This window comes from Brachyhypopomus gauderio, chromosome 21 (assembly GCF_052324685.1).
Source record: "Brachyhypopomus gauderio isolate BG-103 chromosome 21, BGAUD_0.2, whole genome shotgun sequence".
In the NCBI taxonomy this organism is placed as follows: Eukaryota; Metazoa; Chordata; class Actinopteri; order Gymnotiformes; family Hypopomidae; genus Brachyhypopomus; species Brachyhypopomus gauderio.
In genome coordinates this window covers 10,390,604-10,462,692 of record NC_135231.1, presented here as the reverse complement: position 1 = coordinate 10,462,692, position 72,089 = coordinate 10,390,604, and the positions used below count along the sequence as shown (strand labels likewise).

At 41.5% G+C, this 72,089-nt stretch overlaps 1 protein-coding gene and 2 long non-coding RNA genes across 8 annotated transcripts in view; 1 reads left to right on the top strand and 2 right to left on the bottom strand.

Moving 5' to 3' along the window:
• Positions 1-25,491: 25,491 nt before the first annotated feature.
• LOC143484961 (uncharacterized) lies at positions 25,492-26,516 on the bottom strand. Its single transcript, XR_013122758.1, has 3 exons — positions 26,192-26,516; positions 25,986-26,084; positions 25,492-25,856 (listed from the first exon to the last, which is right to left on the bottom strand). It is a non-coding gene; the product is annotated as an uncharacterized LOC143484961 (long non-coding RNA).
• Positions 26,517-39,615: 13,099 nt separating this feature from the next.
• Positions 39,616-60,038, top strand: LOC143484949 (E3 ubiquitin-protein ligase TRIM39-like). 4 transcript variants are annotated; one of them, XM_076984030.1, is made up of 9 exons: positions 39,616-40,243; positions 40,386-40,762; positions 50,605-50,686; positions 50,828-51,307; positions 51,627-51,722; positions 51,833-52,063; positions 52,361-52,383; positions 52,690-52,808; positions 56,839-60,038. In XM_076984030.1, exons 4-9 carry the CDS (start codon positions 50,903-50,905, stop codon positions 57,504-57,506), a joined length of 1,542 nt encoding a protein of 513 aa, XP_076840145.1. In that variant the 5' UTR covers positions 39,616-40,243; positions 40,386-40,762; positions 50,605-50,686; positions 50,828-50,902; the 3' UTR covers positions 57,507-60,038. The 4 variants fall into 4 exon arrangements, with proteins under 4 accessions (XP_076840145.1, XP_076840143.1, XP_076840144.1 ...); XM_076984028.1 differs by lacking the exon at positions 39,616-40,243 and having other exon boundaries at positions 40,262-40,762; XM_076984029.1 differs by lacking the exon at positions 39,616-40,243 and having other exon boundaries at positions 40,262-40,833.
• An 11,433-nt stretch (positions 60,039-71,471) lies between these two features.
• LOC143484960 (uncharacterized) overlaps positions 71,472-72,089 on the bottom strand; it is a 3,105-nt gene continuing 2,487 nt past the window's right edge. For all 3 annotated transcript variants that reach the window (XR_013122755.1, XR_013122756.1, XR_013122757.1), the window contains 2 exons: positions 71,889-71,936; positions 71,472-71,793 (listed from right to left, as the gene is read on the bottom strand). This is a non-coding gene — a long non-coding RNA (uncharacterized LOC143484960). The remainder of the gene's footprint in view (positions 71,794-71,888; positions 71,937-72,089) is intronic.

Below are 72,089 nucleotides of genomic sequence, written 5' to 3'. Positions count from 1 at the left end.
TCTTTTGTTTCCTCATTTCAAAAGTGCAATACAGAGACTAAGACTTTCTCTAGAGCAGCTTTTTAGTCAGGATATAAAGAGACAAAGTATTTAAAGAAAAAAACTTTTAAATGTTTTTAAAATGAAAGTCCTCTAATCTCTAATGCAATGCTGTGACTTTCTTGGGCGTTTTTGAGCAGACTGCTTTGCTTCAGTGGAAGGGCACTGTGCTATTTCAGCATAACTGAAATGATTTTTGAGCAAGAAAACTTAGACAATGAACTACCTCTATTCTGTTGAATGTCTGTAGTCATCAGCAAAGGTCTCCTTTTGGTTCTGGTAAGGTTCGATAGACGAGTCATGTTTTTAACATGGATCTTACTAGAACAAGAACTCGGAAGATGTGCCTGCAAAAGTGGAAACATGATAGCTTCGCATATTTGCATATTCGTGCTGTCTTGTCAAACATCTCCAGTGATGATCCACACCAGGGTCAAGAAGTGAACAGAGCTCATTACGTTTTCTGTTGTACATCATGGACATTATGGCAGTCTCTTAAAAGGTCTCTTCCTGGCTTCTGCACAGAGGAGCATCTTGATAAGGGTCATAACGAGCTTCCTGGATGTAGGGTTTCACTTCTGTCAGCCGAAGACGAGAAGAAGAGTGAATTTTGCAGCTCTCCTGCCTGAGGACTCCACCATTCTGGCACAAGGCTGCAGCATCTAAGGAACCAACCCTCCTTTGATGTTGAGAAGTTCAAAGAACACTGACCATGCCTGAGACCGGTTGCTTTGGTCATCTCTCACAGCACACATCTGCACACGCTTCTCCATGTGCTCCGCAGAGTGAACCTTGACCAAAGGGATTTTTTAGCAAAACCGCCCGCAACTGTTTTTCCACAGATCTCGGTGCAGTTTGAGGTCAAGAGAGATGATTTAGATGCACCTTCCTCCCTGCTCTGTTACCCACTGGCCAGTCAGATTGGAGTCTGAAATGCATAGGGTTTGGGTTGGCACGAGTGGCTACATTCTCCGCACTTGACCGCCACTTTACAATCACTTGCCATGTGTTTGTTGGATGAAGTGCATCTAAAACAAATGTTTTTCTCTTTCAGATAACCTTTACGCTCTTCCACGGAGTCGTCTCCAAACCGCCACTCTTCTGGGGTATTGGGCACAGCTTCACGACCTCTTCTAATCTTTTTTTTCTTCTTTTTCTTGAGGGCGTGAGGGGAGCTGTTGCATCAGATAGCACTTCAGCCTTTGAAAATTCAAGTTCAAATGAGAGATGTTCCAGCTTCTGATTCCCCTTTAGAAACCCCTTCAGTCCTCGTCATCGTTACATGTAGAATCTCTTCTTGGCATCCACAAGGCTCATGTACACTTGCCCGACATGCATCATGTATCATGAGAGTCGCTTCATCAAATGTATTTTGAACTAGATGTCCCCTTTCATTAAAATGTGTGTGTTGTGTGATCTGGTGTGATTGCTGTGCAATCTGTGCCCGTGTAAGCTCACACTGCTTCATACATTGTTTCTGTTTTCACAGGTATTGTAACATAATAATGTACACGGTAATGCACTGTAACATGGTAATGTTCTGTAACATGGTAATGCACTGTAACATGGTAATGCACTGTAACATGGTAATGTTCTGTAACATGGTAATGCACTGTAACATGGTAATGCACTGTAATGTGGTAATGCACTGTAACATGGTAATGTTCTGTAACATGGTAATGCACTGTAACATGGTAATGCAGTGTAACACGGTAATGCTAACACGGTAATGCAGTGTAACACGGTACTGCACTGTAACATGGTAATGCAGTGTAACACGGTAATGCACTGTAACATGGTAATGTTCTGTAACACGGTAATGCACTGTAACATGGTAATGTTCTGTAACATGGTAATGCACTGTAACATGGTAATGCACTGTAACATGGTAATGTTCTGTAACATGGTAATGCACTGTAACATGGTAATGCACTGTAATGTGGTAATGCACTGTAACATGGTAATGTTCTGTAACATGGTAATGCACTGTAACATGGTAATGCAGTGTAACACGGTAATGCACTGTAACACGGTAATGCAGTGTAACACGGTACTGCACTGTAACATGGTAATGCAGTGTAACACGGTAATGCACTGTAACATGGTAATGCAGTGTAACACGGTAATGCACTGTAACATGGTAATGTACTGTAACACGCTAGTGTACAGTAACATGGAAATGCACTGTAACATGGTAATATGCAGTATTCCAGTTTGTCAAATACCAAAGGGTTTCACAGTTGTAGGCTCTGTGTTGTAGCTGCTGTGATCACATGTGCTGATGAATGTGTCACTTCGACCTGGTGTCACACCTGTAATGGGTCACTCTGTTTCCATGCAGTAATGTCTTTGATCCGGTGGGTCATGTTTGTGCACTGAACATTGCTCACGTTGAGTTGGACGTTAATATTATTCATGTATATGGTGACACTGTAAACTATGTTCACATACAGTGACGCTGAGCCCTTCTCATGCTATTGAGTGAAGGGAGCCTTTATCTTCCCAATCACTGAGTGACTGTGAATTACTGTAAATTATGCAACAACCAACATACCAGTTTGGACGACTGTCTATGCATTTGCTCTCCTTTAGTGCCCCCTGTTGGTGAAATAAATGTAATAGCAGCTAATAAATATTGCAGATATACCATTTGTAAGTTCTGCTGGTATAAATCTCTTTAGTCCATCACTCTCACAAAATTCCTTGAATCTTAAACATCTGGGATTTAGTAACTTAAAAAAAACATATCATAATAATAATTTAAAAAGATAAACAATAAACCAATAAAAAATAACCATTTCATTCTTAATAATAAAAATAATATTTGTTTGAAATAAATAAAAATTATTATTATTATAGTTGTTGTTGTCGTTGTTGTTATTACACTAATTATTATTGTTGATTGTTAATGTTATCATTAGCAGTAGTATTTACTAATGAGTTTATAATAATGAAGGTTGAGTTTGGTTTGCTGCTTCAGTAAACACCCGAGTGACAAAAGAAAGTCAACAATAAAATAGCATTTATGAAGTAAACAAAACAAACAATTAACAGTGAATAAATAATAATAATGAGGTGAAACTGGCAGATGCTTAAAAGTATGTAACAAAGGTTATTAAAAAATGAAAATGATGCAGACAGGTGTGTGTGTGTGTGTGTGTGTGTGTGTGTGTGTGTGTGTGTGTGTGTGTTTAGCCATGCATATAGGGATTCAGGATAGAGATGAAAGGTTCGTGTGAGGCTCTGAACTATTGCAAATGGCTTTTGAACAGTGTTAACGCATGGCCAACCATTCGAGTACGAGTGAGCTACCATAAGGGAAAAGAATAACACCTCTAGATTTACACACCTTGTGTGCATCCACCAACAGAGATATCACACAAGTCTGGTCGTTTTTGCTCTAGTTTAGTGTTAAGACAGTCATACACAGTTGGTGTCTCATAATAGGCCTACATGAGACTGGTGGTTGGGGATTGAAAAGCTTTGATTTAGGCATTAGGATTTTAAACTGTAGCTAGAGGCGGGGACTCTTACTCATGAAAGTTAAAACAAGTGTCTGAGAGTGTGGTCATTACAACTTGTGCATGTAAATACGGTTTGTAAGTGGGACTCTTGAGTGGCTATGGTGAGACAGCATTCAAATGCAAATTCATTCACATGTGCATCACAAGCATTTCAATGGAAGAGAATTGAACCTGAAAGCTATAGGTGACCGTGTCCTGTTTCATAAAACTGTTATCGAGTAGAGCAGTGATTGGAGGACAACTGACAAGATCAGATTTGGTTTCATGGAAAGACTCATACATGCACTAATTCTAGATTTGCATATATGCATAGGGAATATTTCATAAAGCACATTTACGTGGGTGTTATACTGAGCTGATAGAACAAAAGAGCATTTGTGAATGGTCCAGACATCAATATGGTAGCTGAGAGCGGCATCACACAGGCATTGTAATGCCCTACATAAACAGATCAGAAATCACAACAATTATGTTAATCATATGATTGTAACACTAACAATGATTTGGAACAACATTTTCCAGCTAAATGAGAAAGATAGGAAGCCTCTTCACAAGCAGGAAGTCCATCACACAGGAAGTCCACCATGCCCTTACTTAGCTCAGCGGGTGTTGCCTAGACGAATTGGCTAAATGCGAAGTGTGCATACACCATGTGGAATTGAATTACATTGAGTTGAATTTTATGAATTCAACCAGTAAGTAAGTAATATCTTAACTGACGCTGCTGTAACCAAATTTGAAGTTCGCACTAACCTCAGCGAGACTTTGTAACAGAAGGCTTGAATGACAATCACAGAGCAATTAGAAAGAGCCTGGGCAGAGTTAACTGGGCAGAATTAACCACTGGGCAGAGTTAACTGGGCAGAGTTAACCACTGAGCACAGTTAACCACTGGGCAGAGTTAACTGGGCAGAATTAACCACTGGGCAGAGTTAACTGGGCAGAGTTAACCACTGGGCAGAGAGCAGAGTTAACTGGGTTGAGTTAACCACTGGGCAGAGTTAACCACTGAGCACAGTTAAACACTGGGCAGAGTTAACTGGGCAGAATTAACCACTGGTCAGAGTTAACTGGGCAGAGTTAACTGGGTAAAGTTAACCACTGGGCAGAATTAACCACTTGGCAGAGTTAACCACTGGGCAGAGTTAACTGGGCAGAGTTAACTAGAGTTAACCAACACAGATAACCAGAGTGCAAACTAAACCAAACTAACATGTAGATTATTAACTTTTCTTGTATATTTTAAGATCTTTTAGAAACAACGCATATATACAATTCTGCATTGATAGGACAATTAAAATGTCCAATTTACCCTTTTATCAAATATCACTTACCAAGCCAAACATCACTCACCTGCTTTTGCATTTCATTTGTAATTTCGGTCTGTGTTTAGCTTTGGATTTTCTAATTTGTGTACATTTTTTTTTTTCATTTAGTTTTTGTTAGTTTTCTTGTCGTGTATGCTGTGTCAGACCACTGTCAGCCACCAGAAACCAAAGATCATTCACAAAGTAAATTAAGAGGGAAGCATACATTCACCTGAAGCAAAATTAGAATAGCTTGTGCCTGAAGTCGCCACAAATACTGATTTGATGTTTGTTAGCATTAAAATGTGCCTGAAACCTCACAGTCCATAGAAAACTCCATTACCGAACCTATTGAGCTGTGCAGTTGGATTTACAAATGCAATCAATTAATTATGTGAGGCTTCTTTCAGCAGCATATCGATGTCAAAACACCAGATGTTTCTGCATTCTTTTAATCAAATCATTTAATTGCGCTAGTATTAATTCCTCTGGCCTTTATCGAACTCAGTCATGTGAATGTCTCGCTGTAAACGTAGATGGTAAATTCATATCTAATGTCTTTTCAATAGACGCTATATTCTCGCATCTGTTATCTTCAAATGCACCTGCAAACTCTGTTTGGTTCTAGTGTTTCATTAATGTTTTGAAGTTGCTGAGCTGATATTCAGCGTTGGCACCCAGCCCATGTTTGCCAAGCCCTGTTTTCCCATCTTCGATGTCTACTCTGACCTTACATGTAAGTCTCTTGCATCCTCTTTCACACCAGCCTCCCACATGTGGGCTAGAGGGACACGCATCATCCCGGACCACAGAGATCAGTCTGGCGCTGCTCGGTGGGTAGAAACACAACGAACCCTTGGAGGGTCGTCTGCTCTTAAGCTTAAACCAAACTGGTCGGCTCAGATCACCCTTTGTATCTACCCAACACTTTATGAAGTGAGGTGCACCGCAGACATAACATTTGTTTTAGTCCAGTACTCTAGCACGTTTGATATGAAATTAAGCAATAAATGTGAGGTTGGTCTGTGTTGTCAGTGCTGGTTCAAGGGTCTGCGTGGTACTGTCAGCTTTAATGTGAGGGCACGCGTGTCAGTGACCGTTCCGCTAATGATGTTTTTCCACTGGGCACTGCAGTGTGGCACAGTCGTCTGACCTATCCCCAATCAGAGCTGTCCGTACCCTGTTCCAGCGCCTGGGTCAGTTCTCCAGAACAGAACCATGAAAGTAGGAGGGGTTCTGGAGGCCTGCAGTGGTCATGAACGTTATGTTACTGTGATGGAAACCCAGAAATACAAAGCTGCAGGAACAATGGGGGAGTCTCATGTTGAAACTGAGCTTTTTCTGGGCATTGGGTTATATTCCAGGGGCCAGAAGGAACACGACTGCGTTGTGGTTCATTGTGAATGTTCTCAAGCCTGTGCTGTACTGTCCCATAAAAAGACATGCTTGTGTGACGAGTATGTGACAGTTGTGTTTAACCAATCAGTGATTTGTTGCTGGCTCCACCCACACAGCCCAGCTCAGCACACCTGGTACCTCAACACCAAAGACAAAGCCAATTAAGCTCAGGTGGATTACATGTCACTCAACAGGGTGGTTTACATGTCACTCAACAGGGTGGATCACAGGGCACTCAGCAGGGTGGATCACAGGTCACTCCGCAGGGTGGATTACATGTCACTCCACAGAGTGGATTACATGTCACTCAACAGGGTGGATTACATGTCACTCAACAGGGTGGATTACATGTCACTCAACAGGGTGGATTACATGTCACTCCGCAGGGTGGATCACAGGTCACTCAGCAGGGAGGATCACAGGTCACTCCGCAGGGTGGATTACATGCCACTCCGCAGGGTGGATTACATGTCACTCAGCAGGGTGGATTACAGGTCACTCAGCAGAGTGGATCACAGGTCACTCCGCAGGGTGGATCACAGGTCAGTCCGCAGGGTGGATTACATGTCACTCCGCAGGGTGGATTACATGTCACTCAGCAGGGTGGATTACATGTCACTCCGCAGGGTGGATCACAGGTCAAAATGTTGTCCCGACCTGGCCAGACTGCCTAGACATACAGGACTACATGATGGACAAAGGTCATGAAAGGACAGGTGGAATCAAACCATGTCATCAAAAAGTCCCCCAGCATGGGACTTCCTCGCTGTGTGGACCCAGCAGGCAGGTCTGCACTGGTCTTCATTTTTACCCCATCTCACCCGACAAAGACTGAACACTGACACACCGGACCACATCACCTCTGTCTCCAACTCTGGACGCCACCGCTTAAGTCAGTTGTCAGTTGTGTCACTGTTTCTACTGAAACACCACCTAGCCAAGATGGCTTTTCCCTTTGAAATTTTAATTTGTCAACCATATAAATGGATTCAAATAACATTACTGTTGTTCTTCTCCTTCTGTTTACACCACCGTGCCATTACTCGTGTTTAAATCACGGCATTTTAGTGTTGTGAATGGCACTGCTTAATATGTGGTTATCTACATGTGGCCAAAGTCATGACAACTAATTAAACTGACTGCAAGTCATCGTTTCATTTCAAATCCAGTATTATGAAGAATAATGCCAAAACAACCAAGATTACATCCAAATCCACTCGCTCGGGAATTTGGTTAGAAAATTAGGTCTTCGTTGATTAGTGAAGCTCATAGCTGATTTGTTCGGTCTAAGTCCTGACAGGACACAGCTAGTTTGCTCTTAGCACAAACACTGAACAGCAGGTTCATGTTGGACAGCTGGACTGAGAGAAGGAGGGGGAGAGTTTGTTATCCTACGTTGGAACAGGTTGCCATGGTGACGCGTCAGCTTGCTGTTTTCAATACATTAGAGATACAGTAAATGACTGTGACTGACACACCAAATTGCGTTGTCATGGCGACGGCTGCAGCGCTCTGCATCAGTGCAGTTATTTTGCCCGGTGTTGTAGCTGTTTTCCTCCCAGTTGTCTTTGTTCTTTAAAAAATAAAACAAATTTTTCTGGCTCAAAACATTGTGTTGGCAGTTATCAGGTACAGCAGATATCAGTCAAACAGCCACATCTTGTAAAATCTCCTGTGTTTTTAATCTCAACATGCTATGACTCAGGTCCCCATGAACCCTGAGAAAACATCTCGAATGACAGGACGTCTAGCGCAGTGACGTCAGGACGGTGGCCGTATGTAACGTGGGCCCTGGCCGTCTGACGTGGTAAAGCAGAGACCAAATAGTGTTTATGTTAAAAAGACAGTCGGGAGGCGAGAAATAAATACTTAAATCAGTAAAGACTGGGACTTGAACCCAGGTAGCTACCTCCACAACCCAACACTCTACCACTAGGCCACAGTGTGACTCAACAATAAAAAACAGAGAGAAACAAAACTTCAGCTTCCTAGAGTTGCAGGAAAAGAAACAAGCCAGGACGAATCTGGCTCTCTCAAACACTGAGGAAGGATTAACTAAGTGTAAACGAAAGTCCCAACTGAAAGATATATAAGGGGGGGGTAGATTCGTCCTTTGAATAATGCAACCAACTTGGCACCGGAGGAGCAGCTTGTGTGAGATCAAACACAGGAGAGACAACTCGAAGAAGAAAAGAACTTGAGTAGGGAGAGAAAAAAAAAATTCCTAGGTCTCCTACCGAAATTACCGGCCAGTCTGTTTGTCGGAACACTGAACAAAGACTCAGCAACGCGAGTTTATAACACCTGGCCAACAGGTGAGACTCATTAGGGTTGATTGCGTGGTCGGTGGTGGTATGGCACTGTGGCCAACCCTTACACTGTAGGATCTTGGCAGGTATGACGACGAAAGGTAGCACCACGTCCTGCTCATGTCCTTCAGGTGAGACCAGGAGGTGTCCTGTCCATCCAGGGAGCCTTACTGGCACAGTTGTGTCCAATCATGCTCGGGGCTTCCAAACGTCTCATCTATCCCTGGAGATAAGAAAGCAATTTCTTTAAATGTTTCATAAAGGGAATAGGGAGATGAGCAGGTGGATGACACAGAGTGATTAATTAAACATCAAGGGTGTTTAAGGCAGAGGAGAAAATGGGGTAGAGGATTTCAGAATATGTGAGTTGGAGTTTGGAGGAATGACATATCAAATAGTGATAAAGTAAGACACTCATTAAGGGACTAGACATAAAAATTAAGGGTTGGATTGTGGTAAAAGTTACTGCCCTAAAATAAGACAGAATGGCATTAAAGTCATATAGGGCTATAGGTCTGGGTTTTTTTTAACAGATTTGTCTATTGTAGTGCAGTAATATATCTTAAATATGGGTTAAAATTGATGAAAAAATGAAAAACATTGAATAAAAACATTTATTAATAATTCCCATTGGAGAAGACACAGTGCTGTGTTGTTCCTGTAAACTAGACGGCGATTGTTACGGAAGAAAAACATGGAAGGAGAAAAGGGAGGCGGGGCTAACGCGGGTCTCCATCTGAAGAGACACACCCCAACATGACTGACAAAAGGGAGGCGGGGCTAACGCGGGTCTCCATCTGAAGAGACACACCCCTACATGACTGACAAAAGGGAGGCGGGGCTAACACGGGTCTCCATCTGAAGAGACACACCCCAACATGACTGACAAAAGGGAGGCGGGGCTAACACGGGTCTCCATCTGAAGAGACACACCCCTACATGACTGACAAAAGGGAGGCGGGGCTAACACGGGTCTCCATCTGAAGAGACACACCCCAACATGACTGACAGACAGACACAAAACACAACAGGCTTATAATGGGCAAAAAATAACAACATAACATGGTGTGGCCACTGAGGCAATACACGCCTCCTGAGAGGGGCGGGGGAACAAGCCAAAACAGAGATCATGTTCAACAAAGGTCTCTCCCATCAATGAGATCAAAAGATCTCCCATCAACTACATTCCACCAGCAGGCCTGGTACTCCAACCAGTCCCACCAATCAGAGTCCAGCTCTGTGACCTCTTCATCTTCTTTTTGACCATGGTTTTGGAGTTCCCCTAATTAACCTGAACTGACTGATCTTATCTGACATCGTCTGAACTCCTGAATCAGTTGCAGCACAGAAACACAAAACAAACAAAATATACGTGCAATTCCACCGCTGTCTACCAGATCCCAAGAGATCCTGTCACAGTGATCCTGAATAAATGGTTAATGAGCAATAGTTTGAAACTCAGAGTAGTCAGACTGGTAAAAAAAAAAAGGTGTAATCCTTCATCTAGAAGATTCAGTGCTATCAACAGCAGCCCACTCCCATAAGAGCATCCTGTGCGGTCCAATAAACCAGGACCACACATCACTTTTATGACTGCACCAAAGAAATGAACCAAATAAACCAGGAATTGTTTTGGGGGACTGCCAATTTAGCTCTACGTTAAAAATCCAAGCATGTTTAAGGTTAGACTAGAAACCTCCCTAGTGTGGAGTTTATTTGATTTATTATGAGATAGTCCACTTTATGCCCCATCAAGTGAACATTATTAATATTATTAGACTTTTGACTGTGGGTTGTTGAATCACATTGACCTTGATACAGGACAAGACACACACAGTTTACCAATAGTAAAGAGAGAGATCTCAAAGTTCACCCACAGATGTGAACCATTCTTACATTGACATGCAATGATGGATGCAAAGCAATATCACGGGCACGTATTCGCTTGGAACAAAAAAATAATATGAATGAATTATCGATGCAAACACAATTTTAATTCTAAAAATTAAAGATGAAATGTTTGAGGTTGCACACATTTGAATTTTGCATTCCACGACACCAATGATGCATTTAGCCTTCTGTGCAGTGTGACAAACCTGCCCGTCTGCGTCGGGTTGGAAGCAAATTGCATGGTGTGATGCAATCATCCAGTTTCATTGAATGTGCAGCCGTTGTGATTTTCAATAGCCATCACAATAAAGAAAAATCCCCGTAGAATTTCCGTCCAAATGTCACGGCCATCTTCAAAGGCCTTGAAGGAAAGTTGTATTTTAACACTAGAAGTCCCTGAAATTTCAACCACCCCCCTGAAGTCCCAAAAGAGGGTCCAAAGAACCTTAGTCCAAACTGACACCTCTGGTGGCTCCAATTAACATCCATTCATTTGCAAAAGTGCCCATTGCCTGAGGAATCAGCAGGGGGGAGAAGAGCTGAACTTGCCTCCAGTGTTATGTAAATGAGGCGTGTGTCAGGTATGGGTGGTTCCTGCTGAAAGCTTGCACCTCCTTGGCTGCCATATGAGACTGTGCAAGATCTCTTGCAAGAAGTCTCCTCATCTACAGAACCATATGTTTGAGATTTGATTTGTGAAAGGTTGAAATAATGTGAAATTGACACAAACATAATATTTGAATTATAATGGCATATAGGTGGCATATTGATTAGTCAAAATGGCTCTGATATTTTTAACCTTATTTTAAGTAGTTTTGTCTTTTGAAAAACTGCTAATAGGTAAAAATGTTTTTACATAAATGTATACAAAAAACCCTCAGCTACTTAAAATAGAATAATATTATTGAGCAATTTTAACTTATCAAGATCAAGATTTTGCAGTGTGTCTCTTCCAAATACAGCCATAACCAGCAAACAAAAATAGGAAATTTAGGAAATCTTACCAAAAGAGATATCACTACTACAGATTTTCACTACTCTCTGAAAACTAACAATGTGTTGTGTGTGACATTTGTGACCCTAGTCTTGAAAATTGCTTCATATGGGCTTTTCAAACTTTTTTTTTTGGCCCACCTCCACCCTTTCACCTTTGGAGGACAACTTTGTTTTCATGTAAGGATCAAAAGAAAACAATTCTGTATAATACAGTACAATAGTGATAAAAACAATTGGAGTTAGGTGAACCATACAGGACAGGAGAGAAAAGAGGGGGAGAGAAAGTAAAAAGGGAAAAGACAGAAGAGCAGAAAAAACAGCTCAAATGATTCACCAACTGCTGCTACTAAATGAAGAGCAGAAAGTAAGACATACAGCACAAATGACTGATGTATGTGTGTGTGAGTGTGTGTGTTTATGTAAGTGCAACATAGGATAAATGTACAGAATGTACTTATTAGCAAGGCCCCAGAGGCCAGAGGCAGGCAGAGAAAGACCAGGGAACCCCACCCGCCCACGGCCCCTCCAGGATCATGTCCAAAGCCTGCTGTGTACTGGAAACCTTTGCTATCCTTGCTTCTCAGTCAACAGAGTAAGTGAAATGTGTGGTGACATGAATTTTCATCCACATGTAGGTGGCTACAGTCATCTTTCTCTTTATTATAAAACTGACACAGACATTATTTGAACTATAATTCCAAAACATCTCAAGTCTGCCTCCTTTGTACTAATTTTGGATTTTTTTCTCACTGCAAAAGGTGACATGATTATTGGTCAAAATAGCTAAAGTTCAGATTTCTCTGAAAGGGTATTTTCTTCTCCGTCTGAGTCAATGGATCAACATAGCTCACACTATCACCCATCCCCCCGTCTACCTAGAAGTGGCTGCATGACAAAGGATGGCCTCATGGCCTCATGATCCAAAATACCTTAGCACTGGCTTTTGGCAGGCTCAGGTAGAAATGTAGTAATGTTAGTAATGTTTTTCTTCTAAAAAAGATAAGTGGGTTCAAAATAACAATTTTTGAAAAAAATTACCAAATTAATTGTGTTGATCCACCTCAAAAAAGGTCATGCAAAAGTCGGTAAGCTGGTCCTGAGTGTGTCTGCCCATCCCCCAGCTGCATTGTTGTGCAGGGGACATGTAGCCTATAAGGTGAGAGAGGCAGTCAGAGGGCCTGGCTGTGAGCAGCAGCTACAGAGGACATGATGTAAGTTTAGAAATATATACAATAAAGTTGAAATGTTCTCAACAGAGCACTCACATACAATTATCCACTCAGTCTGCCACTCCCTCATTTGGGGAGAAAGCTACACTATTGTGGCTATGCCCCAGACAATTTTTTAATCATGGAGGGGTCTGAAATTTTTGTCTTAGGTGCATGTCCTCACTGTATTGGAATATTTTATTGTCTGAGTGAAAGAGAAACAAAATGGGGTCACTAAAGTGGGAATAGCCACAGTACTGTAGCTTTCTCCCCAAATGAGGGACTGGCAGACTGGGTAGATAGTTGTATGTGAATGCTCTGATGAGAACACTCATGAACAATTGTGCAAATGTGAGATGTGTCGACTGCTACAGATACACGTGTGGCAAATGTACCAGGGAGATACCCTGGCAGTGCCAGGCATGTTCTGACAGACTGCTGAAGTGCTAGTCACACAAGAAGGACATACCACTCACACACACACACACACACACACACACACACACACACACACACACACACACACACACACACACACACACACACACACACACACACAGCCCTGCACTGCAGCCTATTGTAAATATGTGTGGAATTGTTTTATTCCTTGTATTTTTTGTATAATTTTATGGCAATAATAAAAAGCATGGAACATAAAAAAGCATGGAAACATAACAGTTGTTCTTTTGTATGTTTCTCATGCTGAAATTTCAGTCCTCCTGACTTAGACACAAATGCTTCTGGTCATTACTCACATGTACCTGGCTATAAAATTTCTAATTTTCTATTTAAAATATTAAAAAATAATTTATTGTTTGTGCTTTGTTGCTCAGATAAAACTAAACTATATACAATATATATAACCTTTATATTATAAAATACAATAAACTGAATAGAACTAACTAAATGGCTAAACTCAATGAAAAACAACAATTAGTTGTGAGCTGAAGCATGCCCCCTCCTGTGGTGCGCCAGTAATTGCCTTATTTACAGAACAAAAGTGCCTGCTCGCAGCTGATAATAGGGTGTTATCTAAAATCCTTCAGTTCTCTCGATCCTTCTCTGGGTTCCGATGGTAGAAGTGTTGAAAGACCCTTCTCTGGGACTTCTAGTGTTAAAAGCAATATTGGCAGCAAACATGACTATGCTGCCAGCTCTATCTGTTTCTGGCATCTGTGTGTGTGTGTGTGTGTGTGTGTGTGTGTGTGTGTGTGTGTGTGTGTGTGTGATAATCGTAATACGGAAATGGCATCTAATATGTTTGAACTTTACTTACTCCTCCATGATGAACGATTTGACCTGCTATCTTCAGTCTGCCCACCATCGTCCCTTTTCCAAACTCCTCAGCATTATTATGCAGAGCTGTTTTCCTACATGTGTAATAAACAACCAGGCATTGCCACAAAGGCATGGGAAATTAAAGCTGGCTCTGGGAAAATCTTCTTTCGTCAAATTATCAGTCTATATTTGATCCTTTCTTCAAAGAGAGTAAACACAATTGATCTGACAGTATCAGCCTTGGTAGTTATTGCATTACACCTCTCTGCTGCAATACCTTTTCAGTTCTAGTGTTCTAGTGTACAACTTATGTTAATTTAACTCTTTTTAATTAACCTGTGTATGGTAGAAAATCTAAAATATACACATAGCTGTAAATGTAAGTACCGGCACCAGGGGGAAGTGTGTTGTTCTTTGCCCCGGGCCTTGATATTCACTGCAGGTCGACACTAGCTACAGTTATTTCCTTAGAAAGTCCTTTACCTTAGTGAGTAATGTAATCCAGTGTATTCTTGTATTTGTAATATTAAAGGTTTTCAACAAAACCTGGCATAATGTAGCATGTTTGTTTCTCAAATGGCTTTCATTTTCACACACTATTTCTCTTCTTTATTTTCTGAACTGTCTGACGTGCACTAGGGTACACTACATTACACTTGGCTCGAGACATTCATTGTGGCTTATGTGTAAAATCAAGAACACCAATGAAGCATCCCGATATCAAAACGTAAATCCCGAGACGCATCGGTGCGTTTGCAGAGTCCAGAGTTTCTACTGCCACGGCTGTTCTTTTCACATATCAACCTTTGCTTTTGCCTATTAATAACCACCATAACCACCAAACTCATTTAATATAACTGGCATACCCCCACATGCTGTCACAGCAGAAAATACATGTTTAGTAAATTTTAATATCTACTTCACTTCCATTACAGATCACCAGAAAATGTCATGGTGCCCTGAATTGGCAGAGTACTTGCAAAAAAAAGAGAGCTGTTGAGTTACCATTGAATAAAAGTTTCAGCTCGGAGGAACGTGCCCATATGTATTCCAAACTACGTGGCTGTCACGGTACAGTGGGCCCCCTGCCGGTTGCCCCCGTCCACAGCGGCAGCTGTCCTGTTGTTGTTGTGTTGTGTTCGCCCCTCAGGTGGGCGGGGCTCGCGATCGGTCTCACCTGAGGGTCGTTTGTTCGTCTATATATGTCCTGTCTTTGTACCAGTTGACCGCTGGTTATTATATCCTTAATTTGGATCAACTCACGGGTTTTTGGTTTGCGCACTTTCTTCATTAAACCATCAATTTTCCCTGAGACTTGGCGTGATCGCTTCCATTTTTTTTCGCTCACCCTGACCGTCACAGTGGCAAACGTAGCTGTCTGTAGCAGTCTCAGCAACAAACCCACAGGCTGTGTTGGCACCACGCATTAAATAAAGCATAAATGTTACTTTATATGTAGGTTATCCATGTCGTCTAACAATGAAGGTTACCTGGTTCCCATGAAGCATGCTTTATTAATGATGCTTCCTCTGACAGTAAGTGCTCACAGGTAGTGAGTCACACTCTTTGGTGTCTGACACCTGGGGTGGTCATTATCTGAAGCCTTTAGGACGTTTGTTACCTCTGTATCCATTTCCGAAGATTCTGAGTTTTCTACAGTGTTCTGGTTGTTCTGGTTGCCTGGCTCAGAAATCTAGGGTGAATGTTCTTTGAGAGTGGGTGTGAACTGAGGAAATGTGTAGACATTTTCACACCCATGTGCACTTCGCACTGTCAGCCCTTGCTCTGTTCTTACTGTCTTTTGTCTTGTTTCTGGATCTCCTCTGTATAGTGCTGTAACGTTTGTTTTTTTGTGCATAGTCCCTGCTTTGTAAACATTAGAGTCTGACACAAAGCTGTTGTATGGGAGTACCTTATATTATCTGAACACTGCCTCATCCATCTCATGACAAACTACAAGCATGTGTAACCTATTTTTTTGCATGTAAAAGCAGGTTGCATGTACAGTATTTTTGTATATATGTACATTTAAAAATTCAACAAGATTATCCTCAAGTTATATGGCTGAATCATGATGTCTTAGACACCTATCAAATACATCATCATATTTGTAGGGGATCAGAAGCCCTTGTTATAATTTCCAAGTTAAAAACTATTAAGTGTTGTCATTACTCTAAAAAGCCTTTACATGTTTTTCCTGGATGCCACAGGGAGCTGATGCTGACAGTTCTGAGTATATCTGGTATTCTGGGGATTTGATGACATCCAACCACTAAGTTTGTGTTCAACTCACTCCTGGCCATCACATTATAGCCTCAGGTTTCCATTACGTTCATTCTGATTAGACATATGGTGACCCTGACTGAGTCATTCAACCATGTTTAGGTAAATCCTGGTTTTCTCGGGCATCACCGTGCAAGTTTCTACAGTTTTGTCCTGAAGTATAATTTCAAAGTGGGGTTACTTCCATACTCATCATCATGGAGAAATGTGACTTCTGATGTCTTTTATTAGGGAAGTCATGTGAGCCTAAATTGGTCCTTAATTTCTGTTGCGGGATGAGCTCTTATAGATCCAGGAGGTCCTTGGTCTTCTCCCACGTGATTTCTGTTCATTCCAGTGATGTACTCCTTCTTCTCCATATCCACAGTCTGTCTGAATTAACCTGAATTAGCACCAACTCACAATCATCTCTTCATTTCAACTTATTATTCTTCTATGACAAGAACCCCAGTACATCATTTCTGGCACAATTGGGTCACCTAATACATGTCTTGGGGCTCACAGGTGCTCCAATGGATCAATATCTTCATCCAGCGTGAATTTTACATCTGTCCAACGTAGAAAGGTTGTCGCTGTCTACATTTTGCACCTGCGTTGCATATGCGTATGCAACGTATGCGTATGCGTTGCGTATGCAGCTACTCCACCTGGCTTCAAAAATCTCTCTGCCCCCAGACAGAGTGGTCGTGGTGGAGGTTTAGCTATTTTATTCAACAGCAAAATTAACATTAGTGTGTGCGCATTGCAGGAAACAGCTCATTTTGAGTGCATGGCTCTCAAAATATCTGGACACAGCTCTTTACACTATTACTTGTCTACCGTCCTCCCAACAGCTCACTCTCGGAGTTCATTCTAGAATTTGGCGAAGTATTAACTGTTGTTAGCTTTCTTTCAAGTTCATTGGTTGTCCTCGGAGACTTTAACATACACATTGACAGATTTTTTATCATTACTGGACAGTTTTGAGTTACAACAGCATGTCAACTTCCCAACACATAAGCATGAACATACTTTAGACTTAATCTGTTCCTCACCTGCAACTATCACAAATGTATCTGGTCATGACATTGCTATATCGGATCACCTGCTCATTACATCACGTATTGCACTACACACTGAACTCCACTCCACTAAATCATCTGTCACTTACCGTAGTCTTTCATCCATTGTTTCAACTACATTTTTCTCTGCCCTGGAATCCACAAAATTTCCCCTCATCACTTTTATTCACAATATTGACAATGCTGTCGCTGTATACAACCAGTCCCTTACTGATACTCTCAATACTCTAGCACCAGTTAAAACACGACTTGTGCCCTCCTCTCACTCATCACCCTGGTTTACTGCTGAACTTCGTGCCCAGAAAACCACTGGTAGGCGCCTTGAGCGTCTATATAGGAAAACTCATCTATCTGTTCACTACCAGGCATATATGGATCAATTGGCCAAATATAAGGATGCTTAAAATAAAGCCCGTACACTTCACTACACATCAGCAATAAACAGCGCTGGCTCTGACCCCAAGCGACTTTTCAAGATTGTTAATAACCTTCTGCGTCCCTCATCATTGTCCCCTTCCCCCACAACTGATCGGTGCAATGAATTTCTTAATTTCTTTAATCAGAAAGTGTCCCTTATTTATCAGGATTTGTTGAAGCACCAGTCACACAATTCCTCTCTCTCCTCTTCCTCCTTGACTACTATCCTGCTCCCTCTGCAGTCTCTCTCCTCCTTTTCATTAGTTAACTCTGATCTTATAGCCAGACATCTCACCAGCGCCAAGTCAACCACCTCAATCCTGGATCCTGTCCCTACATTTCTGCTCAAACAGGGCATTTCTTCACTTGCTCCCTCTATCTGTCATATAGTTAACCTCTGGACACATTCCTGTAGAGTTAAAAACATCTGCCATAACCCCAATTATCAAAAAACAGAATTTGGACACTACAATTTTAAGCAATTATAGACCAATATCAAACCTCCCATTCCTATCAAAAATTCTAGAACGTGTTGTTGCCTCCCAGTTACTCCAGTTCATGTCTTCTAATGATCTCTTCGAGATCTTTCAGTCTGGTTTCCGTGCTCAGCATAGCACAGAGACATCACTCATTTACGTACTTAATGATCTTCTTCTTTCTTCTGACAAAGGCTACGCATCCATTCTTCTACTCCTTGATCTTACTGCTGCCTTTGACACTGTTAATCATACAACTCTCCTCTCACGGCTTGGTGATTTAGGTCTCTCTGGTACAGTCATCTCCTGGTTCACTTCCTATTTATCAAACAGATGTCAATTCGTTCGACTGGGTAACTGCAAATCAGACCTATCCCCTCTTTCTCACGGTGTCCCCCAGGGCTCTGTACTTGGTCCACTGCTATTTACCATCTATATTCTGCCTCTTGGTAACTTGATACGCCAATATGGGTTAAACTTCCATTTCTACGCTGATGACACCCAGCTTTATATTAGTTTTAAACCATCTGGCCCCTTCCCACCTCCATCCATTACCAAGTGCATCAGAGAACTCAACCTATGGTTGCGCTCCAACTTCCTCCAATTAAATGCTCATAAGACCCAGTATCTTGTCATCGGTACTAAATCTGTAGTCCAGTCCCTTGCCAATACATCCCTCTCTGTTGATGATACTCAAATTGACTCATCACCTACAGCCCATAACCTCGGAGTCTTGTTTGACCCATTTCTGTCGTTTGAACCACATATACGCTCACTTAGTAAATCTGCCTTTTTACAACTTCGCAATATCTCCCGCCTCTGCCCACATCTTTCTCCAAATTCTGCTGAGATCCTGGTGCATGCACTCATTACCTCAAAGTTAGATTACTGTAACTCTCTCCTCTATGGGCTTCCCTCTAAATCCCTTCGATCCCTTCAGTCTGTTCAGAATGCTGCTGCTCGTGTTTTATCTCAAAACCCAGAAAATACGAGCATATAACACCAGTATTAGAACGTCTCCACTGGCTCCCTGTACACCTGCGTATCCAGTATAAACTCCTAGTGCTTACATTTACAACACTCGCTGGTGCGGCACCCTTATATCTGGCCAACCTCCTCCACCATTATGTCCCACCACGTAGACTGCGTTCCTCTGACACCGGTCTCCTTGTTGTTCCTAGGTATAAGTTAAGCACTATGGGGGGTCGATCATTCAGTGTGGCTGCCCCAACACTTTGGAACTCTCTCCCGCCATCACTCCATCTCTCTTCATCTCTCAATTCATTCAAAACACAGCTAAAAACTCACCTGTTTTCTCAATATTTTCACCTAAACTCTTCATCCTAGCCCGGCTTCAATTTATTTAATCTGTTTGTATTGGTGTTGCCTGTTTTGTATTTTTTGTATTGTTTGTTAGTTTGCGTATTTTGGTTTTTGCATCTGGAAAGCGTCCTTGAGCATCTTGAAAGGCGCTATACAAATGGAACTTATTATTATTATTATTATTATTATCTGTTGACTTTGAAATAGGCAGTCACTTCTCAAAAGAACTACATGACTTTAATGCTTTGTATAAATTATTTTTACGTAAATTACATAGTTTTTTTTGCTGTGTTGTTAAATGTTAGTATAAGAGTAGCAGTTAGCAGGAATGAATGAGACTGTGTGAGTTAAATGCAGTGATTTCTTTTCGTGTCATACCGAAGACATTTATATTTATTTAAAGCATTTATATTTACATCCCGCTCTGTAAATACGGGGCGGGGCGTCAGCGGCAGCTTTGGGCATGCGCAGTTCATTTGCAGTGTGGACGTGGAGCGGTGAGGGTCTGCTCTGAGTGTGAGACTGCACTGAGTGTTGTGGGCGGGGCTCACGGCAGCACCCGCCCCAGAGGACAGCAACTGAAGAGCGTGTGTGTTCAGAGTCTCCAAAAGTCTCCAATAACACCACAAAAAGTCGCTAGATTTGTCGCTAGTCGCAAAAAGTTTCTACAGGGTCTGAAAAGTCGCTAAATATAGCAAAAAAAGTCGCTAAGTTGGCAACACTGGAAGGCCCTTGCACTACACACACTACTTCACTGCGCCAGGGACTCCCTTGTATATATACTGCGTATTGCACACGGCACAATTTACACTAACCAAACCTACCTCTTACACTTCTCTCTCTAGTGAAGTGTCTGTTTTATATTTTACACTCTGTATATTGTACTGTCTGTATTGTGTTGTACTGTCTGTATTGTGTTGTACTGTCTGTATTGTGTTGTACTGTCTGTATTGTGTTGTACTGTCTGTCTGTTGCACTTATGTTCTGTCGGCACTGTGTTTTATGTTGCACCATGGTCCTGGAGGAATGTTGTTTGTTTCACTGTGTACTCTGTATGTAGTTGAAATGACAATAAAACCTCTTGACTTGACTTGAATTAGGTGGTCAACATGTAGACACACACATAGTTGTTGATGTGGTAACAAGGAATAGCAGGTTTTCTGGAGCTTTAGCATGTCTATGTCAGCATGTAGCATGTCTGTGTCAGTATTTAGCATGTTTGTGTCAGCATGTAGCATGTCTGTGTCAGTATTTAGCATGTCTGCGTCAGCATGTAGCAGTGGTGGACGAAGTACAGCAATTATGTACTTGAGTAAAAGTACAGTTACCTTGCACTGAATATTACTCAAGTAAAAGTAAAAGTATTCACCTCAATTTTTTACTTGAGTAGAAGTACAAAAGTATCTGCCTTCAAAAATACTTAAGTACTAAAAGTAAAAGTAAAAACCTTTTTTTTTTATCTTAGCGTCACATCAAAACCCCTAGGCCTAATCGATCAACAGGTGAACAGGAAACAGTGCCTTACATTTGCCTAGCAAACACAAAATACACAAAACTAGCCTATATTATCCTCACAACATTCATCTCCAAACTTTATCCATATTAATAATTCACACTAGAAAGGTAGACAAGTGGACAAACCGTTTAATATGAAAACAAAATTCACCACCAAACAGAACAATAATTTCGAACCGGCCACTTCAGACCAGCTTGGGGGACTTTTTCTGAGGTTCTATTGTCCACCACATGGCGGGACAGGGAAGCTAGAAGCTACTGAACTCATAATATTAAACTTGGCCGATTAATTAATATAATAATAATAATCAGGGTTTCCAACTCTCACACAATGAGCGTGAGACACACGCAATGACTGTCTTTACCAGAGACCGTCTTCACTCGCGCACACGACATACATCCGATTTCTCACACTGAAAAAAAATCTAGTTTATTTATCTCCGATCTACATATATGATTCAATGAGTTACTAGTTCGCTCTGGCGATCGATCGCGATATAATACTTAATTTGTGTTCAACAATTTACACTCGCCGCCACCCCACCAACATTTTACACACATGCCGCCGCCCCGCCCCCCAACCCTGATAATAATAATTTTTATAATAATTTTAATAATTTTGCTTCGCTCATATTTGCTTGCCTTCGCCTCCCTCATAGGAATGAATTGCGAAGTTCGCTTCGCTTGGCCAAATTCGCGTGTATGTGTCCCCGGCTTTAACGTTTGACGTGGGAGTCTCCTGTGTTAAACTGGCGTTTAGCATCTCCACAGATTGCAATTTGGGTACTAGCACACTGCTTTGGATAAAAACATCTATTAAATGTAGTGTATTTCAATGTGATATAATTAACCAGGGTATATAAACCTACTAATCTAATGGAGAACTTACTTCGATGTGTTTTTTCAAGTTTGACGGCGAGTTCATAAATGATGACAGCGATGTGTTCTTCGGAATGCAGAGGAGGAACACGAATCATTTTTCTTTTCGAGGAATTCAAACAATTGAATTGGCTAAATAAGGCCAGGGGTGCTGGGGGAAGCCATCTGTTGCAGCCATGTCAGATCCTCAGCCATTTAGCGTACAAATCTTAATCTCTTACTGAGCGCTGATTGGTTATAGTCTGTGACACGGTACACTTTGACCTGTCGGTATTTTATTAAGCGTTGATTTAAAAATGAAAAAGGAACGAGATGTTTCTGTAAATGTAACGAAGTGAAAAGTAAAATTTTTCGCTTTGAAATGTAGTGAAGTAAAAGTATAAAGTCTTACCAAATAAAAGTACTTGAGTAAAGTACAGATACATGGAAATGTTACTTAAGTACAGTAACGAATTACATTTACTTAGTTACTGTCCACCACTGGCATGTAGCATGTCTGTGTCAGTATTTAGCATGTCTGTGTCAGCATGTAGCATGTCTGTATCTGTGTCTTTTGTCTGCTGTGCCAAAATGTCCAGCAAGCACATTTGTGTGCTCAGAAACTATCCATTGATGAAGAGTTGGAAGATTATCCACTGGGAACATTAGCAAAAGAGCAATAGTTTGAGACTTCTCACCTTCAAGGTGTTTCCAACAACAAATGTTTCTAATGAAGAGGCCGGCGTATGTGTAATAGTAGGAAATGATTTGAAGTGGTAAAAATGGTCAAACAAACAAATATTCTACCAGACGCCGTTTTGATTAACCTTTTCATTATAACTTTAGTTGAGGTCATGGACAGAAACTAGGGTCTGCTTCATTGTGTGAAATATATTTGATGAGCAACCTATTGATGTGTAGCACATTCATTACCATGGTGTTTTAATGGCTTTCCATGAGAAAAAACAGGTAATCAACATGGTTATATTATGTGATTAGCCAAAGGCCTAACCCTCCATACTGACCGATGTGTACTGTACTGTACTGTATAGAATTGTTTTATTATTTTTTACATTGTTCTTTATATGTGGCACTAGTTATTTGTACATCATTGTTAAGACTTAGCACCTGTAAATGTTTGAAACTCTTTTGATATGTGTATTGACCAGGACAGTGTCACATCCAACTCCCCCCTCCTCCCTGGTCCCGCCTAGGTTTCCCCGTTTCCCTTCTGTCTGTCACGCCCCTGTCCTCAGTACTCATACCTGTGTCTCATTTTCACTCCCCTGTTTCAGTGTATATCATCTCCTCTGTTTCACTTCCCTGTGTCGGTCATTGTACGTGAGTCCCTCCTTGTTTTCCTGCTCATTTCGAAATCTCTGCTGATCATGTTTCAGTTCATGTTCTCTGCCTTATCTCTAGTTCTTTTGTTATATATGATTTCTCCTCATTGCCCTGCCTCCCTGCTCCGCGTAGTCTGTCCCGGTTTAAGGAGGATGTCCCGCGCTGGTACCCAGGCTCTATCTTCAGGCCCAAAGCCCTCCCAGTTGACGAGGTTTTGAGGGGGCACGCCTTAATTGCACGTGAGCAAGCTCCCAGGTACGGGCACTATTTTTCAGCCAGTCGTCCAGGGCAGGGACATCAGGGGGAGTTTTGTCCCACAGGAAGAACGGGGGCTGATATCCATAAACCCATTGAAAGGGAGTGAGCTTAGTCGAGGAGTGGATTATAGAGTTACGTGCATATTCTGCCCAGGGGAGATATTTATGCCAATTCCTCCAAGACATGCAGTACTGACATAAGAACCAACCCAGTTCTTGACTGTAATGCTCTACCTCACCGTTCGACTAAGGATGATATCCTGAAGTTAGGCTGACGGTCACTCAGAGCAGTTTGCAGAACTGGGTCCAGACGCGCGAAGTAAATTGCACTCCCCAATCTGAAACGATGTCTTCTGGTAGTCCATAGATACAAAAGACATAGTGAAAGATGTCGGAACAAAAACGACGGTATTACCTCCCGAAATAGGCAGGTCAGTGACGAAATCTACTGCCAGATGAGACCACGGTCGGCAGTGAACAGGTAATAGGAGGAGCTTACCAGTGGGAAGTGTACATGGGGTGCGTGATCAGGCACATACCTCGCATGCGAGTACGTAATCGCGGATGTCTTCTTCCCACGACGGCCACCAGTACTTTTGAGCAATGAGATGTTTGGTCCGTGTGATGCCAGGGTGACCTGTACTGGGCGTGTCGTGGGCGAGCTGAAGGATACACCCTCTTATTGACACAGGAACTTACTGTTTTCCTTCGGGACCGTCCTCAGGGCCCGGATCAGTGCATAGCGCTTCGTCTAAGTCGTCTTGTACATCCCACCGGATGAGATTTTTTTTTTTTTTAAGAATACGTTCAGGTACTCCGTCACCCTGTGTTTTCTTGTGGATCTGAGATAGAGCGTCCGCCTTGGTATTCTTGAAACCGGGTCTGTAAAATACTGTGAACTGGAAGCGAGAAAAGAATAAAGCCCACCTTGCTTGTTGTTGATTTAATACTTATAATATAATTTTATACATTTTGGGATTTTGTCATGTAAAAAATCATAAAATATTTTTTTTTCCGCCGATCGAATTCCGCAGTCAACCGGCGAAAAAGTGATGACCCGCAAATTATTTTTCCCATTAATATCTTATAAAGTCCCGTGAAAGAGTGAATTCACAAAAGCTGAAGTGCAAAGTGTAGCAAAATCACTGTGACATAATACAAAAAATAAGTATGAACTAACCTACAACTGAGTGCAAAATAAATATTCAATTAACAGCAACATTAAGATAAAAACTGTACATTCAGTTGAAAATATCAACTTAAATGTGCAATCAAAAAGAAAATGTGAGTGTTGGCAGTGCAAACGTGAATCACCTCCTTAGCAACAGTTCTCTGGGTGACAGTACATTCAGTGAACAAATCAGAAAGTGAACGAGAGCTTTCAGTTCATGAACGAATCAGAGTGAACGAGAGCTTTCAGTTCATGAACGAATCAGAGAATGAACGAGAGCCCTCAGTACAGTTAACGAATCAATGAACGAATCACTGAGCATGCGCAGTTCCCTCGCAATGACAGTCTCCGCCTCCAGATTCGCGGGTGATTCGGTGATTCACAGACCACACTGCAGTTCCTCTGCTGGCCTGCAGGGTCGCTGCCGAGCTCAATTACTGAACTGAAAAAAGAACGAATCATCTGAGGAAGTGATTCGATTTAGTTCGTTGGCGAACGACACAACACTACTGGACCAGTCCATCGGTTTCGTCCAAAGAGAAAGTGTTTGGCGTGCTGGTGAGTAGTGATGGGAAGATGATACCTCAAGGAGTGTATCGACACACTACACAAACTGTGTTGACACAGTATTGACACTGTGTTGGTCACTCAATAGTGACCCCTGCAGTAGTTATAATATCATTGCAAGTAAACAAAAAGAAAAGAATCCTGAAAACACATCGTGAAATATTTAATTAACATTTTACATACATTTTACATAACATTAACATAACGTTTACTTAAAATATGATCTCATCATTTTATAATTTCATTTGCTCAATTTGTTGTGTCCAAAATTTGCTTAAAATCTTGTGTAAATGCTAAACCAACTCTGCAAAATATAGCAAATTTGTCTAATAAAATTCAGCTAAAATGTGCAGCTTATGTAAGGATTCTCATTAATAAAAAAGAAAAATAATATAAAACACAAAAAATGACAAGAAATTCATTCATTTATGTATTTTTATTGAGGAACAAAAGTTTTTAAAGTGTGTTGGCTCCAAGGCGATTTCTCCTCTTAGATACTCCTGTCTTAGAAAAAACTCTTTCACAGGGTACAGACGAAGATGGTGTGCATAAATATCTAAGTGCGATGGAGAGGGGCTGACAGTCTTTGATGATCGTGGTGATCACAGCCTCATCCACAGCTTGTTTGTTAGGAACTGTAAGGAAATATTTTTTGCCTTATTAAAGTACTGACAAGTTTACAAACAGTTACACAAAATAAACTATTTTACATTAAAACATTTAAATTTTATTTGAGAATTTTAACACTCCTGGGGTACTCTCACCAGTATGTGCTGATTCTTGCCATGCCGAGCTCTATAATGCCTCGGCATTAATGAAGTGCTCTTGTAAGAAAGCTCCGTGGAGCAGAGTCGACACTTCACCTACAATAAAATAAAACGTTACTTTATCTGAATACAATTAAAACCCCTTACCAGAAAAGAGTACAAACATATTTAATAAAAAAAAATGTCCAAATGAGAAACAATACCTTATTTGGCGTCAAAAGATCAAATTGACTCCAGACAGTGGAAAATTTCCTGGTTCGATCCGTGAGGGGAAAAATACAAAATCCAGAAGCAACTGTGGCTGTTTCTCAATTCAGGGGATGCAGCCCACGAAGTGCGCGTTTGTAGGCCGGTTACGTCACTGCGCCGCGACGAGGCTGTCCCAATTCGTGGACTCCTTCTTATGCGGCCGACGAATGTAGCCTTCAAAACCCCGAAAACGAAGGATGCATCTGAGTATCCTTCGCGTCCCACCATATCCCAGGATTCATTGCTCTATGAACAATAAACAGGCGGAGTCTAGTGTACGGGCCGAAGAATTCGTTTTTAAATGTCTGTATTTTTTAAATATGGACATTTATACTGCAATGAGATGCTAAATAACATGCCAGTTATTAATGATATTGCAGGTAAACATGTGCTTTGAGTATTTACTAAACGTTTATACGTAAAAGTACGAGGCTGAAGTTGGTTACTTATTCGCAGTTTGAGATTCGTTTGGTTACTTATTCGCAGGTCCGTATTCGTCGGCTGAAGTTGGTTACTTATTCAAAAAGGTTGTCTTCACGATGCGTGTTTGCGGCGCACTTTGTTTAAAAGCGATAGATTAAACGTTACATTAAACGAGCGTAGGAGCAAACATTTAAGAGGTTATTGTTTCCCATACTGATTTTGTGAATGTAAAAAATAAAAATATAATGAAAACATTTCATTTGTAAAATGGTTTCTATTTCAAGTCGTTTCAATTGTATGCAGTTTGTACATGATGATTGAATTCGTCAACATTTCTAACGTAAGGAAACATATTCTTAGATTTGAAAACTAAAAACACAGAAATGCTGTTCTAGAACACAAATAATCGGAAGAAGAAATACCAGCACACAACATGGCATATTGAGCAGTGGGCAGATAGGTGAACGCATTTTAAAGGGGCAGTTTCAGAGGATTATTGAAAGCCTTATTTATGGTGGGCCAGAGAAATAACAAATGCATCATGAAGAACAGGTCACTCCCTAAGAGAGGAACCTGATTTTAGCCTGATCCAACATCATTTTATACCTTAAATCTAACTGGAAACACTGCATATTGAGTAGTTAAGTGCACAGATTTCAGAGGTGTGCTGTATGCCTATAAGGCGTCGGGCCAGACAAATAACACATGCATCATACATAACTAGTTCCTATATGTATGAGGAACCTGGTTCTGGCCTGGCCCAGAATCATTTTATGTGTCAAATCTAACTGCAAACATGACATATTGAGTAAGCACACAGCTGAAATGGTTCACAGGGCCAAGTTCAGAGGCCTGCTGTATGCCTGTAATGTCTTGGGCCAGGCAAAACTCAATTGTATCATACATAACTAGTTCCTATATGTATGAGGAACCTGTTTGTAGCCTGGCCCAGAATCATTTTATGCCTTAAATCTAACTGGAAACATGACATATTGAGTAGTTAAGCACACAGGTGAAATGGTTCACAGGTTCAAGTTCAGAGGCCTGCTGTATGCCTGTAATGTCTTGGGCCAGGCAAAACTCAATTGTATCATACATAACTAGTTCCTATATGTATGAGGAATTTGTTTGTAGCCTGGCCCAGAATCATTTTATGTGTCAAATCTAACTGCAAACATAACATATTGAGTAAGCACACAGCTGAAATGGTTCACAGGGCCAAGTTCAGAGGCCTGCTGTATGCCTGTAATGTCTTGGGCCAGGCAAAACTCAATTGTATCATACATAACTAGTTCCTATATGTATGAGGAACCTGTTTGTAGCCTGGCCCAGAATCATTTTATGTGTCAAATCTAACTGCAAACATGACATATTGAGTAAGCACACAGCTGAAATGGTTCACAGGGCCAAGTTCAGAGGCCTGCTGTATGCCTGTAATGTCTTGGGCCAGGCAAAACTCAATTGTATCATACATAACTAGTTCCTATATGTATGAGGAACCTGTTTGTAGCCTGGCCCAGAATCATTTTATGCCTTAAATCTAACTGGAAACATGACATATTGAGTAGTTAAGCACACAGGTGAAATGGTTCACAGGGCCAAGTTCAGAGGCCTGCTGTATGCCTGTAATGTCTTGGGCCAGGCAAAACTCAATTGTATCATACATAACTAGTTCCTATATGTATGAGGAATTTGTTTGTAGCCTGGCCCAGAATCATTTTATGTGTCAAATCTAACTGCAAACATAACATATTGAGTAAGCACACAGCTGAAATGGTTCACAGGGCCAAGTTCAGAGGCCTGCTGTATGCCTGTAATGTCTTGGGCCAGGCAAAACTCAATTGTATCATACATAACTAGTTCCTATATGTATGAGGAACCTGTTTGTAGCCTGGCCCAGAATCATTTTATGTGTCAAATCTAACTGCAAACATGACATATTGAGTAAGCACACAGCTGAAATGGTTCACAGAGCCAAGTTCAGAGGCCTGCTGTATGCCTGTAATGTCTTGGGCCAGGCAAAACTCAATTGTATCATACATAACTAGTTCCTATATGTATGAGGAACCTGTTTGTAGCCTGGCCCAGAATCATTTTATGCCTTAAATCTAACTGGAAACATGACATATTGAGTAGTTAAGCACACAGGTGAAATGGTTCACAGGTTCAAGTTCAGAGGCCTGCTGTATGCCTGTAATGTCTTGGGCCAGGCAAAACTCAATTGTATCATACATAACTAGTGCCTATATGTATGAGGAACCTGGTTCTGGCCTGGCCCAGAATCATTTTAGCCCTCAAATCTAACTGCGAACATGGCATATTGAGTAAAGCGCATAGGTGAAATGGGTCAGACGGCCAAGTTCAGAGGCCTGCTGTATGCCTGTAATGTCTTGTGCCAGGCCAAACCCAATTGTTTCATACATAACTAGTTACTATATGTATGAGGAACCTGGTTTTGGCCTGGCCCAGAATCATTTTATGTGTCAAATCTAACTGCAAACATGGCATATTGGGTAGTTAAGCGCACAGGTGAAATGGTTCACAGGTTCAAGTTCAGAGGCCTGCTGTATGCCTGTAAGGTCTTGGGCCAGGCAAAACTCAATTGTATCATACATAAGTAGTTCCTACAGGTATGAGGAACCTGGTTTTGGCCTGGCCCAGAATCATTTTAGCCCTCAAATCTAACTGCGAACATGGCATATTGAGTAAAGCGCATAGGTGAAATGGTTCATGAGGTGGATTTCAGAGGCTTGCTGTATGCATGTATGGCATTGGGCCAGGCAAATAACATATGCATCATACATAACGCTTTACTATATGTAAGAGAAACCTGATTTTGGCCTGGCCCAGAATCATTTTATGCCTCAAATCCAACTGGAAACATGACACATGGAGTGGTGCGCACAGGTCAAATGATGCAGAGCAGCAATGTAAGAGGCCTGCTGTATGCCTGTAAGGTCTTGGGTCAGGCAAAACTCAAATGATTCATAAATAACACGTTACTCTATGTATGAGAAACTTGATTTTGGCCTGGCCCGACATCATTTTAGCTTTCAGTTCTAACTGGCATTATGTAAGTGCACACTGATGGCAGGCCAGAGTCATGGCATGTCAGATAAACCTGTTTTGTGCACTTTGCATGAAATGCCTAGTGATTCCTGTATCAAGTTTATTATTTTAGGTAGGTATGTAGGTAGGTAAGTATGTAGGCAGGTAGGTAGGTAGGCAGGCAGGCAGACAGACGTAATTTGGGACCCCCCCCCCTTCCCACTTTTTCAAAAGACGGTTTTGGTGCCCTGCACTTTTTATGGTCAAAAACAAATATTTAAATAGCGACGAATCAAGCGCTAGGACCACACACAAAACGACCACTCCGAGTTCTCACGCTAAACCCCCCCCCCCCCCCCCCCCCAGTCAACGTTCGACACACCCACCAACCCCTCCACCCAACCCTCCCCCCAACTGCTCAACGATTGACACCCCACCCCCCGCACCCCAGTTCTCAAGCCATTGTGCCCCCCCACCTACAGATAGATAGATAGATAGATAGATAGATAGATAGATAGATAGATAGATAGATAGATAGATTGTAGTGAAGTACACAAAATCGCAAGTCGTAAGTACGTTAAGCTCTTTTAACAAGCTAAAACACAACTCGCCGAGCAAACTTGAAAACTTAGTGAAAGCTGAATGCCACAAAAACAGTCACCAGCAATAACCAGTAAGACATAAACAATAAACAGCAAAGGAGAGACGGGATAATTGAGTACACATAAATTTATAGGGAGTGATAACGGAGAAGCGAAGAGCGTTACTGGGCACCAATGGGCGACAAGGGGGCCATAAACAAAAAAGCACGCTAACGAAAACAAACGGCACCGTGAATGGGCGAGCGTAACGTGTGACCAGATAGCATATTGCAATTTTTAATGCCATTTTACATTTCATCTTATTGACTGGAAGCTGGGATATTTCTATTTATAAAGTTTTGCATTTGAGCTCAGACGGATCATAAAGACGTTGGCTATCGAGTATCCTAGGTGGACAATTGTTCACTTTGTCATGCCGTGGAAACTTTTCAAAAACCAAAATGAAGCTGAGGAGAAAGTGATAAGTCTGTTTCAAAGTCATCTAAGAGTTTTGGATGGTGAAGGATACAGAAATCCAGACTCTGTATGGGGTACAATAGCAGCTAGCATTTTAACCAACAGGTTGCAAACGAGAAAATGGCTTTATCATATCTGGCATGAGGACAGGCGTCATTTGAAATCCAGAGCAGTCTTTTCAGATAACAAAGACGATCATGTGGAAAGTTCTTTCAATGACGCGGAACAAACTATTTCTTCTAATAATTCGGAGCCAGTTTTCTGTGTCTGTAAAAAGATAAATGACCCGAATGAACCATATGCACAGTGTGATGTTTGCAAAGACTGGTTTCATCCAATGTGTGTAGGCTATAAAAGCATAGAGGACATCAGTATCATTTCCCCATGGCACTGTCCAAAATGCTCAGAGGAAGAAAAGAAGAAAAAAAAAACCCACATACAAGTAACGCACGGAAGCGATTATTTCAGACGGATGGAAATGCAGAACTAGCTGAAAATTATGGTGAGAACAGTAATGATGACGATTATGATGATGGTGATGAGAACGATGACAATGGTGATGCTGATGATGCTGATGATGATGGTGATGATGATGATGGTGATGTTGACAAAGATGATGGTGATGATGACAATGATGATGCTGATGATGATGGTGATGATGATGATGGTGATGTTGACAAAGATGATGGTGATGATGACAATGATGATGGTGATGATGACAGTAGTGATGTCAAAGAAGTTGGTGATGAAAATGATGATGGTGACAAAGAAAATATAAATGAGACGTCAAGTGTCACACCAACGTGTTCATCACACTTTTGGATTACCTTGTCTCCAACAGAATGGGAGGCAATAAAGCCAGAAGGAGATAACCAATATGATGCCCTAAAGGGTGCATGGACAGACATCATTGCCTATAAAATTTCAAAGGTGAACAAATTTTGTGTTTTGACCTTTAAGTACAATAGAGTTCGAAAATCCCTTTCACGGAAAAAAAACTGCCCATATTGGCAAGGAAGAGCTCTGTGTAAATTCCAAAACTGCACTTCTTACAAACTTGTGCTTAAAAAAAGGCCACAGAAGAACCAAAGCAAAATTGCCATAAGGGTTATGGTGAGAGGAAATATTCACCATTCTCTTGGGGAATCCCATCGCCAGCACTGCAAAAATCAGGACAGAGAACAATTAAAAATCACAACTTGGAGAATTTACACCAATGCATGTGCACACAAAGAAAATTGCACTTGCTGATGAAGACAGAATATCCCATGGAAACATAACAGATGTCCCATCACTTTGTGTTCTTCAAAAAATTTCCAGCGATAAAAAACTTCAAAATCGCTATGATCCTGACCAATACCAGGAATGTCTGTATTTACAGAGAATACAAAATGCTTCAAAACCTCCTGCAATCACCAAACACAGCAGTTTGCAATATGTAAGTGTTTCTCCTTTTATAATACACATTTACACTGATGCCCAACTCCATCTATTGAGAGACCTGCAAAAATCAGAGGCATGCCTTCTTTACTTGGATGCCACAGGAACAGTTGTGTCAAAGCCAAGTTACTGTCAGAATAACATTTTGTACTATGCCTTGTGTTTATCAACACAATCCACAACAAAAACCACTCTTCCAGTTGCAGAGATGCTTAGCTCTGATCAGAGCACTCCCACAATACAGAACTGGTTAGCTTGTTTGAGCAGAGATTTTTTCAATGGATTTAGGATTCAGCTGCAACCACAAAAGGTAGAAACTGATTTTAGCTGGGCTATGATACATGCAGTTACACAGGTTTTTAACAAGTGTAACATTCAGGATTACCTAAGAAAATGCTTTTCATTTTGCCAGGGAAAAGAACTGAGCAACTTCACTGTGGTCCATATCTGTTCAGCACATATGATGAAACTGATATCTGTGAAGACTGCAAAGATAAAAGCAAATAAATCAAGCAAGGACCTGTTTCTCTACTCCTTTGGACTTCTGCTAAATACAGGATCACTAACCAAAGTTAAGATCCTTCTCAGAAGAATTGTATGTGTTTTTATGGCAAAAAAGGAGACACATGAATACAAGACGTCTGTAAATGCCCTAAAGAATGCAATTGAAACACAATCAACAGATTTGTTGAGTCCAAATGAGGGGGACACTTGCACAGATGCAGAACAACATGAAGATGTGGATTTGGGCATCACAAAAAGCTCACCTTTCACCAAAGTACTGGCCCGCTTTTTCCAGTATGATTATGCAAAAATATGTGAGGGAGAGGAAGACAATAAAACGTCTTCTGAAAATTCAAACTTCTGCACTGAATTGGTGAATGTGTTGAAACGTTACACAGGCACCATACCACTTTGGTCAGGACTGATGCTACAAAGCTTCAACAAAACTCGCGATACAAATGCTTCAGTGGAGAACTGGTTTAGAACAACGAAACGAGTTGTTCTAAGAAGCCAGTTACATCGCCGACCTGGGGACTTCCTACAGATAATGAATGAGTTTGTAGCAGGTAGAGTACGGGGGGTGACACTGAAGATTCCCAAAAAACAAAATAAAAAAAAACCCGAAAACAAGGAAGAGCAAAAGGCAGTTGTGACTGAAGAAGACTTCTTTCAGGAGCCCCTCAGTCAAGAAGAAAAATGGCTAAAGAGGCCCAAAAAAACCTCTAAATACTTCACTGCCCCACTATCAAAAAGCATAGCAGAAACAAGCAAAAATTGCCTTCCTTGGTCTGGCAGGGGTAAGTGGGAGAAAACTACTGTCCAACTGACCAATACATGCACTGTGGACAACCTTTTATACACTATTCACTTGTCAATGACAAAATATCCAAACGTTGTACACCATCTTGACTTGCTGAAGAATGAAGACCAATGGATTGATTGCCTCCTTAAAGTCCATGGTTATTTCACAGAGAGGCAGTGGACAAAGGGAAAACTTTTGTGGCTTAGCAACTTTCCAAGATTTCAAGGAAAGAAATATTGGGACTGTTTTGGCTCAGAGGAGGACTTCATATCATGCCGCCTTGATTATCTCCAGGCAACAGAGTGGGAAATAAGCCTCTCTTCCCAGAGCTGTTCATTGCCGTCATTGAGAAGAACAACAAATCTTGTAGAAATTCCGTGAGTATTCAGTATTTCATTCTGTTACTGATTCTTAAAATACAAATGTGATTTAAAATGTGAAAAAAGTATATTAAATGCATGTTTTTTTGGTCTATAGATGTGATAACTTCACGGCTCTGCAAAGTTCATTTGATTCCTGGACAGAAGAATCCCAAAGAGAATGTGGAAGGAAAAAGTAAAATATCTTGTGTTTGTTTTTTTAATTATTGCTAAATTTAAACTAACCAAAATGGTAATAGTATCTCTCTAAAGTCTTAGTGTTACAGATATAATAAATATTGCTAATACCATATATCACACAAGTATAAAACTTTATTAAATATGTATTTCAGCAAAAAACAGGAGGCGTGTATGGGAGTGAGAACTACACATTCCAGGCATTTCATTAATGGCCTGCCATGCTTAATGGTTAGCTCCATGGTAACCACCACTTCAGGACCTTTGCCATCAGTTCTTCATCCAATGTCTTTGCCATCATCCATAACAGTTCTAGGAGAGAGGTTAGTTGTTTAAATTAAAGTTGTAAAGATTAAGCAGAGTAAGACAGATTGACTTGACTTTGTGGTGATTTTGTCTTCCAAAAAAAGGTACGAGCCTGCTGCAATAACATACTACGTCAGGAACAAAGTACATTTCATTTGTTTTCATCGACTTCATGAAGACAATCAATGGTATCTTTATGATGGTGCTGAAGAACTGAGTAGACCAGGCCATGGAGAAGTTAAAGCGACAGATTCGGTTGTGCAAAGAATCTTGTGCAGTGACTGCCAGTTAGGCCATCTTTTGTGTATTCGAGTAAGTTATGATTGTATGCATATCACAGACTAATTCTGTCACATGATTAACAAAAACCTATCACAATGGTTTGCACTGATTCCTCTGGAAATGCAAGTATACTACAAAACTCTACCATTTATAATAGCTTCCTTAACCCATATTTATTATATTACAAAATAATACAAGGCAACATGCAAATATATGTTATTACAGCCTTCTATGACAACCATAGCTTGGAGTATTTAAGTAACCTAAAATAACTTTTGAATAAGAAATAGTATATTTGCTATTGTTTGATGGCAAAGTATTGTGTTGGCTGGATGGACTTGAATGATCACAAGTTCAACATAAATGCACCTTTAACATTTATATGATCTACAAGGACCTATATTTGCTAAAAATGTTAAATATTCAAAAATATTTTCTTCAACATATATATAACAAAAATATATATTAACAAAATATATCTTATTCAACAGGCTGATGTAGATAATCCACAGATGAGAAACACAGATGAGCCACACATGGTAAAAATGTGTTTTTGTGTACTGATGTACTTTCCATTTTGAGCTGCTTTAAGTACATTACCCAAATTAAATATGTACTATTTTTCTCATTCTAGAATCACAACATATACCAACAAATTTTGAAGGCAAACAGTTGGTATAATGAAAACAAACACCATTTCAAGGGAGAGGTTGCACCACCACCATTGCTACACATGAGCAGAACTGAGACAGAAGACGCTATCCAAAAGTTTGACATGCTGGAAGAGATCGTCAGTGACGATGACAGAGCTGACATCCTTGTGAATTTTTCCTTTGTTTTCAAGGAAATGGAGGATATGCATTTGTTTTTGGCAAATGTTCGAGACAAAATGAAGCTTAGAATTTGTTGTGAAAAAATGAAAGACTCTTATGATGACTTTTAGAAGATGGTACAGACTCTTGTAATATTTATAATATTTTATATTTATTTCTATATCTTATCACTGTATTAAACATTATTTATTTATTTAGTCATTCAATTTATTTATATTATTTATCTTTTTGACTTTGGTTGTTCTTGTTATATTGTTGACTTTGGTCACTAAAGCAATGTAAAGCTCTATTCCTTAAAATGTTTAATAAATAATTTAATATTTTATTCTTTGAACAACTATATTTATTTGTAAGTTCACTTGTTTGATTCTTTAATTGGGTTTGGTTTAAATTGTGAAAGATAATCTTTTTTGGGGGGGAACATTCAATTGAAATCTTACAATGTAACATTGAGATAATCACTGATTAGTGATTCATGTCATAGCAATACATTTGGATTTTACTTATGGGTTTGATTCATTTAATGGGTTGCTACTCATTAAAGAAGCAAGTTGGAGGCTTACATATTTCCTTATTTAGGATGATGCAACTAGTTCATGCAGCATAATTTCTGTGCAACATGACAGATGATGGAGGTTTACAATCCTCAAAGCACGTATAGTCTAGTTTTAGGTATTAAGTAACCAAAATAATAATAATAATAATAATAATAATAATAATAATCTTTATTTGTATAGCACCTTTCATACATACATGCAATTCAAAATTCTTTACAGAATAAATAAAAACAAACATTAAAAGGAAGCAAAGATAAGACAAAAAGAAAATATTAAAAGAAATTAAAGATAAAAAGGAAACAAACATAATAAAATAATGACAAATTATAAAATAATAATAATAACGTAATAAAATAAATATTAGATAAATACTAATAACATAAAATGTAACTACATAAAATAAAGTTAAAAAAAAGTAAAGTAAATAAGATAATAATAATCTGGAAAACTATTAAAATAATTAGAACTGAGTTACAGTTTCTTAACTAAAAGCAGATCTAAACAGGAACGTTCTGAGACTCTTCTTGAAGCTATGCAGGGATGAAATGCCTCTGAGCTCTTCAGGAAGAGAGTTCCAGAGCTTTGGGTCTTAATGGCTAAAAGCACTCTGGCCAATCTTTAATTGGATTTTAGGAATCACCAGTAGAATACTGTTTAAAGACCTGGCTTGAAAGTTGCACCGTGTGAAGCCTTAGAAGAAATAATGGTAGTGGTTCATTTATTTTACAGGGCCAGAAAAAGACGCATAACCAACAGGCAGTTATTTCCCAATGCTACATAAGAACAGGTTGACATACACCTGTCTGTCTAAAACACCATTATTAAAGAGAATATCTAAACCAGGGGTACTCAACTGTCCGGACCCGAACGCAGTCCTGTCCGGACCCAATCTCATTCCTGATTAACTGGATACGGACCAAAAAAAACCCGGAGCATTGATTTCAGGGCTATTGAAAAAACACTCTGTCACGAGTGTTAGGTTTGCCACCCCCGCTCAACAACTTACGTTCGCAACCCCCCCGTTAACAACTTACGTTCGCCACCCCCGCCGCACCGCAGGTCACAGGTATCTGCCAAAATTGGACCGCGGACAAATTTAGTTGAGTACCCCTGATCTAAATAATCTTAAGTATTTAAAATGTGCTTTGATCTACAAAGATAATTAAAATTACAATAGGGTTCCCACACTATGTGTGTGAACCCTAAAAATATGATTCTTGAGAATAGAGGGCTATTCCTGGCCAGAGCTGAAACAAGCATTGAATTTACCAATGGAAATTGAATTTGGAGTTATGATGATTTTCTTTTAGGGAGAAACCTGGTCTCTATGTTGGAGTATTCATTTGTGTGATTACATGAATAAAGCCTACTAGTATGTAGTTGAAATTTCTCTAAAAATAAAATATTAATAGACTGCACTATTAACATTATATAATATTTTAACTGCATTAGATACTATTATACAAACTGAAGTCTAGTTTATCCAATAGATAGGCACATGTTTAATATGATGCATATGACTTTTGCCTGGCCTGAGACATTAGCGGCATCTAGCAGCAAGCATCTGCAATTGAACTGTATCATTTCACTTGTGCAAAACTACACAATATGCCATATTGCCAGTTAGATCTGAGGGAGACAGTGATGTCGGGCCAGGCTAAAGCTAGGTTTCTCTTACACATATGAACCTGTTATGTATGCTGCATATGTTATTTGCCTGGCCCAATGCCTTACATGCATACAGCAAGCCTCTGAAATCCACCTCATGAACCATTTCACCTGTGTTCTTAAATAGTCAATATGCCATTTTGCCAGTTGGATTTGAGGCATAAAATGATTCTGGGCCAGGCCAAAATCAGGTTTCTCTTACATATAGTAAAGCGTTATGTATGATGCATATGTTATTTGCCTGGCCCAATGCCATACATGCATACAGCAAGCCTCTGAAATCCACCTCATGAACCATTTCACCTATGCGCTTTACTCAATATGCCATGTTCGCAGTTAGATTTGAGGGCTAAAATGATTCTGGGCCAGGCCAAAACCAGGTTCCTCATACCTGTAGGAACTACTTATGTATGATACAATTGAGTTTTGCCTGGCCCAAGACCTTACAGGCATACAGCAGGCCTCTGAACTTGAACCTGTGAACCATTTCACCTGTGCGCTTAACTACCCAATATGCCATGTTTGCAGTTAGATTTGACACATAAAATGATTCTGGGCCAGGCCAAAACCAGGTTCCTCATACATATAGTAACTAGTTATGTATGAAACAATTGGGTTTTGCCTGGCACAAGACATTACAGGCATACAGCAGGCCTCTGAACTTGGCCGTCTGACCCATTTCACCTATGCGCTTTACTCAATATGCCATGTTTGCAGTTAGATTTGAGGGCTAAAATGATTCTGGGCCAGGCCAAAATGAGGTTCCTCATACATATAGGAACTAGTTATGTATGATACAATTGAGTTTTGCCTGGCCCAAGACATTACAGGCATACAGCAGGCCTCTGAACTTGCCCCTGTGAACCATTTCACCTGTGCGCTTTACTCAATATGCCATGTTCGCAGTTAGATTTGAGGCATAAAATGATTCTGGGCCAGGCTACAAACAGGTTCCTCATACATATAGGAAGTAGTTGTGTATGATTCAATTGAGATTTGCCTGGCCCAAGACCTTACAGGCATACAGCAGCCCTCTGAACTTGGCCCTGTGAACCATTTCAGCTGTGTGCTTAACTACTCAATATGTCATGTTTCCAGTTAGATTTGAGGCATAAAATGATTCTGGGCCAGGCTAAAAACAGGTTCCTCATACATATAGGAACTAGTTATGTATGATGCATGTGTTATTTGTCTGGCCCGACGCCTTATAGGCATACAGCACACCTCTGAAATTGCCCCTCTGAACCATTTCTGTGCGCTATCTGTGCACTTAACTACTCAATATGCAGTGTTTCCAGTTAGATTTAAGGTATAAAATGATGTTGGATCAGGCTAAAATCAGGTTCCTCTCTTAGGGAGTGACCTGTTCTTCATGATGCATTTGTTATTTCTCTGGCCCAACATAAATAAGGTTTTCAATAATCCTCTGAAACTGCCCCTTTAAAATGTTCACCTATCTGCCCACTGCTCAATATGCCATGTTGTGTGCTGGTATTTCTTCTTCCGATTATTTGTGTTCTAGAACAGCATTTCTGTGTTTTTAGTTTTCAAATCTAAGAATATGTTTCCTTACGTTAGAAATGTTGACGAATTCAATTATCATGTACAAACTGCATACAATTGAAACGACTTGAAATAGAAACCATTTTACAAATGAAATGCTTTCATTATATTTTTATTTTTTACATTCACAAAATCAGTATGGGAAACAATAACCTCTTAAATGTTTGCTCCTACGCTCGTTTAATGTAACTTTTAATCTATCGCTTTTAAACAAAGTGCGCAGCAAACACGCATCGTGAACACAACCTTTTTGAATAAGTAACCAACTTCAGCCGACGAATACGGAGCTGCGAATAAGTAACCAAACGAATCTCAAACTGCGAATAAGTAACCAACTTCAGCCTCGTCGTAAAAGTAACGTTTATAAAAATACATTGAATTTTGTTATGAAGTTATACTTCCCGTCAAACGTGAATACATGTTCAACGCATTTTCTTTTAGGCATTTGTGGGTGATGTGATATTTGTCGGACAGCTCGCTAACACGTATGTAACGTATGAAACGGGGCAGAGCGTGGTCACGCAAACATACGTCTTGCGAAGACTAGACTGTCTCATTTAACAACTGTGAGATGCAGCCTACCCAGCCTTCGAAGTGTGTGGCCAATGTGGGCTGCGGTCTACGCGGTCTACGTAGGCTGTTTCTCAATTCAGGGGCTGCAGCCCACGAAGTGCGCATTTGTAGGCCGGTTACGTCACTGCGCCGCGACGAGGCTGTCCCAATTCGTGGACTCCTTCTTATGCGGCCGACGAATGTAGCCTTCAAAACCCCGAAAACGAAGGATGCATCTGAGTATCCTTCGCGTCCCACCATATCCCAGGATTCATTGCTCTATGAACAATAAACAGGCGGAGTCTAGTGTACGGGCCGAAGAATTCGTTTTTAAATGTCGGTATTTTTTAAATATGGACATTTATACTGCAATGAGATGCTAAATAACATGCCAGTTATTAATGATATTGCAGGTAAACATGTGCTTTGAGTATTTACTAAATGTTTATACGTAAAAGTAACGTAAAAGTAACGTTTATAAAAATACATTGAATTTTGTTATGAAGTTATACTTCCCGTCAAACGTGAATACATGTTCAACGCATTTTCTTTTAGGCATTTGTGGGTGATGTGATATTTGTCGGACAGCTCGCTAACACGTATGTAACGTATGAAACGGGGCAGAGCGTGGTCACGCAAACATACGTCTTGCGAAGACTAGACTGTCTCATTTAACAGCCGTGAGATGCAGCCTACCCTGCCTTCGAAGTGTGTGGCCACCGTGGGCTGCGGTCTACGCGGTCTACGTAGGCTGCAGCCCCTGAAGTGAGAAACAGCCGTAGGCTGCAGCCCCTGAATTGAGAAACAGCCGATACACTTCTTGTACCGGTCACGTGATTTTTGTTTAAAGCAATACACGCACCTATACGGGGTTTCACTCTTGTGCGCTCGGCAGTGATGACGCACCAGTATCGTTCGTCCCATCACTACTGGTGAGTCTACAGAACCTGTAGTGTTTGTAAAGATCGCTAAAACCATTAATCTTCCAAAAACGGACCTGTGTGTAAGTGTGTTTATTACTGTTACAGATACTAAGTTTTAAACAGATGAATGAATGTTTAGGACTATGGCGCGTATTGAAAACGTGAGTTTTGTGGAATGCTTAAACCGGGTAAACAGTGACAGCAAACGGGAGTGTAAATGCAGTACTACTGTCACAGTATGGGAGGTATTTCCTGCCAATAATAAAACTAAAATGAAAACACTAAAATGAAAATGAAAATACCGTTTTGCCATTTCTTTTTCCATACATGTGTGAAAATATTATGACAAAATTAAAAATAAAATGAAATCACTTAATTTGCAATTTAATTTTTCACTCGAGCACGGGTCATATGTGACAAATATAAAATGAAAATTAAAAAGGAGGATTGGCGCTACCTGCTGGTGATTTTCTTTTTCATTTTCCACTTTTCATTTTCTTTTTCCACTTTTCATTTTCGTTTTCAACTTCACCAGCATGCAAATACATGTAAATGAACAGTAGGCGGAGCTACAACTACAGAACCTCCCGTGAAATCCAGAGAGGGCAGCACAAGCGACATGGCTGACGTTTTACTAGAAACGGCAAATGAGATTGTGAGGTTGGCGAATTGCCAGATTATATATTGCTTAGATGTGAAGTAATCTAGCAGGTTAATAGTGTTGTATGTCGGAATATATGTGAAGTGGTAGAACGCTTAGGGTCTGGATCGGGGACCATGGAAAACCGCTCAGTGCGAGGTCGGCCTAGGTTGGACGTTGCCGAAGAGACGACGGTGAAGTTGGTTACTTATTCGCAGTTTCAGATTCGTTTGGCTACTTATTCGCAGCTCCTTATTCGGTTCACGATGCGTGTTTACTGCGCACTTTGTTTAAAAGAGATAGATTAAACAAACGAGCATAGGAGGCTAGGAGCATACATTAAGAGGTTATTGTTTCCCATACTGATTTTGTGAATGTAGAAAAAAATATTAAAATATAAGGAAAGCATTCCTTTTTGTAAAATGGTTTATATTTCAAGTCGTTACAATTGTATGTAATTTGTACATGATTATGGAATTCGTCAGTATTTCTAACGTAAGGAAACATATTCTTAGATTTGAAAACTAAAAACACAGAAATGCTGTTCTAGAACACAAATCAATCGGAAGAATATACAAGCACACAACATGGTATATTGAGCAGTGAACGAATTTACAGGGGAAGGTTCAGAGGCTTATTGAAGGCCTTATTTATAGTGGACCAGATAAATAACAAATGAATCATAAAGAACAGGTCGCTCCCTAAGAGAAACCTGATTTTAGCCTGACCTACATAATTTTATACCTCAAATCTAACTGGAAACATGGCATATTGAGTAGTTAAGCACACAGGTGAAATGGTTCCAGACCCTAAGCGTTCTACCACTTCACATATATTCCGACATACAACACTATTAACCTGCAAGATTACTTCACATCTAAGCAATATATAATCTGGCAATTCGCCAACCTCACAATCTCATTTGCCGTTTCTAGTAAAACGTCAGCCATGTCGCTGTGTGCTGCCCTCTCTGGATTTCACGGGAGGTACTGTAGTTGTAGCTCCGCCTACTGTTCATTTACATGTATTTGCATGCTGGTGAAGTTGAAAACGAAAATGAAAAGTGGAAAAAGAAAATGAAAAGTGGAAAATGAAAAAGAAAATCACCAGCAGGTAGCGCCAATCCTCCTTTTTAATTTTCATTTTATATTTGTCACATATGACCCGTGCTCGAGTGAAAAATTAAATTGCAAATTAAGTGATTTCATTTTATTTTTAATTTTGTCATATTTTCACACATGTATGGAAAAAGAAATGGCAAAACGGTATTTTCATTTTCGTGTTTTCATTTTAGTTTTATTATTGGCAGGAAATACCTCCCATAGTCACAGTGGGTCAGGTGCCTGGTGCAGCCCGGAGCCCCGGTGGGCGTGGGTAAAGGGCAGAGCATGTGTCAATCATTTTCGAATGCAGCCAATTAGATACTAGACTTTTGTTGTCAATCAATTTTTATTAAGCCAATTATCAGCCAGAGTTAGCTGTCAATCATTTTTTACTGCAGCCAATCATCTTAACAGATCTGCCAAAAGAAGGCGGAAACTGCACGGAGAAGCTCTTTAAACAGAAGTATATGCCGCTCTTACACAAAAGTAGCTGAATAAAAACATTAGAAGAGCCATGACTTTTGACATTTTAAAATCAAAGTTTAAAATACTTCTTACTTATTTTTCTGGAACGGCACTTTAATGTTTTTTTTTTCCTTTATTGCACGTATTGCATCATTTGTACATCATATAGGCTATATGTGGCAAGTGTAAAGGTTAGCGGAGGGGAGGTGTAAATGGACACAAATTATGTATTACACAGTAATACAATGTAAAACAATACAATTTCGACAATGGTTTTAATATTCAAAGGCTCTACAGCAGGGGTCGGCAACCTATGGCATGCGGGCCACCGTTGGCACGCTGAGGCATAATCAGTGGCACGCGACACGCTGGACCAGCATCAGCAAAAAAATTAATAATACAAAATAGAGCACGATCCTCCAATCGAAATCGCTCCTCAACGCTCTGCTCGGCGGAGGCGTTTATACTTGGCGATCGATCACGATATAATACTTCATTTGTGTCCATTTACACCTTCCCTCCGCTAACCTTTACACTCGAATATATATATGATGTAAATGATGCAATACGTGCAATAAAGGAAAAAAAATCATTAAAGTGCCGTTCCAGAATAACAAGTGAGAAGTATTTTAAACTTTGATTTAAAAATGTCTAAAGTCATGGCTCTTCTAATGTTTTTATTCAGCTACTTTTGTGTAAGAGCGGCATATACTTCTGTTTAAAGAGCTTGTTACGACCCGGCCTAGGCTACCGGATCGTAACAGGTAAAGACGGAGAAATATTTATGATGAAGGAAAATGTTTATTTGTGGCGGGACAATAGGCTTCAGGAGTTGATATGGCTAAAAAAAAAATAACAACTTGGAAACACAACAGAATGGCTAACTTCCTATTTCACAGAAAGAATAAAGAAAATATACAAAAACCTACCCTAACTCCCTAACCTTAAACAGAGGACAAAACGGAACAAAAATAGCCTCAACTCCCTACGTCCCAACCACTGAGAAAACCCAAGAAGTGAATGTACAGGCTATGTACAGTGTGCTATATACAATAGGCGACCAGACTTATATTGAGGGGGGAAACCGTAATCGTAGTCAATGGAGAAGCGTAGATCATAGCCGACACAGAATCCAAAAATACATCAACAAACACTTCCACACATACACTCAGAACACCACGAACAAACTGTCTTAACCATACAAAAATCTCAAAATGCGAACCACTCTTAATCTTTCCTTCCTGCCACCCTCCTTGTCTTCATTTCCGGGCCGGTTTAAGTAGGGTTGATGACAGCAGGGGCAGCCAACGGGATTGTCGCAAGGTAGTGGTGTGACGCCAGACAGCCAACGAACGTCGACACCGTTGCAGCGGAGCGCGATTGGACGCGTTGCCTGGGGAAACAACTCACACACACACCGTGCGGCGCTCACACATAGCGTGCGCTGTGACAGCCCTAGTGAACTATATAGAAACACTTCTACATCGACCCCAGGGCCGTAACACCCCCACCCATAAGAGTGAACTAGGGGGTCCCAGCACGAGACAAACAATCCGCCACAACATTTTCACTGCCTCTTTTGTGTTTGATGTCCAAATTAAAATTTTGGCAGATTAAAGACCACCGCATCAGTCGTTGATTGGTGTTGGACATCCTGTACAGAAACACAAGAGGATTATGGTCGGTGTACACAGTGATTGGAAGGGCGCTAGAGCCGATGTATACTTCGAAATGTTGAATGGCGAGTAGTAGTGCGAGGGCTTCCTTCTCTATTGTACTGTAGTGACACTGATGGCGATTGAACTTGGCTGAAAAATATGCAATGGGGTGATCGACACACAAAGCATCCTCCTGTAACAACACAGCCCCACAACCAGTCTCACTGGCATCAACCTCTAATTTGAAGGTCTTTGTGAAGTCTGGGGCGGAAAGGACAGGAGACGAACACAACAACCGTTTTACGGCCTCAAACGCCGACTGACAGGTGGGGGACCACTCAAATGTGGTGGACTTACGTAATAGGTTTGTAAGGGGTAGCACAACATCCGAGAAGTTTCTGCAGAAACTTCTGTAGTACCCCGTCATACCGAGGAAACGCCTAATCTCCCTCTTGCTTTGTGGAACAGGGAATTCAACAATAGCTTGAACCTTTGCTTCTACTGGACGAACCACACCACGGCCTACTCGTTTCCCCAAATAGGTCACTGTGGCATGACCAAACTCACACTTAGCGAGGTTTATGGTCAAACTCGCCTCCTGGAATGTGAGAAATACCTTCTCAAGAGTATGCATGTGTTCCTCCCATGTGTCGGTATATACAATGACATCATCTAAGTAAGCGTCACATCCCTCAATATTCGTTAACACACTGTTCATAAGTCGTTGAAATGTCGCCGGGGCGTTTTTCAACCCAAAAGGCATAACAGTGTACTGCAGAAATGTACCAGGAATAGCAAATGCCGAAACCTCTGAGGCCCTTTTGGTTAACGGAACTTGCCAATAGCCCTTGAGCAAGTCGAGTTTTGTAACGAACTGTGCGTTACCTATTCGATCCACGCAGTCATCTATACGGGGGAGTGGGAATGAATCAGTGGTTGTTACAGAGTTGACCTTTCTATAGTCTGTACAGAACCGAAAAGTGCCATCGGGTTTAGGCACCAGCAAGCAGGGTGAACACCATGGACTGGAACTAGGTACAGCAAATCCATTTTTCAACAGGTACTCAACCTCCTGTTTCATAATAGCGTGTTTAGTTGGGTTCACTCGGTAAGCGTTCTGTCTCACCGGTGTGTTAGTCCCGACTTGTATGTCGTGCTCAATGACTGAAGTTCGTGAAGGTATGTCAGCGAACACAGAGAGGTATTTATGTATCAGACTTACGACAACGTTTTGTGCTGACTCAGGAAGATGCTGTAACATAGAGGGGAGTTCTTTTAAGGATTCTGAATTGGACAGACGAGCAGAAGGAAGACCGGTACCACGAATAACTAACTCATCCACCTCAGGAGTGTATTCAGAGGAAACAGGGGTAACCAACAAAGAAGGCTTAGGCACGTCACAAACATCCTCGGCAACGTCACGCGCTACGTACGGCTTAAGCATGTTGATATGACAAACGCGGGTCTTTTTCCTGCGGTTTGGCGTGTTTATCACATAGTCTGTGTCACTTAGACGGGACTCAATAACAAATGGTCCTACAAATCTCGCTTGTAGGGCAGAACCGGACAGTGGTAATAGAGCCAACACCTTGTCTCCCACGTTAAAACAGCGCGGTACGGCACGTACATCAAAACGAGCCTTCATTCGGCCCTGAGTTTTATTAAGCGCCTGATGTGCTAGAGCACATAGTGTTCTTAGACGATCACGAAACTCACTAACATAATCAAGAACATTAGTAGGAGCGGATGGAGAGGGATCAGGGGTTAACATTTCCTCCTGCAAAACCTTCAGCGGACCTCTCAAGGTGTGTCCAAACACCAATTCAGCTGTGCTAAAACCAAGCGACTCCTGCGGAGTGGTCCGAACAGCGAATAAAAGAAGTGGTAAGCCTGTATCCCAATCTTGTCTGTGGGATAGGCAATACGTCCTTAACATGGATTTAAGGGTCTGGTGAAACCTTTCTAGGGCACCCTGTGACTCTGGGTGATAAGCACTAGATACCTGATGACGAATTCCCATTTGTTTCATGGCCTTTTGGAAATATCTGGACATAAAATTTGTTCCTTGATCGGACTGTACATGTTTAGGGAGACCAAAAGTGGTGAAGAATTTAATCAACGCGTTCACTATCGCGGGAGCCTTAAGGGAACGAAGGGGAACAGCCTCAGTATAACGGGTGGCAACACACATAATGGTCAACATATAAACATATCCTGACTTCGTTTTGGGGAGTGGACCCACGCAGTCAATGAGAACGCGCTCGAAGGGTTCTCCACACACCGGAATAGGTTTTAAAGGGGCAGGCGGAACCACCTGATTCGGTTTACCAGCCACTTGACACACATGACATGAGCGACAAAACTGATTTACATCCCGTTTCATCATGGGCCAAAAGAAATGTCGCAACAAACGTAGATACGTTTTTCTAACACCTAGGTGTCCAGATAAAACATGGTCATGAGCAAGACTCAAAACGTGGGACCGATATGGTTGCGGTACGACCACCTGATGTACAGTTCTCCACTCCTGATCCGTGCTTGCATCAGGAGGAGTCCATTTACGCATCAGAACACCGTTCTCGAGGTAGTAGGCTACTGAACGCGTACTGAAATTCCCATCAGTTGATACGCTTGCTATACAAGTGGATAAAGTGTTGTCTTTCTGCTGTGCCTCAATGAGTTTGTCTCGGCCAAGAGTCGATGTAAATGAGTCGAACGGACACGGTTCGGTTTCATTCGATTCCGTGGTCTGTGTAGGTGTATGACTGCACATAAACGAATCGGATAGTCCATCGACTTCCGCGTATTTTTGTGCCTGGGCTCTGGTGAGCACGCACGTCTTAAAAACAGAAGGAAATTCCGTTAACAAACTGTCTGAAACACTCTCCTCTGGCTCTGACACGACTTCAGGGGCGGACCAACCCTTACTACCCGCCAAATCGTTACCGAGAATAAACGTTATTCCATTCACCGGTAATTTCTCCCTCACAGCAACCCTAACCATACCGGTAACTAACTCCGAGCGCAAATATATATTGTGCAAAGGAACTCTCAACACACGCAAGTCAATACCTTGCACCAAAACATCCGAGTCACATTTTGTCTTCTCAGACAAAGGCAAAACCGAACTTAGCATCAACGACTGTGCTGCCCCGGTGTCTCTCAGTATGCGAACGGGATACTGAATCGCACCTGATGACAACACCGCTACAGTCCCATCGAACACAAATGGCTTAAATGAGGCGTCTATTTGGACTGTATCCAAATAGGTATCGGACTCCTGGTGTAAAGAGGAGGTATGAACTAACCCGATGGGTTTTGCTGGTGAGTGGGGCTTCTTCTGGTTTTTATTAAGCAGCTTTGGACAACCTGCTATAAGGTGACCGGCTTCGTGACAATAAAAACATTGACGCGACTCACCAGACGTCCTCGCGGGTGTGTTCGGAGGCAGAGGAGGTGTAGTAGCAACACGATCGACCTGACGTGCTCGCTGGGGAGTAGAGAATATAGTTTTGTGCGTTAATACAAACTCGTCGGCAAGGATTGCAGCATCAGCAAGAGATGACACCTTCTGTTCGTTTAAATGCACAACTAATCTCTCCGGAGCACACGTTTTAAATTCCTCTAATAAAACCAGTTCTCTAAGCTGTTCAAGTGTGTTCACTTTGCAAGACGCGCACCATTTATCGAAAAGAGCCGCCTTTTCACGGGCAAATTCAACATATGTTTGGCTGGCGGTTTTGGCGTGCTTACGGAACTTCTGTCGATATGCTTCTGGGACTAACTCATAGGCACGTAAGACCGTGGATTTCACCACGTCATAATCCAGACTCTGTTCCAGCGTTAAAGCGGAGCATACTTCCTGAGCTCTTCCCACCAGTTTACACTGTAATAATAGAGTCCACACATCCTTAGGCCATTTCAACGTTGTCGCTATTCGTTCGAACACCGGGAAGTATGCATCAACTTCGTTTTCACGAAAATAGGGCACAACAGCCAGATTTCTACTGACATCAAACCCCTCCCAGCCTGCCGTAGCAGACGGAGTAGACTGGAGCGCCGGAGACCGTGTCCTAGTACGCGGAGCGGGTACAGGGGTAGACAGGCCCAACGAGTGTCCACGCGGAGAAGGCACCGGCCGGGAGCCAGCAGGGGAAATGTGAGAGGGTGGATGTTGCCTCATCTCCAGCTCCAACTCTCGCACCCTGACATCCCGATGTGTCTCAAGTTCAAGGGCACGGACACGCTGTCTACCCAACTCTAGTTCTAACTCCTTCATGCGTAACGCAAGCATCGGGTCCATCTGACCGGGAGCAATAGGTTCCACATGCACCAGATCTTTAGCCTCAGCCCCAAACTCGGCCTTGATTCCCGGCCCAGACGGAAAGGCAACCCCCGGAGTCTCGTCTCTATCTGGCAGTATCTGTTGCTGTACGAGCTCATCATATAGGATATTCTTGATAACGCGTTTCGTATCAGAGCGAGACACCGTCACACTAAAGAAATCCGCAATCAATAAAAGATCATCTTTCCGACACTTGTCAAATTGTTCTAAGGTGGGAAACAACGTGAACTGTACCAAATCGAATGCAGCAGCCATGACTACTCACAACCGACAAAACGAAACAAAATAACAGAACAAAACCCACACCAAACCGCACGCCCCCCCCACCACAAAACAACAAAACCGGCAGGCAAACCAAACCAAAGGGACGAGCCCCCAATTCTGTTACGACCCGGCCTAGGCTACCGGATCGTAACAGGTAAAGACGGAGAAATATTTATGATGAAGGAAAATGTTTATTTGTGGCGGGACAATAGGCTTCAGGAGTTGATATGGCTAAAAAAAAAATAACAACTTGGAAACACAACAGAATGGCTAACTTCCTATTTCACAGAAAGAATAAAGAAAATATACAAAAACCTACCCTAACTCCCTAACCTTAAACAGAGGACAAAACGGAACAAAAATAGCCTCAACTCCCTACGTCCCAACCACTGAGAAAACCCAAGAAGTGAATATACAGGCTATGTACAGTGTGCTATATACAATAGGCGACCAGACTTATATTGAGGGGGGAAACCGTAATCGTAGTCAATGGAGAAGCGTAGATCATAGCCGACACAGAATCCAAAAATACATCAACAAACACTTCCACACATACACTCAGAACACCACGAACAAACTGTCTTAACCATACAAAAATCTCAAAATGCGAACCACTCTTAATCTTTCCTTCCTGCCACCCTCCTTGTCTTCATTCCGGGCCGGTTTAAGTAGGGTTGATGACAGCAGGGGCAGCCAACGGGATTGTCGCAAGGTAGTGGTGTGACGCCAGACAGCCAACGAACGTCGACACCGTTGCAGCGGAGCGCGATTGGACGCGTTGCCTGGGGAAACAACTCACACACACACCGTGCGGCGCTCACACATAGCGTGCGCTGTGACAGCCCTAGTGAACTTATATAGAAACACTTCTACATCGACCCCAGGGCCGTAACAAGCTTCTCCGTGCAGTTTCCGCCTTCTTTTGGCAGATCTGTTAAGATGATTGGCTGCAGTAAAAAATGATTGACAGCTAACTCTGGCTGATAATTGGCTTAATAAAAATTGATTGACAACAAAAGTCTAGTATCTGATTGGCTGCATTCGAAAATGATTGACACATGCTCTGCCCTTTACCCACGCCCACCGGGGCTCCGGGCTGCAGCATTACATATATGGAATGACTGGGTGTTGTGCGCTTGCCTAAGCGTCACGTGGTGTGTGGCGTAGAGGGGGTGACACTGTGTGACGTAGAGGGGTAAGACTGTGGTGTAAGGCTGAGGGGACAAAACAGTGAAATAGGGGCAACAATTGTGGACCATGTTTTACATGTAAGTCATGGTCTCACAATGGCTGAAGCTGGTCGTTGGGTGCAGCTGAATATTGGAAGAACAACTGTGTCTTCATACTTTTTCAACTCCTTTATTTCTTTACAAAAGCTCCTCCTCCGTGTACATGCCTGCCTGTTTGAAGAAGTAAATCTTGGAGTGACACACTAGTCTTTATTAATTCTGTGTTCAGGTGAGTTATAAATATTATGAGAACCTCTTAACTCTGGTATTTACTTCTTTCTGCCTCATTTCTGAAAGGAGTCTAAACTCCCTCAGCTGGATAAAGGACCACAGTGACTGATTCTCTCCTGTGCTACTGTGATTATTACAGAATATCTAAAAGTCAAAGTGAAGTTTGTACAGAAGGAGACATTACAGAGAAACTGCACAGCAGCTGTTGGAGGAAATGGCTGCTATAAACCCTCTGTCAGAAGAAGAGTTTTCATGTCCTGTGTGCTGCGACATCTTCAGGGATCCTGTTCTACTGTTGTGTAGCCACAGTGTGTGTAAAACCTGTCTGCAGCAGTTCTGGGAAAAGAAGGGATCTAAAAAATGTCCAGTTTGTAGAAGAAGATCTTCTAAATCCAACCCTCCCCTTAATCGTGCACTAAAGAACCTGTGTGAGTCTTTTCTAGCGAGCAGGAGTCAGAGATCTTCAGCAGGGTCTGAGGTTCTCTGCAGTCTGCACAATGAGAAACTCAAACTCTTCTGTCTGGAGGACCTACAGCCTGTGTGTTTGGTGTGTCAGATTTCAAAGGCACATAAAACTCACGACTGCCTTCCAGTAGAGGAAGCTGTGTGTCACTTTAAGGTATGAAATGTACACTAATGCTTTAACTGTAATGTTTTTCCAATGTTTACAATTATCTTGAAATATATGTTAGACAGGCTAGATTAAATTAGTCAGATGATGAGATTTCAGACAACTAAATCAGACCTTCATTCGCCGTGAAACTTAATATGAATAAAAATATTGATATACAATCTGCTACACCTCCATTTTATATTAAAAGGATGAAAAGGAATCAGAGTAATCACGCCATTGTGTTCAGTCGTTGTAATCTTCTATACAGATACAGTGATGAATCCTGTAAGACTCACACTGTCCTCTACTAAACCCATATTTACAGAACAAATTCAAGACCACACTGGAGTCTCTACAACAGCATCTGAAGGTCTTAGAGGAAGATAAACAAGCCTGTGAGAAAACAGCAGCCCACATTAAGGTGAAAGGCCACTCTGAGTTCTGAATGGTGCTGTGATCACTGTCCACGTACACCATAATGAAACACACACATTTGGAGAGTTTATATTTCCTCATCATCTCCCATTCCAGTATCAGGCCCAGCACACAGAGAGGCAGATAAAGGAGGAGTTTGAGAAGATCCACCAGTTTCTAAGAGATGAAGAAGCAGCAAGAATAGCTGCACTGAAGGAGGAAGAGGAGCAGAAGAGTCACATGATGAGGAGGAAGATTGAGGAGATGAGTGGAGAAATAGCATCTCTTTCAGATCAAATCAGAAACACAGAGAAGGAGATTAAAGCTGAGGACATCTCGTTCATACTAGTAAGAATCACTCAGTCTGTCTCTCACTTAGACATACGCTCAAAACATGTTAAATACACCAATGTAGAAGAAAAAGAAAATAAATCACTCTGACCACCATCTTTCACTAACTCTCTCTCTCTCTCTCTCTCTCTCTCTCTCACACACACACACACAAATGCACACAAAAAAGTAAAATGTTTTGACATTTGTTTTTGTGTGTGTGTAAGGGTCTTTAGACACATTGATTTTATTATCACATAATGAAAAGGCATATTTGACCCTCGTATAAAGAAAATGTCTCTGTTTCCTTCTCAGAATGTGTCGTCCACATTGAAATAGTAAGTGATCATTATTTCTGTTTGATCTCCATATTGTGTTACACATTGTGTTTGTGAAATTATTCTGATACATTCAGATCTTCAGTATGTGGTCTGTGTTATTTCAGAAATATGATATATGAAGAAGGTATTTAAGAATAAAAAATATATATTGATATTGACGATATGCAAACATTTCATGCAAGACATATTGATGGATTTAATTAAGGATATTTCATATGTTACTTTTAATGTTAAATACTTTGAATAAGATAAAAAATAATCTATTGTATATTTTAATAATATAATATCTTTATACATTTCCAGTGTTGATCACACCCCAAAGGAACATGAGATGGTGTCAGGAGCTCTGATCAATGTAGCAAAACATCTTTCCAACCTGAAGTTCAGAGTCTGTGAGAGAATGCAGAAGATTCTCCAGTACTGTGAGTTTTGGTGTTCTTTGATTAATTAGAGTAATTCTGTTCTCCTCACAATTAGAACTCTATTCACGCTATTTTCCATGACAACGCTGGGCAGGGCCATCTTGGTTGACTTTGTGTTGGAACTTCCGGTGCTACGGATACGCTGATAACGATTACAAGCAAAACGACAACAAACACAAAATGACTAGCATAATATGTTCAGTTAGAGCAGAGGTGGCCAACCCGTCAGAGACCAAGAGCCAAAAGAGGGGGGATGGCGAGTGTAAATTATTAGCGGGGGGGATGTAAAATGGACACAAATTAAGTAAAAAAACAAGCACAAACTTCGATATAAACATAAGTCGTGATATGCTTCAGGACTTTGTCACGTTTGGAGCACACTACGAGCTCTGTTATGTACGCAACTGTTGTTTTCTAGGTGAAAAGTGGATAAACTCCGATATCAACACTCGTTACAACGCCACTGACCTGCGCTCACTTTTAGGAAGAAAATAACAGACAGTGTCAGTAGTTTTTAAACCTCCCTCAGTCGTGTGCGGTGCCTTTGCTGCACCTCGTATGTGGTTTATTCCAAACGTGTGACAGAAGAACCGCGTCTCACCAACGAGACTCAAATCACAATCACAATATCACAGATACTTCATACCGCTAGTCTCCAGTTTTCCACTACGCCGGTTTTAAAAGTATTAGCGGCTCGCTGGGCTTGTAAACAAACCGCGCAGCACGAAGATGTAGCAGTGCTTGACCAACAGTGTTACGAACACAGCTCGAAAAGATCTGAGTGTTGCGGGGCACCTTATAACTTATATCCACCGCCTTCCAAAGAAGAGGACCTGCGTCTAAGGCTGAAGGCGCTAAATTTAAAACATCCACCCAAACGTCCATGCGTCTATTTTATAATCAGTGGCCACATCTTTTCCTTGCATTCATTTTGTAATTTAAAGTAATTAAGTAAAGAAGTAAATAGACAAGAATGCCTATTTTATGAAAAAAACCATTAAATTGTAGTAGTGTACACTAATGCAAAAATAGCTGACCGGAAGTTCTAACACAAAGGCGGAAGAAACACACACTTGAAAGTGGGCGTGGTGAAATACGGTGAATAGAGAGAGAAACATTAACATTGTGTGTTTGGTACATGAACTATTCCAGTATTAAAGGCTGTATTAGTATAAACAGTGAGGGGGACGACCAGTTGGCTGCTGGTCTGAGGAGAGACAGTCAGTCCATGAGGAGATCTACACCACCCACTCTCCACCTCTACACACCACCCACTCTCCACCTCTACACACCACCCACTCTCCACCTCTACACCACCCACTCTCCACCTCTACACACCACCCACTCTCCACCTCTACACACCACCCACTCTCCACCTCTACACCACCCACTCTCCACCTCTACACCACCCACTCTCCCCCTCTACACACCACCCACTCTCCACCTCTACACACCAACCACTCTCCACCTCTACACACCACCCACTCTCCCCTCTACACCACCCACTCTCCACCTCTACACACCACCCACTCTCCCCTCTACACACCACCCACTCTCCCCTCTACACCACCCACTCTCCACCTCTACACACCACCCACTCTCCACCTCTACACACCACCCACTCTCTACCTCTACACACCACCCACTCTCCACCTCTACACACCACCCACTCTCCACCTCTACACCACCCACTCTCCCCTCTACACACCACCCACTCTCCACCTCTACACACCACCCACTCTCCACCTCTACACACCACCCACTCTCCCCTCTACACCACCCACTCTCCACCTCTACACACCACCCACTCTCCCCTCTACACCACCCACTCTCCACCTCTACACACCACCCACTCTCCCTGGGACATCACCACCTCCACCTGCTCCTCCATCCTGCCTCCTCCCCCATCCTGTAAATAATGAAGATACTAGGGGTCTATAGGAAGTCCGGTACTCTGAGTCTGAGTTCCATGGATCTCCATCTCTGAGGGACCAAGCGTGTCAGCTGGGACTCTCCCTTGTCTCTGTGTCTGTCTCTGTCTGTCTCCCTGTCATAATCTTTGTGTCTGTGTATTTTCTTTTCTGCGTCCCTGTCACCATCTTTGTTTCTGTGTTTGACTCTGTCTTTGTCCTTGTCTCCATCTTTGTGTCTGTCCCAGTGTTGTCCTTTGAGTTGTTGTCCCACCCCCTCAAGTGGTGAATGAAGCAACTTTCTTTACTCGTGTCTGCGTTATTCCGATACGTAAAGGAAACTTCCCCAAAGCTCTGTGATGAACAAAACAAAATGGTTGTTTATTCCAGGCTGTACATGTGATGAAATAAACTTAAAACAAAACATTCAAACCATGGTTAGGTTGTTCCAAATATATGGTGCAGCACAAATCGTAACGCTAAACACGGTAAGAAAACTGTGTTGCTACCAGTATTCTCAAATACTCACTTCTCCCCTAAAGTCAACATGAGCTTCCCGCCCCGTCGCCACTTCGCTCTTAAAGAGACAGTGACCTAATTTCTTCACATAAACAAATGGAGACTGTTGACATTTATATTTACATATATTTACATCACCTCTGGCATCTTAATACTATATTAAACAGCAATATATACACATATGCACCTCTTCATAAAAAAGTTAATCAACAACACATTTACACACAATGCAAAGAAGGTCCTTATGTTTTATCTCCTACACCACTGGTGTTAGTTACTCTGGGAGTAGCGCCCTTTAGTGGGGGAACTGTAACGGTATCTACCCACTAATGAGGACACACACACACTTCAGTACACAGACACTAATCATCAGTGTTGGGAACGTTACTGTAAAAAAGTAATTAGTTAGTTACTCACTATTTGTTCAAAAAAGTAACCGAGTTAGTAACTGAATTACTTTAATAATAAAAGTAACTCGTTACCAGGGAAATTAACTATTTGCATTACAGTTAAAAAAATGTTATATGCCAATGAATAAGAATTTTTTGAAAAAGCAGTTTTCAGTCAGTTGAAATGAGTAGATCATGAAGGTGTTAAACTTTTGATATTTATTGCACATCCACAGACCAGTGCAGGATAAAATCCTTTAAAATCCTAAATCTTTGAAAAAATAAAATAAAATAAGCAAAAGTAAAACAGTTACACTATATAACGTGCATTTACATCTATCAAATTAAATTAAATTCTCTCAACCTGAGACAAGTGGTTTGTTCACAACCGAAGTAAACTTAACAATAATACCTCTATTCTTAATTCAATGAATCAAATACCCATTCTGGTAGACATTCAGGAATTTCAAGTATTTTCTTAAATAATGTTTATATCGCCACCTTGAAAATGATAATTTTTCTTCGGCTTGCTCCTGACTCGCCATTTCTGCCTCTACTCTGTTTTTGTCGTGTGTCACTGGTGTGCTTTGGCACGCGTGTAAAAACACTGGCTCTGATTGGCTACCATAATGCTGCTTTAGCCAATCGCTTACTGACTTGTTAAGTTAAACAGGTGTTACACCGAGAACTGTGATCTATCGAGATATGTTACTCTTCACTAGCCTGGGCAGCGGTCCGCTCGCATTACTGTTAGTATATAAATATATAGTAATGCACCGCTTTTAATGACCAGTAACGTCAACGGCGTTGTAACGACAGGAAAAGTAATTAATTATATTATCCTGTTATTGACAAAATGACGCCATTACCATAACCGCATTATTGGCAACATTGCTAATAATACATACATGCAGTGTGACAATCAGTGTAACAGTAACACTGCACTAGTTAAGTGTCACATGTGATACTCAAATAATTAATCCAAGACATGTAGAAATATATTAATGAATAAAACAGACACAATTTCAAGTGTCAAAACAACAAGCACACAAGTACTGCAGGGGTGTGTGGTGAACACACAACATCACCGTCACTTCCCTCTTATCAACCTACTGCAGCATTTCACTCAGAGTAAAGGGCCTGCAGTCTGTAGATGTGACCTCATCACATAAACACATGAACATGATGATTCATTCTGTTCTCTCTCCTCAGACCCTGTTACTCTGGACCCCAACACTGCACATCCACACCTCCACCTGTCTGATGATCTCACTACTGTAGAAGACAGACAACAGGACTCACTGCTTCCTGATAATCCAGAGAGATTTGATGTGTGTAGGTGTGTCCTGGGCTCTGAGGGCTTTAACTCAGGGACACACTGCTGGGATGTTGATGTTGGAGACAGTCATTCATGGGCACTGGGTGTAATTAGAGAGTCTGAATGTAGAAAGGGAGTGATCTGGGATTCAGTGTGGAGTCTGGGCTACAATCTGTGGACTTACTGGATACGCTGCCCAGGACAGACAGATCACTACTTCACACCTACAGAGAAACTGCAGAGGGTCAGAGTTCAGCTGGACTGGGACAGGGGGAAAGTGACATTCACTGAACTTCTAACCAGTTCACACCTGCACACTATAACACACACTTTTACTCACACTGTTTTCCCTTTATTCTATAATTACAATTACTTAAATAATGAAAGTTCCTCTCCTATGAGGATCTTACCAGTAAAGATATCAGTAACAGCAAAGAAAAGAGAGAAGCGCAAAAAAAATTATGAACGTAAAATGCGAGACGCAAAGAAAAGCAGTGACGCGCAAACAAAAGAAAGAAACGCAAAAGGGAGAAAGTATTGCAAAAAAAAAACAGCAACATAAAATGTGAAACGCAAAGGAAAGAAAGAAACGCAAAAGAGGGAAAGTATTGCAGAAACAAATTAGGAACGTAAAATGCAAAATGCTAATCTTATATTTGCGATATTATTATTTTTTCGTCACCATTAAAGACCCTAATTTGACTCCATACGCGCGACCCTGCGCGAACGGTGGAGGCGTTTATTTTTTATGCTTTCGCGAGCGTCACTGCAGTGTTCACCGAAACGATAGGTGTTTTGTCCGAAACGATATGTGGTTGAAACACCCCTCAAAACAGGGGAATGAACATTTACCTGACCAGGTTTGAAAAGAGCTGGAATTTAGGTTAAAGTACTTTAAAATGCTTGAAATTGTAACTACTTGGTTTCACAACAAATATCTGTCTGACTTAATAGTTCTCTTGTATTAGGTTAACAAATACGAGCCTCTTGTAATTCCAGGACGAAACATGAGAGAACGTGAAGACGTGAAGATTGGGCGTTTTTAAAATAAACAACCATTAAATAATGTGATAAAAAGCGAATTATTTCGAGTATATGTATAAATATTTAACTTAATTATGTTTAACATGCTGGGAAATATTGAAATGGACCTTGAAAGTGACGTACAAGTGCTTGAATTCCACCTTATAAAGGTGTATGAACCCTGAAAACGTGACTTTGTTCATTGCGCTGAAGCGCGGCGCGCGCGAAGTTACAAAATTCGAGAGGTGCACGACCTCGCGAACCGACAGCGCGCGAGGCACTCGCTCACACGCGGAGCCACAGCGATTACGTCATTTTCGCCGCGCGGACCCTCGCGCCGCTCGCGAAGCGTCAACCAGGCAGGCTTATTTTAAGTTGTTGAGGGGGTAGCGAACGTAACACTCGTGACGGAGTGTTTTGTCAATAGCCCTGAAATAAATGCTCCGGTTTTGTTTTGGTCCGTATCCAGTTAATCAGGAATGAGATTGGGTCCGGACAGGACTGCGTTCGGGTCCGGATCCGGACCGCGGTCCGCCAGTTGAGTACCCCTAACATAGACCAATAGATGAGTGCAGAAAACAGAGCAAACAGTTTTCAGAACACTGGAAATTCTGACCAAAAATGTTGTTTAATTTTGGGAGTTTTGCTCAGGATATTGAATTGAAATAAATCAGAAGATGTTTTTTAATACCATTTTAGATGGTATATTTTTCTTTAATTTCCCAGGCCTCTGCCACAGGCATCTCCATAGTGCCTAGAAGTGGTCTTCTGCATGCTCAAAGCAAATAACTGGATCTTCCATTCATCATCTATAACATGAGCTGTCACACCAAGATAATTTTTGTTGCTAACAGAGGTCCAGTGATCCCCAGTCAGAAGAGGGTTTTCCATCCACCGAGTTTTTGCGCATTTTGAAAATGCGCATGAAAAAAGCTGGATGGAAAAAGTCCAAAATTCGAAAAAAGCCCCAAATATCGCAAAAAGATTTTTTGGAAAAGTTATACTATCGCATCGCCAAAATTCGGAAAAACTGGATGGAAAAGGGTTTTTCGCATAAACGATGACGTATCATGTATATGATATCAGGTAGGCTATATGGCGGATGTCGCCGTGGTCACGAGGCTGAAGTTGGTTACTTATTCGCAGTTTGAGATTCGTTTGGTTACTTATTCGCAGCTCCGTATTCGTCGGCTGAAGTTGGTTACTTATTCAAAAAGGGTGTGTTCACGATGCGTGTTTGCTGCGCACTTTGTTTAAAAGCGATAGATTAAACGTTACATTAAACGAGCGTAGGAGCAAACATTTAAGAGGTTATTGTTTCCCATACTGATTTTGTGAATGTAAAAAATAAAAATATTATGAAAGCATTTCATTTGTAAAATGGTTTCTATTTCAAGTCGTTTCAATTGTATGCAATTTGTACATGATGATTGAATTCGTCAGGATTTCTAACGTAAGGAAACATATTCTTAGATTTGAAAACTAAAAACACAGAAATGCTGTTCTAGAACACAAATAATCGGAAGACGAAATACCAGCACACAACATGGCATATTGAGCAGAGGGCAGATAGGTGAACGCATTTAAAGGGGCAGTTTCAGAGGCTTATTGAAGGTCTTATTGATGGTGGGCCAGAGAAATAACAAATGCATCATGAAGACAGGTCACTCCCTAAGAGAGGAACCTGATTTTAGCCTGATCCAACATCATTTTATACCTCAAATCTAACTGGAAACACAGCATATTGAGTAGTTAAGTGCACAGAGAGCACACTGAAATGGTTCAGAGGGGCAATTCAGAGGTGTGCTGTATGCCTATAAGGCATCAAGCCAGACAAATAACACATGCATCATACATAACTCAGGGTTGCCAACTCTCACGCATTGAGCATGAGACACACGCATTTGACCGTTTTCACACGCTCTCACGCCACACTTCCGATATCTCACGCCGAAAAAAAATATCCAGTTTATTTACCTCAGATCCACATATATGATTCAATACGTTACTAGTTCGCTAGCTCTGGCGCCATCCACCGGCGATATAACACTGAATCTGTGTCCATTTTACGTTCGCCACGCCCCCCCCCCCTCAACAACTTTCGTTCGCCACCCCCCCCAACCCCCCCCTCAACAAAATACACTCGCCACCGGCTCCAGGTTAAAATCTCACTCCAAGCGAACGTCAAAAGTTGGCAACCCTGCATAACTAGTTCCTATATGTAAGAGAAACCTGTTTTTGGCCTGGCCCAGAATCATTTTATGCCTCAAATCTAACTGGAAACACGGCATATTGAGTAGTTAAGCACACAGGTGAAATAGTTCAGAGGGGCAATTTCAGAGGCCTGCTGTATAGGCTTGTCAAGATACTAAGAATTACAACTTCGATACGATACTTAAAAAAATATTGAAATTCGATACCATTTTCGATACCAAAGTCAGATACGGTGCTAATTTCCGTTTTAAAGCCTTTTTATTTTTTTTTATAAACAAACAAATGAATGTTGCTTTGTGTTTGAAAATGCTTGAAATTGTAACTTCATTTCACAACAAATATCTGTCTGACTGAACAGTTATTTTGTATTGCGTTAACAAATACGAGCATCTTGTAATTCCAGGATGAAACATGAGAGAACGTGAAGACGTTACGATTGGGCATTTTGAAAATAAACAACCATTCAATAATGTGATAAAAAAGTGAATAATTTCGAGTATATGTATAAATATTTAACTTATCCCAACAAACATGCGACGTCAGAAAGACGTTAAAATCAAATCTGTATCACGTCGGTCAGTCCAGACCCATTTTTGCATGTCTGGTGGACGTTCAAAACTGGTTCAAAATCTGACAGTGTTACTAGGACCTTAACCTTTTAACTTAACATGAACGTCTATGACGAGTTTTCTATCTGAACGTCTGACTAGGACCTTTATTGGATGTCAGGACGTACAAAAACTGCAACTGAACGGCAGTAATAGACGTTTAAAAAAGACGTTGCTAAAACTTTCATTCTGGCTTTTCAGTGGACGTCTTTTGAACGTCTGACAAAGTGTCTTTGCTCGTGCTGGGAAATATTGAAATGGACCTTGAAAGTGACATACAAGTGTTTGAATTCCACAAGGTGTATGAACCCTGCAAACATGACTTTGTTCATCGTGCTGAAGCGCGGTGCACGCGAGGTCGTGCACCTCTCGAATTTTGTAACTTTGCGTGCGCCGCGCCTCAGCGCAATGAACAAAGTCATGTTTGCAGGGTTCAATTCAAGCGCTTGTACCAATATTTCCCAGCACGTTAAACTTAATTAAGTTAAATATTTATACATATACTCGAAATGATTAGAAATATTGCGCTTTTAATCACATTATTTAATGGTTGTTTATTTTCAAAACGCCCAATCTTAACGTCTTCACGTTCTCTCATGTTTCATCCTGGAATTACAAGAGGCTCGTATTTGTTAACAAGAAAACTGTTCAGTCAGACATAGTGTTGCCACCTGTCCCGGTTTTCCCGGGACTGTCCCGGTTTTTCTTCTTTTTAATATTCGGTCCCGGCAAAAAAAACTAGGTTAGTTCAAACCACGATTCAGACTGTTTCTGCACACTTTAAATCTGTTTTTTTTTTCTCGCTGTGTCCATTTTAAACCCCTCCGGTAACATTTTACGTTCGCCACCCCCCCCACCCCCCCCCCGTGCTCAACAACTTACGTTCGCCACCCACCCGCTCAACAACTTGACAGTGTCCTTGTTTTTTGTCAGACCTAGGTGGCAACCCTAGTCAGACAGATATTTGTTGTGAAACGAAGTAGTTACAATTTCAACATTTTCAAGTACTTTAGCCTAAATTGCAGCACTTTTCAAACCTGAAACACACTGAAACACAAAGCAGCATTAAAATTAGTCAGGTAAGTGTTCATTCCCCTGTTTTGAGGGGTGTTTCTTTTATACTACCACATATAGTTTCGTACAACACTGCAAAGCGGAAAGTATAAACGCCTCCACCGCTCGCGGAGGTTCGCGCGGAGTCGAGCGCTATGGTCACTCAACCAGGCTTTAGCGCCCTTCGTTGAAATGTTCCAAAAGCACCGCTTGCAAACGGGCTTGTTCATGTCCTTCGGTTTTCCATCTGTATCTGCTTCGAATCCAGCACTGCGTTTGCTTTAGCTGCCATATTAGCATTACAAACTGTCCTGTGCATTACGGCAGCTTGGGTGGGACAAACGAAAGCGCATTTTATGTAAAGAGAATCGATACTTAAGGGAAACGAGTATTGTACCGTTTCAGAATGTTCAGTATCGATACGTATCGATATATTTTTTTGACAACACTACTGCTGTATGCCTGTAATGTCTTGGGCCAGGCAAAACCCAATTGTTTCATAAATAACCAGTGCATATATGTATGAGGAACCTGTTTTTAGCCTGGCCCAGAATAATTTTAGGCCTCAAATCTAACTGGAAACACGGCATATTGAGTAAAGCGCATAGGTGAAATGGGTCAGAGGGCCAAGTTCAGAGGCCTGCTGTATGCCTGTAATGTCTTGGGCCAGGCAAAACTCAATTGTATCATACATAACTAGTGCCTATATGTATGAGGAACCTGTTTTTAGCCTGGCACAGAATCATTTTATGCCTCAAATCTAACTGGAAACATGGCATATTGAGTAGTTAAGTTACTCACTTTATTGGAAGTGCATTTTTAACAGTAACAATGTATTGAAGCAGGTTCGGTAACCGAGGCAGAAACTGCTTAATCCAAAAATCCCGAGGAGGGAAACTTTATTGATAACGCAACCCTGGTGCGAGAAGGCTCCGCCCCCCAGTGTCACTTAAAGGGCAAGACTCGTGAGGAGTAGGAGTCGCTACAGTATCTCCTGACATTACGTTTGTGTAGCTGCGCGGTATTATTTGTAAATTTATTTGTAAACGTAATACAAGCGAACTGGGGTGGGTTTCCCGAAACGTTCGTAGCGCCAAGTACTTCGTAACCTCGTATGAAGCTATGAACGTTTCGGGAAACCCACCCCAGTTCAGTCAGACAGCTTGTGAAACGAAATACCATTACAATTTCAAGCATTTTAAAGTAGGCGACGTTAGTCAAAATTCCAGCACTTTTCAAACGTGGAACACAAAGCAACATTAAAATTCATCAGGTAAATGTTCCTTCCCCTGTTTGAGGTGTGTTTCTTTATACTACCACATATCGTTATGGGAGGACACAGCAAAGAATGACATGTAAAACGTGCTCGCGCTCTCACAGGGTTGCGCGCAGCATGCGGAGTCGAGCGCTACGGTCAGACGCAAAAGTAGAACTGAGCCAAGAAGAAAGCAAAAATATATATTTTACTAGGGAAAATATAAATAGTAACGCACAGTTATTTGGATCAGTAACTTTAATCTGATTACTGGATTGGAAATAGTAGCGCGTTATATTACTCGTTACCGAAAAAAGTGGTAAGATTAGAGTAACGCGTTACTAAGTAACGCGTTACTGACATCACTGTTGAGTAGTTAAGCACACAGGTGAAATGGGTCAGACGGCCAAGTTCAGAGGCCTGCTGTATGCCTGTAATGTCTTGGGCCAGGCAAAACCCAATTGTTTCATAAATAACCAGTTCCTATATGTATGAGGAACCTGGTTTTGGCCTGGCCCAGAATCATTTTATGTGTCAAATCTAACTGCAAACATGGCATATTGGGTAGTTAAGCACACAGGTGAAATGGTTCACAGGGCCAAGTTCAGAGGCCTGCTGTATGCCTGTAATGTCTTGGGCCAGGCAAAACTCAATTGTATCATACATAACTAGTTCCCATATGTATGAGGAACCTGGTTTTGGCCTGGCCCAGAATTATTTTATGCCTCAAATCTAACTGCGAACATGGCATATTGAGTAGTTAAGCACACAGGTTAAATGGATCAGAGGGGCAAGTTCAGAGGCCTGCTGTATGCCTGTAATGTCTTGGGCCAGGCAAAACTCAAATGCATCATGCATATCTAGTTCCTATATGTATGAGGAACCTCATTTTGGCCTGGCCCAGAATCATTTTAGCCCTCAAATCTAACTGCGAACATGGCATATTGAGTAAAGCGCATGTGTGAAATGGGTCAGACGGCCAAGTTCAGAGGCCTGCTGTATGCCTGTAATGTCTTGGGCCAGGCAAAACCCAATTGTTTCATACATAACTAGTTCCTATATGTATGAGGAACCTGGTTTTGGCCTGGCCCAGAATCATTTTATGTGTCAAATCTAACTGCAAACATGGCATATTGGGTAGTTAAGCACACAGGTGAAATGGTTCACAGGGCCAAGTTCAGAGGCCTGCTGTATGCCTGTAATGTCTTGGGCCAGGCAAAACCCAATTGTTTCATAAATAACTAGTTCCTATATGTATGAGGAACCTGGATTTGGCCTGGCCCAGAATCATTTTATGTGTCAAATCTAACTGCAAACATGGCATATTGGGTAGTTAAGCACACAGGTGAAATGGTTCACAGGGCCAAGTTAAGAGGCCTGCTGTATGCCTGCAATGTCTTGGGCCAGGCAAATCTCAATTGAATCATACACAACTACTTCCTATATGTATGATTAACCTGTTTGTAGCCTGACCCAGAATCATTTTATGCCTCAAATCTAACTGCGAACATGGCATATTGAGTAAAGCGCACCGGTGAAATGGTTCACAGGGGCAAGTTCAGTGGCCTGCTGTATGCTTGTAATGTCTTGGGCATTACTCAAATGCATCATACACAAATAGTTCCTATATGTATGAGGAGCCTGAATTTAGCCTGGCCCAGAATCATTTTAGCCCTCAAATCTATCTGGAAACACGGCATATTGAGTAGTTAAGCACACAGGTGAAATGGTTCACAGGTTCAAGTTCAGAGGCCTGCTGTATGCCTGTAAGGTCTTGGGCCAGGCAAAACTCAATTGTATCATACATAACTAGTTCCTACATGTATGAGGAACCTGGTTTTGGCCTGGCCCAGAATCATTTTAGCCCTCAAATCTAACTGCGAACATGGCATATTGAGTAAAGCGCATAGGTGAAATGGTTCATGAGGTGGATTTCAGAGGCTTGCTGTATACATGTAAGGCATTGGGCCAGGCAAATAACATCATACATCATGCATCATACATAACAGGTGCCTATGTGTAAGAGAAACCTAGCTTTAGCCTGGCCCGACATCAATGTCGCCCTCAGATCTAACTGGCAATATGGCATATTGTGTAGTTTTGACAAGTGAAATGATACAGTTCAATTGCAGATGCTTGCTGCTAGATGCCGCTAATGTCTCAGGCCAGGCAAAAGTCATATGCATCATATTAAACATGTGCCATCTATTGCATAAACTAGACTTCAGTTTGTATAATAGTATTAGTATCTAATGCAGTTAAAATATTATATAATGTTAATAGTGCAGTCTATTAATATTTTATTTTTAGAGAAATTTCAACTACATACTAGTAGGCCTTATTCATGTAATCACACAAATGAATACTCCAACATAGAGACCAGGTTTCTCCCTAAAAGAAAATCATCATAACTCCAAATTCAATTTCCATTGGTAAATTTAATGCTTGTTTCAGCTCTGGCCAGGAATAGCCCTCTATTCTCAAGAATCATATTTTTAGGGTTCACACACATAGTGTGGGAATCCTATTGTAATTTTAATTATCTTTGTAGATCAAAGCACATTTTAAATACTTAAGATTGTTTAGATCAGGGGTACTCAACTAAATTTGTCCACGGTCCAATTTTGGCAGATACCTGTGACCTGCGGTGCGGCGGGGGTGGCGAACGTAAGTTGTTAACGGGGGGGTTGCGAACGTAAGTTGTTGAGCGGGGGTGGCAAACCTAACACTCGTGACGGAGTGTTTTTTCAATAGCCCTGAAATAAATGCTCCGGTTTTTTTTTTTTGGTCCGTATCCAGTTAATCAGGAATGAGATTGGGTCCGGACAGGACTGCGTTCGGGTCCGGATCCGGACCGCGGTCCGCCAGTTGAGTACCCCTGGTTTAGATATTCTCTTTAATAATGGTGTTTTAGACAGACAGGTGTATGTCAACCTGTTCTTATGTAGCATTGGGAAATAACTGCCTGTTGGTTATGCGTCTTTTTCTGGCCCTTATTTCTTCTAAGGCTTCACACGGTGCAACTTTCAAGCCAGGTCTTTAAACAGTATTCTACTGGTGATTCCTAAAATCCAATTAAAGATTGGCGAGGGTGCATTTAGCCACTAAGACCCAAAGCTCTGGAACTCTCTTCCTGAAGAGCTCAGAGGCATTTCATCCCTGCATAGCTTCAAGAAGAGTCTCAAAACGTTCCTGTTTAGATCTGCTTTTAGTTAGGAAACTCTAACTCAGTTCTAATTATTTTAATAGTTTTCCAGATTATTATTATCTTATTTACTTTACTTTTTTTTACTTTATTTTATGTAGTTACATTTTATGTTATTAGTATTTATATAATATTTATTTTATTACTGTCACGGTGAGGCGGCCCCCTACCGGCCGCCTCCGTCCACAGCGGCTGTTGTTGTGGTTGTTTGGTGACGTCATGTGCGTCCCTCAGGTGGGCGGAGCCCGTGATCCGTCTCACCTGAGGGTCGTTTGTTTGCCTATATATGTCTTGTCTTTGTACCAGTTGACCGCTGGTCATTATATCCTTAATTTGGAGATAGTGCACGGGTTTTAGGTTTGCACACTTTCTATTAAACCATCCTTTTTCCCTGAGACTTGATCGCTTCCTTTTTGTTGCTCACCCCTGCCCGTCACAGAATGACCAGCCACCCTTCGGAAGCCGCCGAGTCTCTTTTACTTTCTCCTTCGTTCGTGGTCATATCTCGTGGTAAGTGTTTGTCTGCGTGGTGTTTGTTTGAAGAGATCCGCCGTGCTTTTGTGTTGTTTGTGGCACGGCGAGGGACAGGGCTCTCGCCCTGGAAATACTCTTCGTTTTTGTTGTTTGTTTGTTTGAAGAGCTCCGCAGTGTTTGTGTTTGTGGCGCGGCGAGGACCAGGACGTCTTCCCTGGGAGCGCTCTTCATGTTTTGTGTGGGAAAAATGTGTACATGTTGACGGACGTGTGGATCCGTGTGTGTGCTCGTTGTTTCATGTTAAATGTTTCATGTGTGACGCGGTCGCAGCTCGTCACTGTCGCCTCGCTCCTCGCTGTGTCTTGTGTTTGATGTGGGGAGCGACTGCGACTCGGAGCGGCGCGTCACTATTGTGTACAGTTGTGATCAAATTTATTCAACCCCCAATGCTGCGAAGGGTTTTATGGAATTCAGTGCACATTTGTAATTGTGTTCATAATGAAATCTTACAAGGACTTGTTAAAGAACTAAATGCAACTAAGATAGCATCAATTTTTTTTGTCATAAAGTATTAAATGGCCTTTTTGTGATTTCTTCATTGACACAATTATTCAACCCCTTTACGACTATCACTCCTAAGAACAGAGGTTCATTCCAGTGTTTTCCATCAGGTATTGAAAACATCTGTGGATGTCAACGAGCAGCAATCAAGCATGATAAGCACCAATTAGGCAGATTTAAAAGGACTGTGATACTCAGCTCCTTCTAGACATCTACTGGTGTGTTTCCAAGCATGGTGAAGGCAAGAGAATGGTCCCAGAAGACAAGAGAAGAGGTTATTGCTCTTCACAAGAATGGCAATGGATATAAAAAGATTGCGAAGTTGTTAAATATTCCAAGAGAAACTATCGGAAGTATCATTCGCAAGTTCAAGTTAAAGGGCACAGTGGAAACGTTACCTGGTCGTGGCAGAAAGAAGATCCTGACCGCGACTGCTGTGCGCTACCTGAAGCGTAATGTGGAGAAAAATCCCCGCGTGACTGCTAAGGAACTGAAAAAAGACCTGTCAGATGTGGGCACTGAAGTTTCAGCTCAGACAATAAGGCGCGCACTGCATAACGAAGACCTCCATGCCAGAACGCCCAGACGCACCCCCTTGCTGACTCCAAAGAACAAGAAAAGTCGACTGCAGTATGCCAAAAGTCATGTGGACAAGCCACAAAGGTTTTGGGACAGTGTACTGTGGTCAGATGAAACTAAATTAGAACTGTTTGGGACAATGGACCAGCGCTATGTTTGGAGAAGGAAGAACCAGGCTTATGAACAAAAGAACACCTTGCCTACTGTGAAGCATGGCGGGGGGTCAATTATGCTTTGGGGCTGTTTTGCTTCTAATGGTACAGGAAAGCTTCAACGTGTGCAGGGTACCATGAATTCCCTTCAGTACCAGGAGATCTTGGAGGAAAATGTGATGGAGTCAGTCACAAACCTGCGGCTTGGGAGACGTTGGACCTTCCAACAGGACAATGATCCGAAGCACACATCCAAGTCTACTAGAGCATGGTTGAACATGAAAGGCTGGAACATTCTAGAGTGGCCATCGCAATCACCAGACTTAAATCCAATTGAGAACCTCTGGTGGGACCTAAAGAAGGCAGTTGCAGTGCGCAAGCCTAAGAATGTGACTGAACTGGAGGCTTTTGCCCATGAAGAATGGGCTAAGATACCCATAGGTCGCTGCAAGACACTTGTGTCAAGCTATGCTTCACGCTTGAAAGCTGTCATAACTGGAAAAGGATGTTGTACTAAGTACTAAAAAATAATGTCACTAGGGGGTTGAATAAAACTGATAATGAGGTGAGCACAGTAAAGACATTTGTGGTTATTCCATCATAAATATTATGTTATGTTTGTCTAATTTATAAGTGCCTCTTTGATATAATTGTAAATAAGATGACTGAAATGATCAAAATCAATGTCAAACTGGCCAAAACACTTTATTTCAGTGGGGGTTGAATAAATTTGATCACAACTGTATGTAGAGCGCGCATGTGTGGGTCCCGTCTGTCTGTTTGTACACTGTTTTTTGTTTGTCTAGTATTTGCATGTGTGTTTTGTCCTAGCGTGTTGTCAACTGTTGCGTGTAATTCCACGCATGCTCCTCCCCCTGAATGTGTGTTTGGGGGGGGGACCGGCTGTGGTCCCGTGCCATGGGGTGTGGCACGGAGGGCGTCTCTCCCGAGGGAGGCCCTGAATAGGGTAGGGCGCGTTTGTGTTTCGTGTTTGTATATGTGTGTGGTGTGTGTGTGTGTGTGTGTGTGTGTGTGTGTGTGTGTGTGTGTGTGTGAGGTTGTGTTCTTTGTGCAGGTGCTTCTCCTTGGCAGTGTTCCTGGACCTTGTGGGGGTCTCCACCTGGCAGGAGCCCCCTTGTGTTGTGGGGTGACCGGAGCCCGGTCATGAAGAGCCCCTCCCTAGAGGGCTGGGGCCCCCGGATGTTTGGGGACCATGGGGCTCCGGTCTGAAAAGCTCCTGCTGGGGATGGAGATCCTCCCTCCTGCCCGGGGTGACCAGGAGGCCCTTGGGGCTGCTCCCTAGCCCGCGTCGGGGGTGCTCTGGGCCTCGGTCTCTGGCGCTCCTGGGTTGGGTGGAGGAGTCCACCTTGAGATGAGAGGCCCCGGGAGGGGTTGGCTCCCCAGGAGGCTGGGGTGACCCCTAGCAGAAGGCAGGGGTCAGCTCTGGGAGGAGGTAGGTCCAGGAGGTGAAGTAGCTACGCCTTGGAGAGGTAGCCTGCACACCCACACACACACGAGGGACGAGAGAGGAGCCGTAGCCCCTCGTCCTCACACCCATGGGGCTTACCAGCTGAATGCCGGTTAGGGCGTGAGGGCCCTGTGACCGACCGGGGCGTGGTTTTGTGTTGATAACGGCCCGGTTGGTCCAGGGTCCCGCCCGGGGAGGTGAGCTGTGTAATGTTTTGTGTTTTATGTTTCAGCTCCCGGATGGCAGGAGGTGTGTTCCTGCCTGTCCTTGCCTTCCTGCCCCTTCATGTTTTGTGTGCAGCCGCTGTGTGCCACACACCCAGTGGAGGGGAGTGCGGCTTGTGGGGGGGTCTGTCACGGTGAGGCGGCCCCCTACCGGCCGCCTCCGTCCACAGCGGCTGTTGTTGTGGTTGTTTGGTGACGTCATGTGCGTCCCTCAGGTGGGCGGAGCCCGTGATCCGTCTCACCTGAGGGTCGTTTGTTTGCCTATATATGTCTTGTCTGTACCAGTTGACCGCTGGTCATTATATCCTTAATTTGGAGATAGTGCACGGGTTTTAGGTTTGCACACTTTCTATTAAACCATCCTTTTTCCCTGAGCCTTGGCGTGATCGCTTCCTTTTCGTTGCTCACCCCTGCCCGTCACAGAATGACCAGCCACCCTTCGGAAGCCGCTGAGTCTCTTTTACTTTCTCCTTCGTTCGTGGTCATATCTCGTGGTAAGTGTTTGTCTGCGTGGTGTTTGTTTGAAGAGATCCGCCGTGCTTTTGTGTTGTTTGTGGCACGGCGAGGGACAGGGCTCTCGCCCTGGAAATACTCTTTGTTTTTGTTGTTTGTTTGTTTGAAGAGCTCCGCCGTGTTTGTGTTTGTGGCGCGGCGAGGACCAGGACGTCTTCCCTGGGAGCGCTCTTCATGTTTTGTGTGGGAAAAATGTGTACATGTTGACGGACGTGTGGATCCGTGTGCGTGCTCGTTGTTTCATGTTAAATGTTTCATGTGTGACGCGGTCGCCGCTCGTCACTGTCGCCTCGTTCCCCGTGTGTCTTGTGTTTGATGTGGGGAGCGACTGCGACTCGGAGCGGCGCGTCACTATTGTGTATGTGTATGCTTCCTTTTTGTTGCTCACCCCTGCCCGTCACAATTACATTATTATTATTATTATTTTATAATTTGTCATTATTTTATTATGTTTGTTTCCTTTTTATCTTTAATTTCTTTTAATATTTTCTTTTTGTCTTATCTTTGCTTCCTTTTAATGTTTGTTTTTGTTTATTCTGTAAAGAATTTTGAATTGCATGTATGTATGAAAGGTGCTATACAAATAAAGATTATTATTATTATTATTATTATTATTATTATTTTGGTTACTTAATACCTAAAACTAGACTATACGTGCTTTGAGGATTGTAAACCTCCATCATCTGTCATGTTGCACAGAAATTATGCTGCATGAACTAGTTGCATCATCCTAAATAAGGAAATATGTAAGCCTCCAACTTGCTTCTTTAATGAGTAGCAACCCATTAAATGAATCAAACCCATAAGTAAAATCCAAATGTATTGCTATGACAGGAATCACTAATCAGTGATTATCTCAATGTTACATTGTAAGATTTCAATTGAATGTTCCCCCCCAAAAAAGATTATCTTTCACAATTTAAACCAAACCCAATTAAAGAATCAAACAAGTGAACTTACAAATAAATATAGTTGTTCAAAGAATAAAATATTAAATTATTTATTAAACATTTTAAGCAATAGAGCTTTACATTGCTTTGTTTTTACATTACATTGTTACAAGTCAACAATATAACAAGAACAACCAAAGTAAAAAAAAAAATAATATAAATAAATTGAATGACTAAATAAATAAATAATGTTTAATACAGTGCTAAGATATAGAAATAAATATTAAATATTATAAATATTACAAGAGTCTGTACCATCTTCTAAAAGTCATCATAAGAGTCTTTCATTTTTTCACAACAAATTCTAAGCTTCATTTTGTCTCGAACATTTGCCAAAAACAAATGCATATCCTCCATTTCCTTGAAAACAAAGGAAAAATTCACAAGGATGTCAGCTCTGTCATCGTCACTGACGATCTCTTCCAGCATGTCAAACTTTTGGATAGCGTCTTCTGTCTCAGTTCTGCTCATGTGTAGCAATGGTGGTGGTGCAACCTCTCCCTTGAAATGGTGTTTGTTTTCATTATACCAACTGTTTGCCTTCAAAATTTGTTGGTATATGTTGTGATTCTAGAATGAGAAAAATAGTACATATTTAATTTGGGTAATGTACTTAAAGCAGCTCAAAATGGAAAGTACATCAGTACACAAAAACACATTTTTACCATGTGTGGCTCTTCTGTGTTTCTCATCTGTGGATTATCTACATCAGCCTGTTGAATAAGATATATTTTGTTAATATATATTTTTGTTATATATATATGTTGAAGAAAATATATTTTTTAAATATTTTTGAATATTTAACATTTTTAGCAAATATAGGTCCTTGTACATCATATAAATGTTAAAGGTGTATTTATGTTGAA

Excerpts from the sequence above, each read along its gene's own strand:
- LOC143484949 (XM_076984030.1), top strand. The coding sequence starts at position 50,903 with ATGGCTGCTATAAACCCTCTGTCAGAAGAAGAGTTTTCATGTCCTGTG. Across the intron at positions 52,384-52,689 it reads GTGTCGTCCACATTGAAATA|TGTTGATCACACCCCAAAGG; the intron begins GTAAGTGATCAT and ends ATACATTTCCAG. Across the intron at positions 52,809-56,838 it reads GCAGAAGATTCTCCAGTACT|ACCCTGTTACTCTGGACCCC; the intron begins GTGAGTTTTGGT and ends CTCTCTCCTCAG.